The sequence below is a fragment of the Meriones unguiculatus genome, chromosome 3 (assembly GCF_030254825.1).
Source record: "Meriones unguiculatus strain TT.TT164.6M chromosome 3, Bangor_MerUng_6.1, whole genome shotgun sequence".
In the NCBI taxonomy this organism is placed as follows: Eukaryota; Metazoa; Chordata; class Mammalia; order Rodentia; family Muridae; genus Meriones; species Meriones unguiculatus.
Window position 1 is genome coordinate 7904870 of NC_083351.1, and position 64208 is coordinate 7969077.

The window sequence follows — 64208 nt, forward strand, 5'->3', positions numbered from 1 at the left end:
CAGTGAAGAAGTCACCCCGGCCAGTGGTGGGTAGAACGGGCCTTGTAAATGGGAATCCAGGATCCGGAATTTGAGTCTGTTCAGTTTGTAGTCTGGGATTTGATTGCATGCCTATCTCTGGGGACACTGTGTATTGCCACAGGAGGCTGGATGTCCCTGAAGCCACACATCCAAAAGGCTGGCATGGAAGCAGTATGGCTCTCAGGCCAGCCAGGTAGGAGACTGTAGAATGTTTAGGGGTGGCTGTTTCTAACTCGGAATCAGTGTTTCTGCTGGGCCTTGTGGTGCATACCTGTGATGCCAGCACTTTGAGGCTGAGATAGAAGGATCAGGAGTTCAAGGCCGCCACCAGCTACGTATCAAGTTCAAGGCCAGCCCAGTCTATATGAGACCCTAGCTCCAAAATAATAAGAACCAGGGAGGGAGAGAAATCTCAGACAGCGAAATGCCTACTTCAAAAGCCTGAGGACTTGGGTTTGAGCCCCCAGCACCTGCCTGAAAGCCAGATTCACTGAAAGACCTTGTCTCAAAAAATAAAGCGGAGGCCAGTGAGATGGCTCAATAGGTAAATGTGTTTGCCACGTAACCCTGGCGACATGAGTTTGATTCCTGGAAACAACATAAAAGAGGAAGGAGAGAACTGAATTCAAAAAGTTGTCCTCCGACCTCTACTCAAGCACTATGCATATGTGTGTGTGTGTGTGTGTGTGTGTGTGTGTGCTATAAATAAATAAAATAAATTTATATATATCACAAAAATTTATTTTATTCGGGGGTTTTTGTTTTGAGACAGAGTCTCACTATATAGCCCCGGTTAGCCTGAAACTCACTATTTAGACCAGGTTGGACTTGAACCTATAGAGATCTGCCTTCTTCTGTCTACCAGCCACTGGGATTAAAGGTGTGCACCACCACCACCAGTGGGGTATGGTGGCACACGCCTTTAATCCCAGCACTCAGGAGGCGAAGGCAGGTGGATTTCTGTGGGTTCAAGGTCAGACTGGTCTACAGAGTTCCAAGACAGCCAGAGGTACAAAGTGAGACACTGTCTTAAAAACACTGAGGGGGGGGCGTGCACCACCATGCCAAGATGCAACAATTATTAAAAATAAATAAGATGGACAGTAATCAAGTCAACCTCTGGCCTCCATGTACACATGCACACACAGGAAGGAAGGAAGGAGGGAAGGAAGGAAGGAAGGAAGGAAGGAAGGAAGGAAGGAAGGAAGGAAGGAAGACAGACAATAGTTTATTTCTTTGTTGGAATATTCAAGTAACTGGACATTGCAGCGGGGACAGGTTCCCAAGGCAGGAGTTGGCTAGGGTCAGCTTTGTAGTACTCTTCCATGAAGCAAGAATGAGGGGAAGGAAGCGAAGTGAGCCAGATCACATTGCTATGTAACAAGTCTTGCCTTAAGGAGCTGGGTGTGCTCTGCGTAGCTGGGTGTCCCTGGCTTGGCTACCTTGCAGTCTGCTGGGGGGAGGCCTCTTCTCAGGTCCTTGCTGTCCTCTGGCGGTAGCTACAGCAAGGCCTGAGTACCAGAGGGTAAAGGGTCCCGGGGAGGAGGACGGGGCCACCTCAGGGATAAAGAAGGGAGGGTAAGTGCAAAACCATGTGATCCAGCTGGCCACAGCCTTGAGAAACCTCCTTAGTGGCTGGGTAGACATGCTGCCATCTCCTGAGTCCACAGAGAGCTGCACCTTGGAGGAGTCCCCTGGGAGAGAATGGGAGGCCAGGGCTGCCTCAGTTTCCTCAGGCTGAGCCAGCGGAGCATCATAAAGCATGGGGCAGAAAACCACAGAAACCTATTGCCTCTGTTCCCGGGGGCCGGGGACCTGAGATGAAGCTGCTGTCTGGCCTTCGGCTCCTCGGGAACCTCCAAGAGAAACACTGTCCTTGGCTCCTGGCAGTACTGTGCCAGCTCCTGACACTGCCACCTTCCCTCCATGTCTTCTTCCTCTCACAAAGCCACCAGTCACACATGCCGCGTGTGTGGGTGCGTGTGAGTGTGTGTGTGTAAGAGGGGTAAGGTTTCATGTAGCCCAGGCTGGACTTTGCGCTCACAGTGTAGCTAAGGATAACCTTCACCTTAGCTACACTGCCTTTACTTTACTCCCCTGCCTCTACCGCCCTAGTAGTAAGTCCTAGGCTCTGGTCACTGTATTTGGTGCTGGGAATGGAACCCAAGGCTTCCTGCCTGGTAGGCGAGCAGTCTCCAGGCAGCTTTCCCAGCCAGAAACCAGTCGTAGCACACTGGGACCCCGCCCTGTGCCCCTACTTACACCTATAGTGAGCTCGTCGCCTAATATGGTCACATTCAGAGGCTCAGAGTATTTCATGAGCTTTCCATGTGTCTTGGGGGGGGGAGGCATAATTAACCCCTAATGGGCACCATATTAGCAGGGCCCTTTCCATCGTCTGACTCTTGCTGGAATAAACCTCATCTCGACCAATGGCAATGGACTCTCCCGTTTCCTGCTCCCTGTCATTCAGGTGGTGGCTGGGTCTGGACTCTTTGTGAGCTGGCTTGTCAACTTCTCCTCACCAGGCAGGGCCAACGGAGGGGCCTTTCTGGTGTGTAGGGTTGGGGGTGGATAGCAGCTTGAGCGCCACATCAGCCATGGCATTTGCTAGAAAGCCAGAGGTGTGGGCAGGCGAAGCAGGTGGGAGGCAGCTTCCAAACACCGCTGTGTCCTAGCACTGAGTACACAGTGGACACACACCGATTCTTCAGAAAATTCTTTCTGAATGACTGGCTCTATGTGTGCGTTTGCTGTCTTTAACTCCCCTACCCAGCCCCCACCCCACATATACCTAACTGCCTCCCTTAGGGGTGGAATCACTCTCTGCCTGAAGTGTGAAGGTTATGACCTTTCCCCTGATGCCCACAGAACCAGATGGGGAAGCCTAGGGAGGACAGGACTTGTAGGAAACTGGCTAAATGCTCCTACTGTCTAAACCGGGGCCAGAACCGCAAGGGCCTGGCAGGAGGAGGGAGAGAGCCAGTGGGTGTGGTTTGGGTGGTACAGCCAAGAAGGATTCTAAGGGCTGTCTCATGGAGGGTGTGGTCCTGGGCAAAGGCTTAATCACCAGGGAGTATCTCGCTCTAGGCTTTCCTAAGCAGGAAACGGACTCAAACACAAGGGGTTTATTTTGGATAGGAGCAACAGGAGAGGAGCACTGTGGAAGAGAGAAAGGGCAAAGACAGAGACAGCCGTGGACAGCAGCTGCTCTAGATGCTGGAAAAACCTTTGCCATCTGTGATGATGAGAGGTTACCTGGCCCTGGCACCCAGCAAACATCACCTCTCCGTGCCTCCTGCTGCTGCTGGGGGGGGGGGGGCCTTCATGCTCGGAACACCAAGGGAATCCTCCCTCAAAAAGTGCAAGGCTAGAGCTGTGATTGTGTTGGCGCAGTGTCCAATTTCTCAAGAGCAAAATCCTGCTTCAGTCTCAACTGCAGCATAAGCCAGGTTGGGGTGGGGATGGCACAGGCCTGTATATAGTCAAAATCATCCTCAGCTACATAGGGAGTTGGAGACCAGCCTGGGACACACACAAATGGGCTTGGGACTGTAGCTTGGCTGGTAGTGTTTGCAGCACAAGGATATGAATTTGATTAGAAGCACCCACATCAAAAAACAAGTGCCAGGTAAATTTTGGGTCAAAGTTTTTGTGGACAGGTTGGTTTTCCCATCCCTCCACTAGGAGTTCTGTCTGGTTAGGGGATGTCCTCTTCAGTCTCCATGTTCCTGCTACTAGGAGTCTTAGTTCGAGTACCCCATAGCCTCCCAGAAGCCTACCCTGCCTTAGCTCTCCAGCATGTCACAGAGATGCTCCCGCCTCCTGCCCTCTGCTCTCCCTCTATCCACCCTCATTTCTATCTGTGCTCTCTCTTCCACCTGGTTCCCTCTCTTCAACCACTTCCTGCTTACGAGATGTGCAGGGATAAAGACAGCAGAGATTGAGGGAGTGTCCAACCAATGCCTGGCCCAACCTGAAACCCACCCACGGGAGAGAGCCAACCCCTGACACTATTAACGATATTCTGCTATGCTCACAGACAGGAGCCTAGCATAGCTGTCCTTTCAGCAGATCGAAACAGATGTGGAGACTCACAGCCAAATTTGGGCAAAGCGTAGGGAGTCTTGGGAAAAGTGGGGAGAAGGAGAGAAGGACCTGGAGGGGACAGGAGCTCCACAAGACCAATGGAGCCAACTGACCAGGGCCTAGGGGCTTGTGGAGGCTGAAGCTACACGGAGAGACCCTGTCTCAAAACAAACAAACAAACAAACAAACAAAAAAACAAAAAACAAAAAACACCAAAATAAATAAATAGAATTGAGTGATAGAGGGAGATATCTGACATTGACCTCTGGCCTACATACACTCACACACACACATATATGTACAGACTTCCACACACAAATGCACGCACACACAGACACACACATACCATACACATTTACACACACACACATATGTACAGACTTATACACACATATGCACACACACACACACACGGGGACACACACACACACACACACACACACACACCATGCACAAGCTCAGAGCCAGCATCCAGCACACAGGAGTGTCAAGGGCAGGAGAGCAGGAGCCACTGTCCAGTGATACACACAGATCTGGATCTGATTTGAGGCGTTTTCTGACTTTCCTCTCTACAGGATGGGTTGGTCACTAGTGGGTGAGACTGACGGGCTGAGGGTAGGTCAGTGGGAGGAAAGACCTGGAGGACAGAGAGCGAGACCTCCACCATGAAGGCAGACCAGAGGCCACCCTGTTAGTTTGTCTCCTCAGAGGAAACTGCACAAGGGACACAAAGAGGGACGGTGTCCTCGAGAGTCACAAATGCAGGGCGGCTGGCATGACTGGAGCGTCGCCCTCAGGGCTGGGCAAAGCTGGCTTGCTCTCCACATCCTGTTTAAGAGGCCTTTAGCTCTGAAGCTGGGGACCGCGCCTCCCCTGGTCTGTTGAGCAGATTCTCTTCTAGAAGGACTGGGATGAGGAGCATTTGTGGAGACAGAGTGCATGGCGGGTTTGGGGGGGGACACACGGAACAAGCCAGGGAAACTGAGGGCTGGTGCAGCTCCAAGAAGCATTAGGGGTCTGGAGGTGTGAGTGTGTGTGGTGTGTGTGTGTGTGTGTGTGTGTGTGTGTGTGTGCGCGCGCGCACATGCACATGCATGTTTGTCCCTGACTAAGACACTTTTTATCTGCTCACTCTGTTTTTATTCATTTTTGAGAGGGCTCGCTACCTCAGGCGGGCCTTAAACTCACTGTCTTAGTTTGCTTTCTGTGGCTGTGCCAAAATGCCGTGACTGAACGCAACCTGGGGAGGGAAGAGCTTATGTGGCTGGCATATCCCAAAGCAGGAACGTGGAGGCAGGACGTGAAGTCCAGACAGCGGAGGCGTGCTGCTTACTGGCCTGCCCGCCACGGCTTCCTTAGCCAGGTTTCGTACACAACCCAGAACCTCCAGGGGCGGCACCACCCACCGTGGGCTAGGCCCTCCTCTTCAAGAAAATGCCCCCCTGTGCCTACAGGCCAACCTGACTGAGGCATTTTCTCAATTAACGTCTCCTCTTCCCAGTCAGTCCTGACCAACTCAAAGAAGCAAAAAATCAGCAACAGTGACCACAATTGACTCCTTGTCAACTTGACACACGAATATGTCATTACTAAATCATAACCTTTCTCTTCCTGTTTATCCCAAAGATTAAGTTAATACTACGGTATAAAACATGGTATAGCTTTAAAAGTCCCAACCTTTCAAACACTTTTAAAAGTTCAAGTTCTCTTCAGAAACCCATTATATCCTTAAAAGCCCCAAGTCTCTCCACTGTGGGCTCCTGTAAAATAAAAAATATGATACATACTTCTTATTCCAAGAGGGAAGAACCAGGGTATAGTTACAAGCAGATCAAAGCAAAACTAGAGAGTTCAACAGTGTAGATGCCTCTGATTCTGCTCTCTGGGACTCACTCATGATCTACACTCCAATGGAGGCTCGGGCACCTCCATTTCTCTGGCTGTGCCGTCCAAACACTTACAAAGGGTTCCATCCCAACACTGTAAATGCCATCACAGTCCTCCCCAAAACAGCATGGTCAAGTCTGTCACAGCTGTGCCCTATTGCTGGTACCAAACAAGCTTCTATCCTTGTTTGCTGGCTACTTCAGTGATAAACACCAGGACCAAAAGCAACATGGGAGGAAAGGGCTTATTTCATCTCTCGGGTCACACCCCGTCACTGAGGGAAGTCAGGGCAGGAACTGAAGCAGAGGCCATGCAGGATCATTGTACAATGGCTGGCTTCCCACGGTTTGTCCGCCTGCTTTCTTTATGGCGCCCGGAACCACCTGCCCAGGAGTGGCACCGCCCACAGTGGCCTAAGCCCTCCCACATCAACCAGTAATCAAAAAAAGAAAACAGTCCCCAGGCTTGCCTGCAGGTGGCTCTGAGGAGTCAATTTTCTCAGACGACCCTGCCCTACATCAAGCTGACAAAACAAACAAACAAACAAAACCTAACCAGCATGCTCACCATGTAGCTGAGGAAGGCCCAGAACTTCTGACCCTCTACTCCTGAGTTCCGGAATGACGGGCACATAACACACCAGGATTATGTGGCACCAGCCTCGGGGAGCTCACGGATTCTGCTGGGCTGGCTGGACAGACCTAAGCCTCCAGCTTCTGCCTCCTCAAAGCGGCTGTAAGCTGCTGTGTTCAGCTTTCGTGTGGATGCTGAGAATCCAAACCCAGGTCCCCACGTTAATACGACAGATACTTTTCCAGCAATCCACCTAGCTCCTCAGCCTTCCTACGGTGACTTCTTTTTTTTTTTTTTTTTCACTTTTTAAAATTTTTTTTTCATATTAATTACAGTTTATTCAGTGTATATCCCGGCTGTAGCCCCATCCCCCATCACCTCCCAATCCCTTCTTTTTAATATTTGTTTTGTTTTATTTTTTTAAGGCAGGGTGGCCCTAGCTGACCTGGAACTCACTCTGTAGACCAGGCTGGCCTGGTACACAGATATCTGCCAGCCTCTGACTCGCAAGTGCTGGCAGTAAGGCATGTGCCATTGTCACCCAGCTTGTTTGTTTGTTTTGTTTTGTTAAGACAGAGTTTCTCTATGTAGCGTTGGATGTCCCAAACTCATTTTGTAAACCAGGCTGGCCTCGAGCTTACAGAGATCCACCTGCTTCTGCTTCCTAAATGCAGGGATTACAGGTGTGTGCCACCACACCCAGCTCGTTTTTAATTTGTTTTTTAAAATGTATGTAGTGTTATTGGTGGGAGAGTGAAGAAGTGTTGGGTTTAAACCATTCAAGGCCAGTGCCCTGCACTGAGCCTCATGCCCAGCCAGGAGACTGCCTTTAAAGAATGTGTCTCACAGTGCTTCCTGCTAGCATCATCCTCCTGGAAGCTCAGAGAGGTGTTCCTTTGGGGTCCCCTTTCCAGGACCTTTGCTTAGAAAAAGAGCCAATCATAGGGTGTATCATGACCCAACCAACCCCTATTTATGGATGTGCCCTGTCTCTTGGAAAAACTCCTAAGTCCCAGTTATGTTTGGGAGCGAGTGTTCTAGAATGCATACTCCTCACCCGAGCAGAGGATCAGGCTGCTAGCAGGCAGTGACCCAAATGTGGGTCTATAGATGGCTTTCATGTGGGTTAGTGAACCTACTCCACCAGCAAGCCTAAGGCCCTGGCTTGGAAGGGAGGGCTCGGGCTATGGTTAGACCCCGGGTCAGAACATGGCTCTGCTGCTCACTGACTTCACGACCCTGAGCAAACCACAACCTCTCAGTGCCTCGGTTTCCCTGCCTGCCAAACAAGAGGGGCTCAGCTTCTTCTCAGAATCATGAGAACTGTCTCAAATGATGGCTCTGTGCCTTCCTTGTTAACAAGGCCTCTGTCCACACCAACTGTTCTAGCTACTCATTGTCTCTCTGCATCAAAAGCATTAGAAGGTGACACATGGATGCTTGGAAAGTAAGCTGCTCTCTAAGCCTTTAAAAATGTCCTCATTGCTCCCACGAGCCATCTACAACCTTGAGTGCACACAGGATCAAATGAGAAATCACGTGAGGAGCCACCTCCCGGCCCTCTCTCTCTCCACCAGACACTCTCCAAAGCCTGCTGTGGCAGCCACTCAGCTATTCCGTCCCAGGATGCCTGGGTTTTCTGAGTTTTAGTTTTTCTCACCCAGAACATGGGGGTGGTCATGATCATGACAATGGGGACCTTTGGCCCGGTGGTGTTCAAAAGGCAGGGTTCTCTGTAAGTTTGAGACCAGCCTGGCCTACGAAGTGAGTTCCAGGACAGCCAGGTCTATGTGGACAGACTCCAATCTCAAACCAAATTAAAAAAAAAAAAAAAAAACAAAGTAAAAAAGATGAGAGACCGATTGAAACTGGCAGACATGAATGCTCTTCTTTCTTCTTTTTTTTATTTTCTATTTTGACAAATGCTTTTCAAAAGCAAGAAGTATGCCGTGTTTATTACACTGTGGAAAGTTTGTGCTCAGAGATAAGAAACAGTCTTGTAGAAAACAACAAAATAAAAATAAATAAATAATTAAATAAATAAATAGGATCACTTTAAAGGGGGTCCCAGAGTTGGTGAAAGAGGCCCAGGTGGAGTCAGAAGCCGGTGGTCTGCAGCCTGGAGATCTTCCTAAAACCGCTTCAGCACTGTGGAAGGAGGAGAGGTGGGGTGATGTCATACTTTGTGTGGCACTGAGGCAGGAGCTGAGCCCCCCTCACCACACCACACCCCCACCTTCAGGCCCCAGAAGCTGCTGCTGCTTAAAGGCTCTGGGAAAAGCTATCTCAGTTCCTACTGTAAAGTGGGTTGATCATGCCCTTTGCCCTGCACCATCCAGTCTGGGGAACATGGAGGAGAAATGCTCGTGCCCTGTGAAAGGCACCCTGCCCCCTGAGGAGCATCTGACCACTCTGATGGAAGGTGGGGTAGCCTGTAAGGATGTCAGGGCCATGTGATATGTCCTGACAGGCTGCCTTGGTCTTGAAGCCTGTCAGCAAGGGGGAGGAGGGCTGTGCAGGCATTCCAGATGGCAAACCTGGGGGCCTCTCATGGTGGCATGCCTAGGGGTGGGATGGGTGTGAGGCCTGCAGGGAAGGGGCAAGGTAGGCACTCACCATTACAGCCCAGTCGACTGACAGAGCCGATCCGGTCTATCCTCTGTCCAAAGCAGCTTGAACTGTGCATCACCTTGGCGTTTCGAAGTCTCTGCAGGACCTGGAGAGCTCTGTCTTGAGACCCAAGGGCTCTTTTGGGGGATTCTTTTGTGGGGCCCTGGTTCTTTGGGAACTGCATCTGAGCCGTCTCCTCTGACTTTTCCCTCATCAGGTCCAGCAGCTTCTGCAATGAATTGGGGAGCCTGGAACTCAGAAACAAGCTCTGGCTCCTCCACCCCTCATGGTGCCCATTGATTAAGGGATCTGGTACCAAATCTTGCTGCCTTATGATTCTCACATGGCTGGTTCGAATGTGAGACCTTTTCATTGCTGCTACCCAGACCCTCAGGCAGACCCCCATCTGTCCATGCAGACCCTCAGGGCTCACCTGCATCTTGAATTGTTCCGGCGACTGGCTAGGACTGCCCAGAGGGTGGGCTCGACCTCCCAGCGGTGACAGAGAAAGGAAAAGCAGGAGCATGATCATCTGGGGCAGCACGTTCTGGAGATCCATGCCGGAGAAGTGTCGGGCCGGGCTGCTGCTCCTGTCCCACCTCCTCAAGCAGCGCGTCTTCTGCCTTCTTCAGCCACCGTGCCTCAGCCTTTTATCTGGGGCTGGGTGTCAGGCCAGCCCTTCTCATGGGCTAGGGGTGGGGCTATCTCTGATTTATCAGCCACATTCCTGCCTGCTGAGCTCAGGACCCGAGAATTCACCCCTCTGTTCCTGTGTGGAGTATTCGTTGTGGGTGGAGGCTGTGCAGAGCAGGCCTTGTATAGAAATGGGCTGGGCTAGGGTGGGAGTGTGCGGGGGACACTAATGCTTCCCTGTTTCCTGCTCCCCTCTTTGAAGCAAAAAATCCTGAGGCCCTTTAACATCCTTCCCCACCCCCACTGGAAATGGCAGGAAGAACCCCAGCTTTCCCATCCTGAGGCGAGTGTGGGGCTTATGGGGTGACTCATTGAAAACACTCCCAGACAACACCCACCATCACCAGCTTCCTGGGAAGGGTGTCCTCAGAACCTGTAATCCAGGCCCCGTCCAAGCACTTAGCTGGAAAGGCTGGACCGCTCGCCACCCAGCACTCTTGTAGCTGTCCGTGGTTCTGATCTCCACAAGTGACCTGCACACAAACTCTCGGGCTCCCTCCTCAACTGATTTCCAGGCAGAAAGATCTGTGTGGCTCACACACCACTCGGATACCCAGCCCCGCCCTCTCACCACCCACTCAAAGCCCCGTGAAGAAGATTTCAGCTCACAGAGGCTCACTCTCCAACACCAACCGATTAAAAGCTGGGAGATGACAAGGAACTTCTGGAATTTTGACCCTCCTCCCACCCTTCGTGCGGAGAGCTGATTAGGGTAGAATTTTGAGAGCCTGGACCAGAGATGAGGTCATGTAGGAAGGCCTTCTGGGGCATGTCCAGGTGCCAAAGTCTCCTCCCCAACTGTGAATGAAAGAGGAAGAGAGTCTAGACACTAGCGGTGTGGGAAGGGCCTCCACAGAGCTCTTATCTGATCACCCACAGGTGACTTCTCCCTAACACACCCAGCCTCCTATCCGGGGTGAGAAATGAGACACTGAGGAAACAAGGCCGTGGGATATGCACCAGGGGTGTGTCCCACATCACGCTTCCTTCTGCGGAATCTGTCTTAACAAGTGTCAGGATGACGACCAGGAGTGTCGGTGGGCTAAGGTCCAGATGGAGACACTCTGCTAAGCAGTTGTTTTAGTGGGGGATAGAAAACCCCTTCAGCTCCATTCTCAGCTCAGCCTTCTCCTTATACTTGAATGTGCATTTTTACAAGCTGGAGCCTTTAACCTCAAGGTGTTCTCACTATTGTCCTGGTGCAATCTTCCTCAATTTCCCTCTGAGAAACAAAGTAGTTTGCCACCCCCAAATCCAGCTTCATGAAGCTCTCAGGACACAGGCAGGATGAGGCCAGATTCTTGACCATACAAACAGCCCCCAGCCACGATCCAAGGTCCAGCCAAGATCCAAGAGCCCCCCCCCCCCCAAGATGGTCTTCCTCTGTCCACATTTCCATCGGCATTCTTGTCATCCAGCGTGCACACGGCAGGGAAGCTAAGGTGGCAGGGGTCACATGACATCCACAGCCAGGAAGCAGAGCACAGTGAATTCATGCTCTCTGTCTGTCTGTCTGTCTCCACTCACATGGACCAGGATCCGCTCATGGAATGGTGCTCCCCCACAGTGGGTCTTCTCACTTCAATTAGCACAATAAAAATCATCCCAGCACTGGAGAGGTGGCAGAGGTGGGTTAGAACACTGGCTTTTCTTTCAGAGGACCCAGGTTCGGTTTTCAGCACCCACATGGTGGCTCACAACTACTTGTAACTCTGGTTCTAGGGGATTTGACACCCTTTTTTTGCCCTCTGTTTATTTTGTTGTTGCTTGTTTGAGACAGTTTTCTTGTATAGTCCTTAGCTGACCTGAAACTCACTTTGGAGATCAGGCTGACCTTGAACCCACAGAGCTCTGCCTGCCTCTGCCTCCTAAAAGCTGTGTTTAACAGAGTATTTTGAGACAGGCTCTCACAGCCCAGGCTAGCACAAACCTTCCTGCCTCTGCTTCTCAAGCACCTGGATTACAGATGTGTGCCACCACGCTCATTTTATGTTGGCTGGAGATTTGAACCCAGGGCCTTGTGCATGCTGGGCAAGCCCTGTACCATGAACTCTGCCCATGAAGCACACTCCCATTCTTTCAATTGTTTGGATGATTGTCTTTTACAAATAAAAGGTCACCCAAAGCTTGGTGGCCTACACTGACCATCTTTCAAGTGCATTTTCCAGTTATGGGGTCTGGTACACCTCCGCTGTGTGGCTCCCACTTGGTGTCCACGGTATGTCCAGGTGCCAGCCACTGGAGTCTGGACAGGAGTGGCTGGAACAGACACAGGCTGTTTGAGCAGGTGTCGCTCTGTGTGCCCTCTTCTGGTGGCCAGCTGGGGCTTTCTAAAGTGGTGACAGGTGAGGCTCCAGGTTCAGTTTCTAACACCAACATGGCAGCTCACAACTGCTGCTCCCTGTCCTGTCTGGGCCTAGAGCCAATGTGGAGTTTGTGCTGTCCTTTTCCATTGTGTGAAACAGACCCATGTGATGCCAGAGAAACTGGAAGTAGATCCCACTTCTGGGGAGCAATGCTAGCTGATCAGAAAGGAACTCGGTTTCTTTGTCTGTTCATCAGACATTCAGACAAAGCGATTTATGGTTTACGGAAAGAGCCTCTGACCTCCTCACTTTTGCCTGAAGACCATTTGCCTTCAGCCCCGTGCTGCAGCTGGTGTCGTCAAATCCCAGACCTGTGTCAAAAGATCAAGTCTGAGGGACACACTAGCCAGGTCATCTTTTAAATCAACAAGCCTCTGATAACGTCAGACAGGTGTGTGTGTGTGTGGGGTCGTTTCATTCTTACTAGACTGAACATGGCATCTAGTCTTTAAGGTTTCTGAAGGATGGGCAGGTCCAAGGAAGCTGGCTTGGTTAACACGTGGCCTCTGCTTTGTAACAGAAGTAGGAGAAGACAGGACAGGGGGCACCCTCTAAAAAGGGGAGTGAATGGAGTGTGGTTAGTGGGTGACTGTGGTCAGGCTGCCATGGACCCTGGGCAGCAGGGGCTGATTGTGTTCCCAGCCTGCTCACAGCAGCCCCTGGAGAGTTGGGGGCTTTGTCTCTGTCCTCCCTATGAACTCTATTCCCTTTGTTTGTAAAGATGTATTTATGGTTATTTTTTGTGTGTATGGGTGGTTTTGCCTGCACACATCTGTATGTACTGCCTGTGTGCCAAATGGTGAAACTTCTTTCATTCTTTCTCTGCTGTTTTTGGAAACGGGATCTCATGGAGCCCAGGCTGGCCTTGAATTCACTGTGTAGCTGAGGATAACCTTTACCTCCTACCCTCCTGCTTCTATCTCCCAAGCGCTGACATTAAGGGTGTGCAACAACCAAACTCCGTTTAATGTGGAGCTGGGGGCCGGGCCCTAATGTTTACGTGCTAGGCGAGCAAGCAGAAAACTGAGCCTCAGCCTGTGTGGCAAGTGCAGGGACTCACACTGGCTGCCCAAGCACACGGTGAGCTGTCCTCTAGCCTTTCCACTGGGCTCTTGGTTTTGTTTGTTTGTTCATTTTGTTTCGTTTTTGAAATGTGTGTGAGTCTTCTGCCTACATGTATGTCTGTGCGCCACACGTATGCTCTGTGCCCTCAGAGGTCAGAGAGGACATCAGAATCCCTGGAACTGGAGTGACAGACAGTTGTGAGCTACTGTGACGTGGTGCTTGGAACTAACCCTGGGTCCCCAAGAAGAACAATCAGTGCTGAGCCATCTCTTCAGCCCTCCACTGAGTCTTAGCCCGCCCTCCCTGGCTGTCTCTACCCACAGACTTAACAGCGGCAGCACACAGTCTCCAGGCAATGCTGTTTGCTTGCCGTGTTCTCTGCCCCCTAGCATGGAATCCTGTTCTCTGCTGGTTGCTATAACAATGCCAGAGGCAGGATGCTTTTGTTTTGTTTTGAGACAGGGTTTTGCCTGACGGTCCTGAACGGGCTTTGTAGACCAGGCTGGCCTAAAACTCACAGAGATCTGCCTGCCTCTGCCTCCCTGAGCGCTGGGATCAAAGGCTTGCACCTCCACACCTGACCAGCAGGATACTTCTTACAAAAAAGAGGGACTTATTTAGCGTGCAGTTCTGGAGACTGGGAATCAAAGGCCATTGTGTTGGTGTGGGAGGAGGAGGGGCTTCTTGCTGTAGTGTGGTGTGCGGAGGGTAGAGGATGCCACTTTGCTCTTCCTTTCTTCCTTCCTTCCTTCCTTCCTTCCTTCCTTCCTTCCTTCCTTCCTTCCTTTTTTCCCCCTTTCTTTCTTTCTTTCTTTCTTTCTTTCTTTCATTTCTTTCTTTATTTTCCTTTTTTAAAATAATTTTTTATTTATTTTTATGTGCATTGGTGTTTTGCCTGCATGCATGTCAGTGAGATTCGCTGTAAGTGGAGTTACAGGCAGTTGTGAGCCACATGTGGGTGCTGGGAATTGAACCAGGGTCCTCTGGAAGAGCAGCCAGTGCTCTTAACTGCTGAGCCATCTCTCCAGCACCCACGCTCCTTTTTGTTGTTGTTCTCAAAACAGGGTTTCTTTGTTTTCCATGTAGCCACGCTGTCCTGGATCGAGCTCTGTAGACCAGGCTCTACCTTCCCAGTGCTGGGACTGCATTGACCCTTGGGCTAGGGCTCTAGTTCAGCTAATAGAGTATTTGCCTAGCCAGTAAGAAGTCTTGGTTTCCATCCCCAGGGCCTTCTGTGTGGTAAGCAAGCTCTCTGCCATCCGAGCCATCCTTGAGCCACCCTTACTGCCTTTGAACCTCCGTGTCCTTGTCATAGCTGCCATGCCTGCCCGAGACAATTCTCTCTGCCCCCAGGGCAGAGTAGCTGAGACGGCCCTCTACCGGGGGAAGGAGAGAGTGCTTCAGGGCACGGAAACGGGGCAAGAAGGAGCCAAGACAGTCACATGATTCCCCCCCTCCCAGGGATTTATCTTTGGTCTCCATTAGGCTTGTCATGCACCCTTGGCTATGATCTCTGTGCAGGGCTCTAGGACATACCAGCCAGGGGCGTGAGGGCTCTAGGACATACCAGCCAGGAGCGTGAGGGATGACTCGCATGTGACCGTCTTCGGTTCTTGCTCCTGGCCTGAAGAGTCTGGCTATGGCACTGGGTCAAGCTATAAGGAGCCCACAACCCCTTCCCAATGGAAAGGTCAGAGGGGACTTGGGGGCTGTACAAGGACCTGGGTCAGGAAATGTCTGGCTGGCCTCCAGGTCCCTTCAGTTCAAAACTCCAGCAGTTTGTCTCCCTACACGGTCGGGGAAGGCAGACATGGTCACTCAGCAATGAGCACCCCACAAGATGTCTCCGCAATAACTTTAATTGTGCTAGAAAGCATCTCATTTATTCATTCAACAAACATGTATCAAATCCTGCTCTGTTGTCCGGGCTGTGGAGACAGCATTGTACAAAAGAAAAGGGAATCCCTGGTTTTTATTCTAGGAGCGAGGGGACAGTGATTAGCCAAATACTGAAGTCGGTGTGTTGGGGGGTTGGGTGTGTCTGTGGAGATGAGAAATGGGAGATCAGGCAATAGCTGACTAGGGTGATGTCAAACCAACACTTGGAGGAAGTGAGGAGAAAGTGTGGCAGGCAGAGGGAAGGGCCAGCGCAAAGGATCTGGCTGTGACAAAGGCCAAAGTCAAGGCGTTGGCCAGCTGTCACCTCCGGCTCCGGAGGACACGTCCCTGCCTCTTCCAGGCTCTGGTGGCTCCTGGTGTCCTTGGTTTGTAGACACCTCACGCCCATCTCTGTCTTGATGTAGCATTTTTTTCTGTGTCTCAAAACCCTTCTGTTTCTTTCGTAAGCACACCCGTCAATGAGCTGGGCGTAGAGGCCCTTGCCTACAATCTCAGCACTCAAGAGGCTGAGCCAGGGGGATTGCTGCAAGTGTGGGCCAGTGTGGGCCACAAAGCAAGTTCAAAGTCAGCCTGGTCTATGACTGTCTCAACCCCTTCATCCCATGAGGGCTGGTGCTGTAGCTTAGTTGGCAGAGCAGTTAGGGAGTGCGCAGACCCTGGGTTTGGTCCCTAGCAAGTAAATCCCAGGAGTGGTGGTACACACCTGTATTCCCCGTGGGATATAGAGACAGGGCAATCAGGAGTTCAAGGTCATCTTTGGCTACCTAACAAGGCCAGAATATATAAATTTCTGTCTCTGGAAGAAAAGAAAAAAAAAAAAAAAAAAAAAAAAAGACAATCCTAATTGGATTTAGGCTCCACCTTCTATCCAGGGAGACCTTACCTCGTGAGGTATTATTTCATTGTATCTGCAAGGGCAGTTCTTTCAGATACTGGTCAAGTTCCACAGGTTAAGATGTCACTGTATCTCTTTGGAGGCTACCGCTAGTGCAAGTGTGAGCCCCAAGATGGCAAGCCAAACTCGGGTGTTGGGAGGGAAGGAAAGCGGAGAGGGGGTGCAGGAGAGAGGGAGAGTGCCGGCCACACCGGAAGGGCCATAGTCATGAACTGCTTAGAATAAGAGGCACATCTGAGGACAGAGATGGTGAGTGGCTTATACAGGAGGGATATTAATAGAGTCCTTCGGGGGAGGACACGCTGTGCTGGAAAGGGACCACATGAAAACAGGGCTGGGCGTACGGGAAGGAGCCTGTGACAGCCCCGTCACGGGAAGGGGAGGTGCTGGCGGGGCTCCAAAGGCCTTTTAGTTGCCTCTGCTCCCACAGCCCTACTCCCCTGTAAAGGCAGCACTGTGGCGGTTCAGACATGGAGTTCAAGTCTCTCTTACCACACTGGCTGCATCTTCCCAAGCAGCTGATACCTGGAAGTGGACCTGCCCGCTCCCCATTTAAAGGAACAGGAGGAACAGTGTGAGGGGCTGGGAAAGCAAGGTGTGGCCTCGATCAGAGAGGGGTGGGGTTGGCAGGATGGCCAAGGGGGTAAAGGAGCTTGCAACCAAGCCTAACAGCCAGAGTTTGATCTCCAGGACACACTCGGAGGGAAGGGAGAACTGACTGACACAAGTCCTCTGTGGAACACGCGAGTTCCACGTGTGCACACACACATACTGGAGATACATGAACGGATGTAATTAGAAGTAAAGAAGGGTTATACTGAGAAAAGTAATGACCCCCCCCCATTCATGCCCACCCAAAATCTCAGAATACAGCCTTGCCCAGAAATCAGATCTCTGCTGCTAGTTAGGGTGAAGTCCCTTTGAATGTGAGTGGCCCCCAGTCCTGTCAGATGACCACGAGTGGCCTCTGTCCAGTCGCTCTGCTATCCCTGTGAGAACACAGACTGGAAGAAGAAAGGTGGGCGGGGGATGGGACCTCACATACCTGACCAGGATCCTCCATGCCAGGGCTAATAGGCACTCAGAAGGGCGCAGCGTTGGCATGGTTGGCTTTCCCACAAAACAGCTTGTGAACCGAGCCGGCTTGTCCAAAACTCCTGGATTGTTTACCTTTGTACCAAGAAGGTCGGGAAGGCAAACCCGCACAAGGGCTGTGTGCAGGCAGGCTTCATGGGGTTTGTACCGGGACACCTAATGTCCTGATGAGATTATCTAAAACAAACAACAAACAAACAAAAAACACACCAGCAGCGCCTACAGGGACCCAAGGGTGCTAAGGGCATCGGTAATAGGATCCAGAATGGTCCTTATCAAGAAGGCATGAGCACAGAGTTAGAGAAAATACTATGAAGCAGTTTTTGTTTGCTTGTTTGTTTGTTTTGAGACAGGGTTTCTCTCTGTAGCCTTGGCTGTCCTGGACTCACTTTTTTAGACCAGGCTGGCCTCAAACTCACAGAGATCTGCCTGCCTCTGTCTAAGGTGTGTGTAACCAATGCCTGCTTATTAGGAAACTTTGTTTTGTTTTGTTTTGGGGTTTTTGTTTTTTTTGTTTTTTTTTTTGCCATGAAGTTGTTTGTTTTTTTTTTTAGTAAAAATCAAGGCTTACAGCAGCATCCCTTTGGTGTGGTCAATGCCAAAGCAGGTGTCTTGGTTAAATTTCCAATGCTGCGATGAAACACCATGACCAAAAGCAACTTGAAATGGAAAATGTTCATTTACTTACACTTCCACATCATCTGAGGAAGTCAGGACAGGAACTCAAAGCAAGAACCTGGAGGCAGGAAGTAAAGCAGAGGCCATTGAGGAGTGCTGCTTACTGGCTTGCTCCCCATGGCTTGCTCAGCCTTCTTTCTTACAGCTCCTAGGACCACCAGCCCTGGGGTGGCACCGTTCACAGCAGGCTGGGCTCTCCCTTATCCACCACTAATTAACAAAATGCCCTAAAGGCTTGCCTACAGCCTGATCTTCTGGAGCCGGTTTCCCGGGTGGGCTCCCTCCTCTGGGATGCCTCTAGTTTGTGTCAAACTGTCATAAAAACTAGTGCACACGGGGGTCTGTTCCTTTCTGAGTCTCCCTGAAGAGACGTCCACTCTTTTAAAGCAGGTTGTAAAAAGCATTCAGTGAAAGCTTAAACCATCATTGTTGTAGTGTGAAGACATTAAGTGCTGGAGAGATGGCTCAGTGACTAAGAGCATACAGTGCTCTCCCAGAGGACCCAAGTTCAGTTCCCAGCACCTACATCAAGCCGCTCACAACCAGCTCCAAGGAATTAGATGTTCTCTCAGAGTCTCCTTGGATGTCTGTGTGGCGGTGCACACACACCTAAACTGTAAAACTTTAAACCACTTTCATTAGTTCTTTGAGAATTTTGTGCAATGTGTTTTGAACATAGTCACCCCTCCCCACTCCCTTCAAATCCACATCTCTTTGTTACCCACCTAACTTTGTGATGTTCTCTCTCCCTCCCTCCCTTTCTTTCTTCCCTTCCTTTTGTTTTTTTATGCTCATGAAGTCCAGTATATGTGCTGCCCAAGTATTCTTGGGTATACAGTTTTCCAATAAGGTATGAGCAGCTTAGGCAAACAGACTGACTCTCGCTTTCCCAGCAGCTGTCGGCAGCCCCCGGGCTGGGCTGGGACTCCGTGCCTGCCTTCCTTCAGCAGCCTTGGGGGTCTTTTGGCTTGAGCTTGTACAGGCCTTTTGAATGCAGTCCTAACCATGGTGAGTCCTGCTGTGTCTGGAAAACACTTTCCTTGCAGTGATTTTTATCTTCAACCCCCGTGGCTCTGACACTCTTCCCAGTCTCCTCTTCTGCAATCCCCTGAGCCTAGGGAGGAGGCGGCTATGGGTCTCTGTAGTAATCTTCATCTGCTGTAAATGGGAGCTTCTCTGGTGAGGATTGAAAGACATATTAATCTATGGTTGTAAAGGTAAATCATCAGGGGTCAGTTTAATACTGTGCCCCTTTAATGGCTTAACAGCAGTAGGTTTTCCCTAGGGCCTATGACCTGTCTAGCCATAGGTTCTTGGCCCAACAGTGGTACCAGATACGGGTTTCATCATGCAGAATATGACTTAAATCCAGCGAGGAGGTGGTTGGTTTCTCCCATGATGCTTGCGCTGCTGTTGCATCAGTAGGGATGTCATGCCAGGCCAGTCATTACTTTTCGCTGTTTGGATGTCATTTTGACAGTACACTGCTTAGTGACAAAAAATGTCTTTCATGTTTCTTGTTTTCATTATTGTAACCGTGTTGCCTCTCAATACAGGCACAAACTTTCCATGCTTGAACACAGCAGTAACTTCTTCTTACCTTCAGTAAACAAATTTTTTCTATTAAAAACAATATGGCCACTATGCACTCAGAGAGGCAGAGGCAGGCAGATCTCTGTGAGTTTGGGCCCAGCTTGGTCTACAAAGCAAGTCCAGGACAGCTAAGGCTACACAGAAAAACCCTGTCTCAAAAAAAAAACAAAAACAAAATATGAAAGCAAAGGTGCTGTAAAACCTCTGGGTTTCAGAAGTTTCCAGAAGGTAGAAGAGATGAAAAAAGACTCTCCCTGGAGCTGCAGACACTGCCCCACCCTCCCATGATGCCTGATTTCTGGATCTGTTTTTGTTTTTTCTTTCTCTCTTTCTCTCGTTCTCTTTCTTTCTTTCTTTCTTTCTTTCTTTCTTGCTTTCTTTCTCTTTTGGTTTTTTGAGACATGGCTTCTTTGTGTCACAGAATCTCTGATTGTCCTGGAACTTGCTCTGTAAACCAGGCTGGCCTTGAACTCACAGAGATCCACCTGCCTCTGCCTCTTGAGCACTGGGATTACAGGTGTGTGCCACCACTGCCCAGCACGGTTTCTGGAACTGGACAAAAAAAAAAAAAAAAATCCTTATTGTTTTCAGTTCCCCACTTTGGCAAGTCCCAGGGCATCCAATGAGCCTCTTCTGACCTCAGCTAGCACCAGGCACACATGTGGTGCACATATAAACGCAGGCAAAACACTCATACACGTATGGCAGCACACAACTTTGATTCCAACATTGAGGAGGCAGAGGAAGGGAAGACTAGCCTGGTCTACATAGCCAGTTTTAGGCCAGTCTGGGCTACACAGTGAGACCGTATCTTAGAACAAAGCAAAGCAAAGCAAAATGAAACAAAAGAGCAGGCTGGTGAGATAGCTCGGTGGTTGCTGTTCTTCCAGAGGACCTGAATTCAGTTCCCAGAGCTTACACTGGGTGGCTCACAGCCACCTGTAACTCTGGCTCCAGGGAGTCTGACACGTCCAGCCTTCGAAGGTATCACATCATATCCACATGCACATACATAATTTAAAATAATAAAAAGAAAATGTTTAAAAAAAAAAAACAGGCATGGTGGCTCATGCCTACAACCTCAGAATTCGAGAAGCTGAAGTAGAAGGATAATTGCATGTTCAAGGCCAGCCTGGGCTTCATATAGAGTACCAGGATAGCCTGGGCTACAGTAAGACCCTATTGCAAAAAATAAATATTTTTTTTCTAAAAAGAAAATTTTTTTATTTTAATTAACTCACAAACAAAAACATCACTCAACCTGGCACTGTAGCACATGCTTTAACCCCAGCACTTAGAGGTAGGCAGATCTCTGGAAGTTCGAGGCCATCCTGGTCTACAGAGAAAGTTCTAGTATACTCAAAGCTACACAGAGAAACCCTGTCTCAAAAAAAAAAAAAAAAAAATCACACAGATTAAGGAAGCCACTCAAACACTTATGCAATTATGAACTGAATGTATTCCGGTGAACTTTACCTAGGGTTTTACACTTATACTCTCAATTACCTGTCCATCATACTCACAAAAAAAGAAAAGAATGACAGGAGTTGAAACTAGAGAAACAATTAGCTTCATGTCTTTTTTCATGACTCGTGTTCTTTTGCCCATACTCCACCCTTCCTTATCACCTACTGTACCCACTCTAAGCCTGTTTAAATACATTCAATTAAAATAATTTTATGTGTATGGGTGTTTTGTCTGTGTGTGTATATGATGTATGTGGACCATGTGAGTGCCCGCTGGACAGCACACTGGATCCCCGGAACTGGAGTAACACAGTTGTGAGCTGCCATTGGGGGCATTGCTGGAACTCCAGCTCGGGTTGTCTGGAAGAGCAGCCAGTGCTCTGAACTGCTGAGCCATTTCTCTACTCCCCTATTGTCTTAGTTAGGGTTTTATTGTTGTGAAGAGGCACCATGAGTAAGGCAAGTCTTAAAAGGCATTTAACTGGGGCTGGCTTACAGTTTCAGAGGTTAGGCCATTGTCATCATGGCAGGAAGCATGGCAGCATCCAGGCAGACATGGTGCTGGAGAGAGAGCTGATCTGCAGGCAGCAGAAGACTGTGTGCCACGCCAGGCATAGCCTGAGCGCATATGGCCTCAAGGCCCACCCCCACAGTGAATACTTCCTTTATCAAGGCTACACCTTTTAATAATGCTACTCCTACAGCCACGCCTTCAAGTACATGAGTCCATGGGAGACATATCTATTCAACCCCACACAGTTGTTTACACTTTTGGATTTTGCTTTTCAAATCAGGATCTCTCTGTGTAATAACCCTGGATGTCCTGGACTCACTTTGTAGAGCAGGCTGGCCTTGAACTTACAGAGATCTGCCTGCCTCTGTCTCCCAAGTGTGGGGATTAAAGACGTGTGTCACTACGCTCAGCTTGCACATTTTTTTAATAAGAGAAAAAAAAATAGAATACAAAAGCAAACAAACAAAAAAGTGAAGGGGATTTCAAAACTCATCCAGAAGAAGAGCACTTTGAAGCCCTGGGAGGCAAACATTGTGTGGCCTGGTTGCCTCTCTTCCTCCTCATCCTTCCCTGGTGCAGAGCTGCACCAAGATCCTTTAGGAAAGCTCCAAAAACAAGCTAATACACCTGATAGCTGTGGGCACTCACTTCCTGTGAGGATCAAAGGACCAGCACCCAGCAATCATTCTTAATTTTTATTATATTGGGACAGAGTAAAGCAGTTCCTTCCCCCAGCAGCTCTAACAGGAGCCTTGGCACTCTGGCCGACATCTATCTCAGAGGTGCTGGGACATGTCAGGCGGATGGCCCTGATCTGGTGGGCTCTGCTGCAGGGTCTTTGGTAATGTCTCCTATCTAGGCATTCAGTGAAGCCTGGACAGATGGTTTGAATGAGAATTGCTTCTATAGGCTCTTACATTTGAATGCTTGGTCCAAAGTTGGTGGGATTATTTGGGAAGGATTAGAAACGTTGGAAGAGGCTCTGGGCTGGTGACCGAGTGCCTGCCAGGACCCAGGAACTCTTCCGGGTTTTAGCTGGGTGACTTGAACCCAAATGATTCCCATACTGTGGGGTTTCCTCTCACCTGGGAAACACAATCGCTGGTGTTTTAGGGCCCAGAGTTTGGTCTGTTGGTTGCTGTCCAGTCACTACTGTCCTGCTCCTCAGACACAGTATCCTCCTGGCACTGCCACCTTAAAAATGGAGCACAGAGCTAAACAGAGAAGTCTCAACAGAGGAATATCGAATGGCAGAGAAATACTTAAAGAAATGTTCAACATCCTTAATCATCAGGGAAATGTTAATCAAAACAACCCTGAGATTTCACCTTACACCCATCAGAATGGCTAAGATAAAAAACTCAAATGACAACACATGCTGGAGAGGATGTGGGGAGAGAGGAACCCTACTCCATTGCTGGTAGGAATGTAAACTTGTATAATCAATCAATCTGAAAATCAATCTGGCGCTTTCTCAGACAATTAGGAATAGTGCTACCTCAAGATCTAGCTATACCACTCCTAGGCATATATCCAAAAGATGCTCAAGTATACAACAAGGATATTTGCTCAAACATGTTTGTAGCAGCTTTATTTGCAATATCCAGAAGCTGGAAACAACCCAGAAGTCTCTCAGTTGAAGAATGGATACAGAAATTGTGGTACATTTATACAATGGAATACTACTCAACAATTAAAAACAAAGAAATCATGAAATTTGCAGGCAAATGGTGGGATCTGAAAAGATCATCCTGAGTGAGGTATCCCAGAAGCAGAAAGACACACATGGTATATACTCACTTATAAGTAGATATTAGACATACAATATAGGATAATCATACTAAAATCTGTATACCTAAAAAAGCTAATCAAGAAGGAGGACCCTGGGTTAGATGCTCAATCTTCATTCATAAAGTCAAATGAGATAGACATTGGAAGAGGGAGAAAACAGGGAACAGGACCTGGAGGGGACAGAAGCTCCACAAGGAGAGCAACAGAACAAAAAATTTGGGACATAGGGGTCTTTTGTGAGACTGATACTCCAAACAAGTACCTTGCATGGAGATAACCTAGAACCCCTGCACAGATGTAGCCCATGGCAGCTCAGTGTCCAAGAGGGTACCCTAGTAATGAGAACAGGACTGTCTCTGACATGAACTCAGGTGCTGGCTCTTTAATCACCTCCACCTGAGGGGGAGCAGCCTTACCAGTCAACAGAGGAAGACAATGAAGCCAGTCCTGATGAGACCTGATAGGCTAGGGTCAGATGGAAGGGGAAGAAGACCTCCCTTATCCTTGGACTGGGAGAGGGGCATAGGATAATAAGAGGGAGGGAAGGTGGGATTGGGAAGGGATGAGAGAGGGGCCTACAGCTGGGATGTAAAGTGAATAAATTGTAATTACTAAAAATTAAATTAAATTTTAAAAAAACAAAACAAAACAAAAAACAAAAAACAAAAAACAAAAAACAAATGAGCAATCAGGAAGCCCAAAGTTAGGAAGAATTAACAAAGCTGAGAGAGGTTTGTTGGTAGAGCTTCTATTAGTGAGCAATGCCAATTGTCTGCTTGAGCTCTCTGTTAATAGTCACCAAATATTAGTTTGCAGGCCTTTATTGAATTTAACAGAGTTACAGCTGTATTTGTCAAAAAAAAAAAAAAAAAAAGAAATGTTGTAAGAGGTATATCACTTTGAGGTTTCAAAAGTCCATACTATTCCTAATTATCTCTTTTTTTTTGCCTCACAATTGTTCCCGCAACATGGAAGCTCTCAGCTATTGCTCTAGCACCAGGCCTGCCTGAGGCCACGCTCCCCACCCTGGTGGCCATAGACTAACTCTCTGAAACTGCAAGCAATCCCTCAATAAACACCTTCTTTTATAAGTTGCCTTGGTCATAATGTCTCTTCACAGAAATAGAAAAGTAACTACAAAGTTAGTACCAGGAGTGGGGCATTGCGGTGACAGGTCTGATTATGTTATTTTTGTTTGTTTGTTTTGAAGAAATGTGGAAGACTCCGGACTATGGTCTAGAAAAGAGGCTGAACACTGTAAACAGGGATTAATGAGCCATCTTAGTAGGAGCTTGAAAGACAGCTGTTCTGAGAGCAATTGGACTATGGAGGCCCAGCTCAGGATGTTTCAGAGGGAAACGACATTAGCAACTGGGTTAGAGGCCATTCTTGTGACATTTTGGAGAAGAACATGCCTGGTTTTTTCCTTGTCATTAGAATCTGTCTGGAGCTAAACTGAAGAGGTTTAGACAAATTTTGTTGGAAGAGAAGATTTCAGAAACAATCCAGTGTTGACTCTGTCTTGTGGTTATTAGTCATCTCTCTTATGCTGGTCTATGATGAAAATGAACAAGTAGAGCAAAAAGAAATTCAAAATTTACAGTTGGAGGGAAAATAAGCACCAGGAAATTTAACGTTGGAGCCAAGTCTTCTGTTCAAAGAGATGAGAGAGAGAGGCCTGAAATGTAAATGAAATAAGGGAGAATACTGCATTGGTGCCCTCAGCAAAAGACCCCAAGCTTCCAGCTTGTTAAGAAAACGCTTAAGGAATCTTCTTCTCCTAAAGCAAAAAAACAAAAACAAACAAACAAAAAAACTTATTCAACAACAAAAACAGAGTGTCAAGAAATCAAGGCTTATGCAAATATAAGTCAAGGAGAGAGCCAGGCTCCATCCCAACAGGCAGAGAGCTTGGCAGCGGCATCTACGTGGTCTGAATTCACAGTCACGAAAGGTAGAAAAGGAAAAAGGTCACAGTTAAAGAAAGAAGCTGAGGCTGAGGGTGTGTGGCAGCAGAGTCCTTGCATCAAGGCCCCCAAAAGGCTGCTGCAGGAAGCTAGAGGTGCAGCCTGGATTGTATCGGCTACCCCAGAATGTTGGAGGTGCTGGAGCCGCAGGGCTACCTGCCACAAACAGAGAGTGGAGCCAGCCCAGGAGAGGGTGTGTGGCAGTCGGCAAAGCTGGAAGGGGACAGCCATCTAAGACTTGGGACGTCAGACGCAGAGCTACAGGATTTCCACAGAGTTTCCCCGTGCATTTCTGTCTTGCTTTCGGTTCAGTGTTTCCTCGCTATGCCCCTTCTCCTCCCTTTCGGAACGGTGATGTATATTTTGTGCCACTGTATGTTAGAAGTATGCAACTTGCTTTTTTTATTTTACAAGGGGGTCACAATGAGAGATTAAATTGTCTTGAGCCAGGCGTGGTGACTCACACCTTTAATTGCAGCACTCAGGAGGCAGAGGCAGGTGAATCTCTGTAAGTTCAAGGCCAGCCTGGTCTACATAGTTTCAGGGAGGCCAGGGCTATTAGAGACCCTGTCCAAAAAAAAAAAAAATAGAGCAAGAAATTACTTTGAGTCTCAGAAGACTTTTAAGCAGTCTTAAAACACCATGGAAGACTTTGAAGTTGGACCAAATTCATTTTGCATTATGGTATAGCCACAAGCCATTGGGGTATCAGGAAATGGAACATGGTGCTTTGAATGAGAAGGGCCCCCATAGGCTCCTGAGTTTAAATGTTTGCTTCAAAGTTGGTGAAACTGTTTGGGAAGGATTAGGAGGTGTGGACCTGTTGAAGTGGACTTTGAGGTTTCAAAAGTCCAAACTATTCTAGTCAAACTGTTCTAGTCTCTCTCTCTGCCTCATGGTTGTTGTTTAAAATGTAAACTCTCAGCTACTGCTCTAGCACCATGCCTGCCACCTGCCATGCTTACCATGAAGGTCAAGAGGAAACCCTCTGAAGCTGTATGCAAGTCCCCGATTAACTCTTTCCTTCCTTTTTTTCCATTTTGAGACAGTGTCTCTCTGTGTACCCCTGGTTGTCCTGGAACTTGCTCTGCAGACTATGTAGTCCTCGAACTCATAGATATCCACCTGCCTCTGCCTACCACATGCTGGGATTAAAGGCGTGTGCCGCCACTACCAGGCCACCTCGTTCTTTTATAAGCTGCCCTGTGTCATCATGTCTCTTCACAGCAGTAGAAAAGTAACTAAGACACATGTGTCCCTGATTAACTTCTCACCTTTCTTTCCAGACACCAGGCTCTGACTTCAGTGGAGAAAAGGCCAGATCCCTCTCCCGAGACAGGCATACACATTGGCCTCTGAGCATACAAACAGCGTGTCATTGGTGTCTTGAAAGCTGGAGGCCATCTGTCCAGCTGTGGAAATTAAAGGCAGAAAAGGACTCTGAGCATGTTGTCCCATTTCAAGGAAATCCTGCATCCCCTCAAACCTGGCAGGGCACAGAAGCATCTTACCCACCTTCCCAAGCACTGTTAAGTAGATGCCAGGGGCACCAAAACGAATCAGCATCACATAAGAAAAGAAACCGCGGGCTTTCTCTTGAGGCGTTTGGCCAAGAGAGAGGCCACATCTGCATTCTGCACTCCTCTCCCTGTGTCTATTTGTTTAGCTCGCGTAGGTTCTGACTCATTGTAGTCTGTCTGTTGTAAGGGTCCGAATCTGTGCTCGCTGGAATGCCATCCGTCTCATCTGAAAGCCGTCTGTCCCGAACAAAGGGCTTTGCTCTCTGTTTTTACTGAACAGCACAGTCAGCATCACGTGGGGCAGGAACAGGGCTGCTTTATAGAGATCTTTAACAGTATTAGGAGAGATGGAGCTACTGACTCCAAGTGACCCGGAAGACAAACTCCATGCTGCTTTCAGCATTCATGGTGGATATTCATTGTTGCTTTCCACTTGCTTGATGTTTTCAGGAAATTATTGGCATAATACACACACACATACACACATGCATTGCCTGGGTCAGGGTAGGAAAGAGCGTATAATTTAAGATTAAAGCCATGAGTTACCTCAGATTGATTGCGTGGGGAAACAAGGCAAGTTGCAAGTTGGTCATTACATTGTTTTAGAAGCAGGTTAAACAGGCTGAGTACACAATAAGGTATCAGTCTTGAGTCTTAGGGGGCCTCTGGGTATTGTTTTTATCTTGGCTGTGAGGTCCCTCTCCCAGAAAGTCAAAGGTATTTTCATAACAACGGGCAGTCATGTTGAGAGAGGATGCATAGAAGGAAGATGAAAGAGGCATGAAAAGGAAAAGAAGCCCTTCTTTCTAAGAGCAAAAGCTATATTCCTAAGATCCTAGCACTCAGGATGCTGGGACAAGAAGATGGCTGCAAGTTCAAGGCCTGGATTATGGAAAAGGTTCAAGGCCAACCAGGATGGATAGTGAGACACCGGCTCTAAATAAATAGATAAGCACTTAGGTAAATGTCTGTGATGTTTCAAGCCACCGCATTCTGGGCAATTAGTCCTAGCAGCTACAAGACACTAACCCAGAGAATGGAGGAGACAGTGATGGAGACAGACAAGGAGAAGGCAGTGAGGAGCGTGTGTGTGTGTGTGTGTGTGTGTGTGTGTGTGTGTGTGTGAGAGAGAGAGAGAGAGAGAGAGAGAGAGAGAGAGAAAGAGAGAGAGCCTCTTTTCTGCTCCCCAGCTCAGCTGCTGGCAAATATTCCTCACCTCTTTGTGGTTGGTTTGTTTGTTTGCTTGTGAGAAAGGGTCTCAGGATGTAGCCCAGGATAACCTGGTTCCACCTCCTGAGTGCAGGGCTCAGTGGAGGACACTACCATGTCTGGATTTAAATTCTGCATCTTTGTAAGACTCTGAAGGTATTATAAAATCTTTGAAAGAAGAAAGAGAGAAAACCCAGCCTCTCGCTCATGATCACAGCCCCTGCCACCCACCCCCACTTTGTGAGCACTCACTCTTCCTCCCCAGTGTCCCTGGGGAATGCACCTCCCTCTTAGGTCTGGCTCTCCTTGCCTCCCTGGTGGCCGGGAGGTGGTGAGGAGAAATTGCCTTCCCGGAGCTCCTGGCTGTCAGCACCTGTGGAAGCCACAGCACTGCTGCAAACTCTGTCACTCTAGCAGCTGATAAAGCCCCGCAGCCCAAGGCTCTGGAGCCTGGGCCTCCCGCCCTGATAAGTCTGCAAGCTGTCAGCAAGTGTCGGCAAATGTCCATGGGCTGTGTTCTCGCAGCCTCCCCTGCTACCCCTTCAGGGCTCCAAGCTGCCTGTTTATGGCCACTGCTGGCATGTTGGGGGTGACCCTAGGGAGCCAGCAACAAGAGCAGAAAGGAGGAGGTAGAGAGAGGGTGGAGACCCCAGCATCAAGAGCCCCCCCATCCTTCCCCCACCCATTTTCTCTGTTCAGCAGGCATGTCCGTTGACTGTTGGGGGAGGCTCAGCCAACTCAGGGCAGCATGCCCAGGAGAAGAAGGGTGCCACCTACACCTAGTAGGTAGAAGCCAAGGAGATTATTAAACAAGTTCCAAGCTCCAGGACCACAGGACATGACTTCACTGGAAACAGGGTCTTCAGAGAATCATCAAGGCAAAGGGAAGTCACTAGAGGTGACCCTAATCCCATGTGACTGGCATCCTGTAAGAGGGGCATTTGGGCTCTGGGTGTGGTGACACACAGCTGTAATCAAATGCCATCCCTCAGCCTTCCAGGGATCAGAAAAGGCTGCCCAGTCACTGTGGGGCTTCATGTAGCAAGAACTGTGCCAAGCAATTTGCAGTTTTCGCCTCATTTTAACTTTCATTTAGAAAACCCCATGACTTCAGGGCTAGGGAAACGGCTTAGTAGGCGAGGCCCTTCCTGTCGAGGGACCTGAGTTTGGATCTCAGAATGAGTATAAAGAGTCAGGCATGGCAGTGTGTGTCCCAGTGTGCAGGAACCTGGGACAGGTGGACCCCCAAGGTGGTTGGCTGACAATCTAGCCAAGCTATGAACTGTTTCAGTGAAAAATCCTGAAGGTGGAGAATGGTAGAGAAAGACACCCTGTGTCGACTTACAGCCTCCACGTGCACACACACGGGCTCAGGAAGGCAGGCAGGCACACAGGCGCGTGAGCACGTATGTGCACACACAATAACTTGCCATACTTAACAGCGTTGTCTACCTGGCAGCTCAACACTGCCAGGTAGAAGTGGGAGGGTTAGAGTTCAAGGTCAGCCTCGGCTAACAGAAGGCAGTTTGAGGCCGGCTTAGACTACTTCAGACACTGACAAACAAGGGGCTGGAGAGACAGCTCACTGGTTAAGAGCACTGGCTGCTCTTCCAGAGGACCCAGGTTCAATTCCCAGCACTCACATGGTAGCTCACAACTGTCTGTAACTCCAGTCCTAGGGGATCTGGTGCCCTCTTCTGGACTCCCAGGTACCTGCATTCATATATGAGCATAACTACCCCCATACACATCTAATAAAAAATTAAAATACATATTTAAACAAGAGTATAAAAGCTAAAAATATTTATTTATTTGTTTGTTTGTTTATTTATTGGTTTTCAGGCACAGAATTTCTCTGTGTGAAGCCTTGGCTATCCTGGACTCACTTTGTGGACCAGGCTGGCTTTGAACACACAGCGATCCGCCTGCTTCTGCCTCCTTGAGTGCTGGGGTACAGGAGTATGCCACTGCACCTGGCTTAAAAATAAAATAATTTAAAGGGAACATTTGGGCATAAAGAAAGGCAAGTAAGCAGGGGACAAGCCAGTGACCGTGACAGCAGATGTCAGGTTGAGGTATCAGAGACATTGAAACAGTAAGTACTTCCTGATGTCGGTGGGGCAGGCAGACTTCAGCCGGGCCCCGGGACTTCATCACAACACTCCCCCCAACAACACAGCCGGACAGCTACCAGGGTGGCCCAGGGCACAACCAGATCTGCCTGTCCAGGCGCTCAGGCCCCCCAGGTCTCTCATTCTTTCTGAACAGAGGCCCCTAAATTTGACAGGTCCCTTCAGGAAAGACTGTGGCTTCCTGCTAAGGTTGCTGTGCACTGGTGGGACCTCCCTCTGCACGCTCACAGATCTGCTCAAATGCGAGCCAGGCCAGCAAAGCGAGCACCTGCCAAGGCCAGGGGAAGGGGCAACCTGTGTGGCCCTGCAGCCAGTAGAGGCTGACAGATACATGATTAAGGACAGGACTCTAAGTAAGCCTGGGTTCAAATCCTTCCTCCGCCACTCAGCTGTGTGCGGTTAGGCGGATACGTCAGGGGCTTCCTGTTTCAAGCATCCCAGTTGGTAAGAAGGAGCCAAAGCTACAGATGTTGGGTCTTCTGTTTTGAGACGAGATTTCATGTAGTCCAGGTTGTCCTCCCAACTCATGTAGCAGAGGATGACCTTGATCTTCTGATCCTGCTGCCTCTCCCTTCCCAGCGTTGGTGTTGCAGGCATGGACCATCACATCCAGCTTCATGGTGAGGTGCTGAGGATGACACACAGAGCCTTGCGCATAGTAGGCAAGCACTCCGCACACTGACTTGCACCCCCAGCTCCAAGTCATGGTTAAATGGCATGAAACATGTGAACTTCTCAGAACATACAGAAGTCCCACAATGCATCCTGATGCTGACGCCTTCCCTGGTCACCGGAACACTGAGGGGCTCGGGTACTGATAGCTTGCTGGTTCTCATCTGTGCCGCACCCCCCCCCCCGCCCCCGTGCTGCTTCTCAGGACCATCGCTACGGCCCAGGACCCCCCACAATGCTCCTCTTCACATCGTTCTGGAGGAAGTCACATGGACAGGTGACAGGCAGAGGGTGAAGTGTTGTCAGCAGCTGTGACACGTTCCTGGAATTCTTCAGCCCACCACGCATGTGGGACCCAGAGGAGCCTGCGCGAGGACTTGGACAGACGCCAGAGAGTTGCAGCCACAGTCAGGCGGGAAGGAAAGAACTGGCCAAGCGCCCAGTGCAGGTGACAGGTACGTGCACACACAGGCACCACCACTCTCGTGAAGCCTGGCGTACGCCTCCACCCACATGCCTCAGTGCAGGGTGAAGCCAGTGTGTTTGCCAGCCGTGGTAGGGAAATAGTGCTGCTGAGGAAGAAGGTCCTGGGAGATGCTAGGGAAGGGCCTGTCCCCGCTCTGAGAGCTGAGCAAAGCAAAGACCTACAGACACCCACCATTCTTTACCGGACTACAAGAAGGGGACCCAAAAGGTCCAAGAGCTTTTAAGTCAGGAAAGACCATCAGGCACAGCCGCCCAAGCCTGTGATCCCTGCACTCAGGAGTGGAAAGAGGACTGGTTGGCCAGCTCAGGCTACAGAGTCGGAGCATGGATCACAGACCCTGTCTCAACCCCCGCCCCAACCCTCACGTACACACAGAAAAGACTGATGATATTTGTTGGCGGTGTTTTATTACTCTGCTAGTGAAGGCTGGCTCTCAGTTACCCACCCAAACCCAGAAACCAGTGATAGGAAACGAAACGAAACAAAACAAAACATTAAGGTAAAAATCCCCAAGGCACGTAACAAAGAAAACAGGAGGTTATGTCTAAAAGAGGGAGGCCATTAGCCAGCTACAGAGAACTGGCTTCATCTATGGTAAAGCACAAAGAACTTGAACTTTAAAAATGCAGATTTGTTTTTATTTTGTGTGTATTTGTATTTTATTTAGTTTTGCCTGCATATATGTAAGTATGCCACATGCATTCAGGGGCCATAAAGGCCAGCAGAGTATCTGAGGACCCTACAACTGCTAGAGTTACAGACAGTTATGAGCTGCCACGTGGGTCCTGGGAATGGAACCCGCGTCCTTTGCAAGAGCAGCCAGCGCTTTACACTGAACGACCACTCTTGGCCCCCAAAAGGTGTAATTTAGTTGAGTTCGGCAGTGTAAGAGAGGAGAGGGAGAGCTACAGGCACATTCTGGTCAAAGGTGGGCGGGTAATCAGACTTGCTGCGGTCCTGGGCCCCAGGACGCTGAAAAGAGCTGTTTCAGGCATCGCACCTGACAGTGATGGTGTCTCACCCCGAAGGTGGTTTCATAAGGACTTCTCCATCATTCTATGCATGCGCCTCCGATCTCTGTTGTGATGGAGAAGAAATGAACAAAGGACCCTTGTATGACAGAGGTGAAGGCATAGGCAGCCAGGCTAGGGATTCCAGGCCCCTCCTGGTTCATCCCTCAGGCCAAAACACCAGATTCCAAGATGGCTGCCTCTTCCAAGCATCGGCCCCTCCTTCTTTCATACACAGATGGGAACAGAAACCACAAAGGACGGACAAAAAAGGAGAAGCACAGCCCAGAAGGTCAATCCTGCACCGCCCGCCCGTAGCTCTGGCCCGAGCCTTTCCTGACTTGGTGCCCCAGGGAAGCTGTTGGGAACAGCCTCAGGCCTGGCCAGGGAAGAGGGCCCCGTGACCACCATGTGACCACAGGGAGGCGGATGCTCCCGTTGGTCTCTCGGGCTGACCTCATTGCCCAGGATCGCCAGAGAGCTTCCTGGGGTCACATTCCGCGCTGAAGAGCCCCTCTCTCAGACCTTGGTTGGCGCCAATGTCTTTTTAGGAACCTAGGCTCTAATTTTAGTGTTCCGGCCTTTGACACCTTCTCGAAATAGCTCCCTGGTTTCACTCCCATCCCTGCCTCTTCCTTGGTGGAGGTGAACCCCCAGCGTCCCCGTGATCCGAGTTGGTGCGCGGTCCCCAAGCCTTGTATGGGTTTTGGAGGAGCGGGTTCTATCCCCGCTGTGTTTATGTAGCTGGATGAACAAGACCTGGCTTTGGCCAAGGGCAACAACCGGCACCATTCATCGGAAGACCTGCTTCAGCCATCTTGGCCTGGCCTCAGGGAGGGCTCCCTCCCTTTTGCTCCCCGCCCATCTTCCATACTAAGACAAGACAGAGATTCAGGTCCCCAGACTCTAGACGCCAGGGCTGCGTAACCAAACCCGCATCTGCCTATAGGAGTTGGGGTGAGTGGAGCACTTGATCTTGAGAATAGGCACCTCCTCCTTTTTCCTGTGCTTTTTTTCTATCACCCACACAGTGGCTCACCGGCCCCAAACACTTGCTTGGGTTTCAGTTCTCTCAACCACCTAACATTGTCCCCAAGGTCACGCAGCAGCCAAAGGACGAAGCAGGAATCTGAATTCAGGAAATATGGCCCCCAGCCATTTGTGGGCCACATGGCACTGATTTTGTCTCTTTAAATCCTGGCAATCTCCTTCCGACGGTCTTTGTCCCAGTCCCTCCACGCGGCACTATATGGCACAAAGCAGCACAGAGTGGTGGCCTGAGATCGTGGCCCAAATGCTCAGCTGCACAGTTCTAATCTGGGTGGCATTCCCAGAAGAAGGCGTGGCTTACCCAGGAAGTGGTGGCTCTGAGACATAGTCAAACACGAGGCCAGGCACATCCAGGCAAAGGAGGTGTTTCCAGGAAACAGCTGGTGGGGGCCTTCCCAGCCAGCAGCCCTGCTCCCCAGGTAATCAACATCAGGAAACCCCCCCCCCCCCCGCACACACTTTTGCAGTCCTGGGAATAGAAATAGACACCTTGCGCAGGCTAGGAAAATGCTCCACTTGGGCCTTATATGTAGCCCAGGAAAAGCTCCCTAAAGGGTGTCTATCAAATGGAGTGACTGGAGCCTAGAAAACATGATCCAGAGGCTCCCAGGAGCACAGCCCATTAGGACTCGAGTCCTTCTGGACGATGGCTACATCACAAAGAATAAAAGCTAGAGTGGGTCCTGCAGGTTCATCTTCTGCAATCAGAGCCCAAACCTCACTTCTAAGGGCTCCCCAGAAGACAGTGGGCAGTGGAGCCCCCTTCTGGGGCCCTCCAGTAGGCCATCCAGGAGACTGACAGGGTCATGGTGAGCAGGGTACGGAAAGACAGAGGGGAAGCAGGTATGAGGAGAGGGCTGGGAAAGGTCATTCCTGTCCCTGCTAGCCAGAGAAGAGCATGACTCAGGGCTTTGGAAGCTTCTTCAAAGGACCGGCTTTTACATCCCAGGAGAGACCATGCAGTTTATTATCGGAGAGGATAGTGAAGGGGATAAATAAAGAGCTGTTGCTTCTCTGCAAGAAGTCAGGGCCAAGCAGCTCCACAGTGTTTCCCGGTCTCCTGAGCCTGCTCTCAGCACCAGGAGGAGGGACGAGAGCGCAGAGGGACCAGAGGAAGGCCTGGAAGCAAAATCCTAGCTCTGTGGAACTGCAGCTTACACATGCCTGCAGCAACCCTGCAGAGGAAAGCCAGCCAGGGACAAATAGCACCTGACAGCTGGGGGTACTGCAGGTGCAGCAGGACTCTGGGGCCCAGGAGTGTGAGTGGCTCAGAGTCCTGGAGGAGTGTCTCTTGGGGGGAATGGGCCCATTTTGCCAGACACAGAAGCAGAACAAAGATATGGAACACTTGAAAGAGTCTTATGGGAAAATCTGATGTTGAAATATTACTAAAAAGGTTGAAGTTCTGGGTGTGGCTCCACGGGAGAGCACTTAGCCTAGCATACTCAAGGCCCTAGGTTCCATCTCTATCGCTGGAAAGATGAAAACAATGACAAAAATGTGAATGTGATGTTTTCCAAACAAAGCATGTCTTCAGCTCTACTCATCTGTGGCGAGAGATGGGAGGCAGCCTAAAGGAAAGTTATGCTTTTCTTGTTTCAAAACTACGTTGTCTTGGGCTTGGACTGTGGCACAGTTGGTAGAGTGCTTGTCTAGCATGCCTGAAGCCCCGAGTTCAGTCCCCAGCACTGTATAAACAGGCACGGTGATGCAGACCTGTAACACAGGACTTGGGAGGTACAAACAGGAGGATCAGAAGTTCGAGGTTATGCTCTGCTACACAGTAAATTTGAGACCAGCCTGGTGTAGAGAAGACCTCCCTTTCCCCCCCCCCCCAAAGAAAGCATGTTGTCTTATCTGTCACCCTTACTTTGTGAACCCGGCGGGTTAAGACATCTTCACCCATCCTACAGTCCAGGAAAACTGAGGCCCGGCCAGGTGAAGTACTTTTAAGGCGTCATAAGGTATCAGTGGAGTTGAGATATAAGATGGTGTGAAAGTATCTTTTATTTGCCTGATTCAGTTGCCGTCTCCAGGCTTACTGCCTCCATCTGCTAACCTAGGCCTAGTCCTGGAAGCTTCTAGCCTCCATACAATCTAATCTAGGCCTGGAGTTTTCAGCCTCAGACCTACTCCTGAATAAGGTAAGCCTTTCTAGCTTTCTGAGCTCTGTCTGGCTGGTTCAACTCAGCTGTTCTGGCTCAAACTCCTCTCCAAGCTGACTGATTCAACTGACTTCTCTCAGTTTCCCACTGAATTGCTCTCCTTGGCCTCAAACTGACTCTAGCAATCTGTTCTAACCTTCTGGCTCCTCATTCTCTGGCTCATTCTGTCTTCATGTGTGTCTAGCTTATTCTATCTTCAGTCTGTCTCTGTAAAACTCTCCTGGTAAAACTGCCTTTTCTCTTTCTCTCACTCTCTTTCTTTCTCTTTTCTCTCTTCCTTCTCTCTTTCTGCACTTCTCCCTTTTAAGTCTCCTTCTTCTCTGTTCTCAGTCAGGCATATCCTATTCTGACAAATCTTTCTTGATTTGTCACTTTGTCTGCCTCTCAGTTAGATATCACTTTCAAACATCGCTGCTTCCTACCAACAAACCTTACTTTCATTGTTTGGGGTTAAAGGCGTATAGTGAGGGTGCGTCTGTATTCCAGCCAGAGGGATTAAAGGTGTCTGTATTCCAGCTGGGTGACATAGACCTAGGTCTTCCGCTGTGATCTCTCACCACAGCAGCCATGTTCTAAATTAAAATTTGTCTGCAACCTAGGATGTCTTTCATTCCGGAGTGGATGCTCTCCCCAGTCTACTATGGCAAAGCCATGGGGTGAGGAGAGGAGTGGGTCAGCCTACATCACCAAGACCTGCTCTTCCCAGGAGTGCTGACCCGTCCCCACCATCCTCGCTCCCTGCCTCAGCATCCCACAGAAGCTCAGAGTGGAGATAAAGTTACGGAGGTGCTGATGGGGCACATGACTGAAGGCTCTGTAGCTCTGCAGATGGCCCCTTTCCTGCAGGGCTGCTGTGGAATGCTGAAAGGAATGGTGTCAGTGATGGAGACATTCCAGTGTCCAGGCTGAGACTACCCGCCTCTGAGGTCACACTCCATTCACAAGCTTCCTGTGGCCCCTAACCCCATCCACGAACTTCCTAACCCTCCAAACCATAATCTCACCACTGCCCTTGGGGTCCTGATGCATGGGACCTCCCACAGAGGAAGAGGCCTCCAATGGATCTCTCCCTTCCTGGACAGTAAGCTGGCTTACTGCAAGAGCCTGTCTGTGAGCCAAATGGACCCCTAAATGTAGGCCCCCCAAAAAAGCTCAGTGGCACCAAAGACAGCCTTTGCCCACCTAGCCATGAGATAGGGCAAGATCTCGCTTCTGCATACCCCAAAAGCTGTGGGACATCTGTTCAATGTCATCCGGAAAGAACCGGGCATGTCAACCAGGTAAAGAAAAGGCCTTCAGCGCCACCTGCTGGAGATACAACAGCAGCGCGCTACAGGGAACATCTAAGGACGTCTTGTGAAAGAGTGTGGAGGGGACCAGAGGCCTCTCTGGCATCTGCCCAGTGCCTGTGCAGATCAGAGAGGATGTAGGGTCCCCTAGAATGGGAGTCATAGGCAGTTGTGAGCCTATGGCAGCTGACAGCACTGGCTATTCTTCCAGAGGACCCACACACAATTCTCAGCACCCACACTGTGGCTCATCGCTATTATAACTCCAGTCCCAAGAGATCTGACACTCTCTTCTGGCCTCTGAGGATACCAGGTGCGAAGGTGTACCTGAAAGCAAAAACACTTATACATATAAAATAAATTAATACAAAAATGTCACTCTTTGGTTGGAAGCCCATACAAACTTAGGTCATGTGACTTGCCTTGACTACGCTGGAAAATTGACTGGACTTTGACTGTACGGGGGGTCACGCCAACTGAATGTCTGCACCAGAAGAATTTTGTACTACAAAAAAAAAAAAAATTAGAGACTGAGGATACAACGCAGTTAGTAAAGTGATCATCCAGCATGGGGTAGACCCTGTGTCCTTGTTTTATTTCTGTTTCTGTGAAAAAAAAGTGCTCTGAAAAAAAAAAGCAGTTTGGGGGAGAAAGGGCTTAATGTGGCTGGTGCTTTCGGCTTGCAGCCTGTTGTTCCAGGAAAGACAAGAAAGGTAAACCAGCTAAGTGCCATCACACCCCTGACAGTCATGAGCAGGGAGAGACAGGGCGTGACACTCAGCAACCTTCCTCTACATTGACGCACACACAACTCATATTTATAACAAAAAAATAAATCATTAAAGAAGAAAACTGTATGTCACTTTTCCTACAAGGAGCCAACCCCTCTACCCCAGCACCTGCTCTGTGGTTTAAGTGTGTGACACCATCCACACCACAGCAATAGATGCTTTCTGACTTATTCTGGGATGTATGGGATCACAGGCTCTCTGGGAGCCGTTCTTTCTTGTTGTAGAGGAACCTGTGAAACAGAAGTGCATCCCCGAGATGGAGCAAAATGGACTCCCCATCCAGCCAATGCCTGGAGGTGCATGGCAATTTTCAGGAGCAGGGGCTAAAATCTTTTCTGCTTAAGCCAAGATGAACTGGGGTCCTCTGACTGGAACTATGGTGCCTACGAATGGCACCACCCCTTCCTGTCCACAGCCGGGGGGGAGGGGGAGTGTGCCTTACACCAATGTGGGCATGCTTGCTTCTCTTCCTTAAAGTCAAAGGCAGCTCCTGCACCTCTCCACCTTTTGTCCATTCCATGGTGGCTGCTCCGAGCCCTCCCTCCTGGGCTTCTCTGGTCACCTAGCCTGACTTACTGACCAAACACTGGGTGCCATGGAAGGGATAGAGTCTGGGCATGGACTGGCCACCGGCAGCACACCAGGGTGTCCTTTGGAGACTGGAGTGCCTACTCTCAAGGACCCAGAATGTTCTCCTAGCCCCATCACCACTGGATAAAAGTAAGCCCGTGCTACTCATTCCTGAGACTGGAGATATCGGAGGTGCTTCAGGTGTCAGAATGGAGTCAACATTAGGAATGTATTTTTGGAATCAATGAATGAACCTTATAAGGCACTCAGTGATCCCCATCTTACATAGAAACAGAAGTCAGGATGACCCAGGGTCACAGAGAACTGGAGCTTTCGAGATGTTTCTCTCTGGGAGCTGCATCTCTGTGTGTGCAGCCAGTGACCCCATCTTAACACCTCCCCATTTTGGCTTATGAGCCTGACACAGTATATATACACATATATGTGCGTGTGTGTGTGTGTGTGTGCATGTATGCATGCTGAGGCCAAGGATGAGGCTCACTGATAGAACATGCCCAGCAGCCCCTGACCCAAACACCCTGGAGGATGCCCTGAATGGGAACTAGCCCTGTCCGTGGTGCTGGAAATGGTTCCTAAAGATGTCAGCTCCCAGGTCTGGGAGAACTATGCCCTTGGCGGGATAAGTTTCAGTGGCTCAGTCATCACAGCATCTCTGCTCTCAGCCTCTCTTGCATGTTAAGATATTGCCTTCTGCCCCATAAAATTGTCTCCAGTGAATTCCTCCGACCTGGCTGGAGAAAATTCTTTATTCTCATTTAAAAGATCCTCTAATTTCTGTTCTGGTAACTTGCTAAATCCCATCTCTCAGTCCTCTCCTTATCTAAGTCTGCTTCCTGTGAATTTGAGAGATAAGGACAAGGAGATTATTTCAGGACTTTCAGACCTACCAGCTGTACAAATGACACGGAGGCTTTTTAATATTTTAGAGCTTAGGCCTTTTAACTAGGGCAGTCTCCTCACCAACTATCTAACATGACCCAACTAATTCTGGAAATACGTCCTGCCACAGGGCTAGCTCTACCCCTCTGCTCCTGTTCACTTCCCTGTCTACCTTTGCTTTCCTTTCCCAGCATCCCTCTCTCAGAAGTGCTGCCTTCCACCTCCTGCCTATCTACTGGCCATCAGATCTTTATTACAAACAATAGGAAAGTGAGGAAGGACAAATACTTACAAAATATAAGAGCAGTGGTGGGCCATAGGAAGGATACCAACATCTGGCTAGCAACAGCTGGCTAGCAACAGCTGAGTACCCAGAGACACACCTTCACACACGTACCCACAGCTTCTCTCCTTTCCTCTTCCTTCTGATCTTTCTGGCACAGGAAACTGTGATCATTACTGAGCATATTGTAACTAGCTCCATGATGATGACTAAAATGAACCTCTACAGGGTTTAGGTGCCCTCTGCTCTAGAGTTTTCCATTTTTTTAACATGAAAAATATTTTCTTTTTTAAATCTTGCTTAGCCTGACCCTTCTTTCAGACTTCACTTTAGTATATTAATATTTCTTCTTTCTATGACTCAGTTTCTTTCCTTTCTTAAGTATCTATATATGTTCACAAGTATTTCTATTTATTTCTCTTTTACTGCCTTCAAACTTAGTTATCTATTTCTGCATTTAAGCATCCCTAAACTGTCCTCTGAGGACTGCTGGATCTGAGCATACATTACTGACTCTTAGGTCTAGGATTTCAGCTTGTCCTTCTTCAGCCAATGTCTCCACTCTGTACTCCCATATCCGGATTCTCATGCCTGGAACTCATGTCTGGGTGCTCTCTTAGCTGGGGTGACATCTGTCCTTTGACTGTATCTCATACCTTACCCTGGATCTTGTACCCTATGTTGGTATACCAGGTATTGCCGGAGCTTTCGGGATTCTTGCTTGGGGTTTATTAATAAAGACACAGTGACGTCTGTAGAGCACAAGGCTGTTAGCCTGTTCGCTGGGGCCTCTCAGACTGCAAACAGGAAGCTAAGAGTGAATGGGGCTCTCAAGGACCACCTCCAGCGACACACTTCCTCCTAAACACACCCAAACAATGCCACCAACCAGACAGCATCCTGCGGACATTCTCATTCAAACCACCACAGAAGGGGAAAAAGAAAACAAGAAGAAAAAATGACTCCCATTTAGGGCTGGAGATGTAGCTCAAATGGCAGAGACCCCACATGCAAAAAAACCCTTTGGACTTCTTGGGCTCCTTTGGACTGTGGCCTGGGTTGGCTGTCAGGGGGGCTCAATGCCCTCTTCAGGACTCTGAAGGCGCCTGCATATAATGAGCTCCACACACATACACATAAAACAAAAATCCTGAGATATTTGTCTACTTCAAGATCACCTTTTGCTATAGAGCACATTTGAAGACAACCTAGTATACATGGGACCCTGTCTCAAAAATAAAGGTAATAATAAAATAAATAGGAGATGTTAAATTTCAGCTTGAAGTTAATCGATACAAGAGATGGTTTTCAGAGCCAAGTTCACAGTTCTGTCCTTGGCCCTCGAGTAAGGAAGTGCTGACCTGTCTCCACAGTGTGTAATAAGGATCACAGCACACTCTTTCCCCCACAGTCGTTTAATTAGCAGCACGGCCCTCCTAAGTGGGGAGATGCTATTAGGTCCATTTTACAGGTAGAGACGTACAGCGTGAAAGCTTAACTCACCTGTGTGAGGTCACATGTGTGAGGTCACCTAATGACAGAGCTGGAAAGGGGATCCATGCCCAACTCCACCAGCCTACTGCTCTCCACCACACAGCTCCCTGGGAATGCAGCCCAGAGCTCTCAGTTTTCTTTCTGAGAAGCCACAGCCTCCTCTCCCACGGGCCTGCCAATCCTGTTTGCCAACCCCTTACCCAGTGGTCAAGCTGACTTTCGTGGCTCCTGGGACATCCAGGAGTCAGGGTTTTTAGTGTTTCTTGGGAAGGGCAAGTTGAGAAGTTAACATGAGCCAAGTGTCACCCCCTCAGGCCGATGGTGGCGTAAGTGAACCCCAGCTTCTATCACATCAACGCCAGAGTGGCAGGTCAGTTTCTTTCCCCTGTGCACCTGAGCCATCCCTGTACCTGCTGGCGTACTCACACCCTGTCTAACCTGGAAGGGCACCTTTAGGTGCCAGCTCGAGGTCTTATCCTCTTCTGGTGAGCCACCCTGGCCCTCCTAGGTTACAGACCTACATAGTGTGTGTGTGTGTGGGGGGGGGGAGACTGATTCCTGCCAAATGTCCTCAACTTTGCCACTTCTGCTGTGGGACACATCACACACACACACACACACACACACACACGAAATGTATAAAAGGATAAAGTTTTGTTTTTTTGTTTTTAAGAGAGGGAGGAAGGGAGGGAAGTAAAGAGAGAGACAGAGGCAGAGAAACAGAGACTGTGCACCCCAGGAAATGAAGAGGACATTTGGCACTTGTCCATCATAACATGAGTAGTGTTACCCTCACAGGGCTTCAAGGCTTCAGCTGCATCTAAAAGAACAGTTCCCAAAACAGGTGCTGTGGGGTTGCTTACACCTGTGCCACAGTAATGACAGGGCTCAAAGGTGGTCTGCAGGGTGGGGGATGGGGTACAAGAAGCCATGCGATGAGTGAAACATTTCCCAGCTGGCTTGTCAATTTTCCAGCTGTTGGGAAGAAATGGGTTGTGTGCGAGGCTGCAGCAGAGACAGAAGTCAGAGGTCATGCCATGGGGATGGCAGAGGTCACGCCTGCTTTAGACACCTACCTGGATAATGACTGTGATTTTATAACTCACGCTGAGGAAGACTCTAGGCATGGTGGCTCATGTCCATAATCTCAGCACTTGGGAGGCTGAGGCAGGAGGACTGGCAAGATTGGGAGACTACGACAGAGTCTGAGTTATGATAGAAAGACCATCTCAAACAAAACAACCAAACAAAAATAAAAGAAAACAGAAACCCACGGGCTGAGGAGATGACTCAGCAGTTGAAAGCACATGCTGCTTCTGCAGAGGACCCAGGTTTGATTCTTAGCAGCTACATGAGCTGAGTTACAATTGCAGTAACTCCAGCTCCAGGGACTCAGATGCCTCCGGTCTCTGTGGCACATATCCACACACAGGTACGTACATACATACATATATGCATAATTAAACGTAACTTTAAAAAGATCTAAAGTCACAAGTCAAGCTGGGCATAGTGGTAATAGGCATAGGTAATGCCTATTACCTCAGCACCTGGGTGTAGGGATCAGGAACCAAGGGGAAGGGGGAATGAGGGGCAATGGAGCCCACGCAGAATCCCAGCAATCAGACTCTGGAGACCAGACTCAAAGGTGAAGATCTAACTTTAGATCATTTAAAGGTATAACAGCCTTTAAATGACTGAAAGACTATCAGACCATCCCACGCCAGCCTCAAGCACCAGCAACAATCAATCATGTTGGTGTGACTATAAAGAAATCGTCCTGGCCTCAGATCCATTTTGAGACTTCATAGTGTGCTAGAAGTCCCTAGTAGGTCAACACTGTGTGCAGTGGATCAGGGCCTTGCAAGGAGATGGAGTCGCTGACGCTTCACTCCCATTTTCTATGGGCCTCCAAAAGGCTTCCCTCAACATTCCCCACACTTGGGAGGTAAAACGAGCATTATAAATCCAAATTCAAGGCTAGGATGAGCTAAATGAAACCTGCCTCAAACAAAACAAACCAAAACAACAACAACAAAAAACCCAAGGAGATGGTTTAGTGGAGCAGGCACTTGCCATGCAGGCATGAGAACTTGAGTTCAGATCCCCAGGATCCCTATAAAGGGCATGCAGCCTTTGACAAAAAGGGAGGCAAATGGGCTGGAGAGAGCTCAGTAGTGAAGTGCTTGCTTTGCAGATGTGAGGACCAGTGTCCTAGGAAGCCTTGGGAATCCCAGCTCTGAGGGTGGTGGAGATGGCCTTGCTGGCTTCTAGCCTCCCTGTGATGCAAGCCCAAGATTTGTTCCTTCAAGGAACAGGCAGAGTGATGAAGAGGACGGCCAATGCCATCTGGCCTCTCTGGCCTCTGCATGCACCCACCTATAAGGACACCACACACACACACACACACACAGATCCTTCAGAGGGGTGGCTCCCTTGGTGGCACTTTGGGTGTATGCTGCAGACACCATGCCAGCCATCCCACTAAGCTGCTAAGGGTGCCATGGAGAGGAAGGATAGAGAGCCTCAGCCAGCTTGCTTTCAGCCTGACACTAGAAACTGCAAGGACTTAGCATTTTTACTGAGGCCTAATTCCTTGACAATTGAGGGACTTTTGTTACCCCACCCCGAACCCTGTTCCCCAAGACAGGCTTTCTGTGTAGCCCCGACTGTCTTGGAACTCAGTCTGTAGACCAAACTGGGCTGGAACGTAGAGATCTGCCTACCTCTGCCTCCTGAGTGCTGGGATTAAAGGCGTATACCACCATCGCCCTGCTTGTGCTTGTTGTTTGAAACAGGGTCTATGTAGTCTTCCTGGCTGTCCTGGAACTCGGTATGTAGGCCAGGCTGCAGTTGAGTCTGAAGACCATCTTGTACACAGCCTATGTTCTTGTATTGTCCACATTCCCATCTCAGTTGCTGAGCACCAGGATTACAGGAGTGCACTACCATACATACCTGGTCTGCATTTGAGATCTTAACCCAGCAACCTCTTCTCACATGACGCCACACTGATGTAAAAGACCTCGCTCAGGTAGTGAAGGGCTTTGGGTGTGGGGACACTGAGACAGTGTCCTGCTCTGTAGCCCTGGTACCTCCTACGAAGCAGAGGCTGGCTTCAGACTTGCTTCGATCCTCGTGTGTCTGCATGCCCAGAGCACTGCAGTTACAGGCATACGCCACCACTCCTGGCATCCAAGTTTATAAATGAGAGCTGTAATTTACAGGTACTAGTTTAACTTGAAGTCAATTCAAAATTTGTCTTGTGTGTTACATGTGTGTAATGGTTTGAATGGGCCACAGTATATCTGTGGGGGTCAAAGGATAACTTTTGGGAGTTGGTTCTCTCCTGCCACTGCGGGACTGAACTCAGGTTGAGGTTTGCAGGCCTCAAACTCACTATATAGTCAGGAATAACCTTTAGCTCCTAGGTTTCCTGCCACTACTTCTCAAAGGCTGGGAGTCCAGGCCTGCACACTGCATCTAACTACTAGCAGCTTCCAGTTCAACAGAACTTCAAGGTTTGTCACGCTATAAATGACACCCTACTCTCTGGAAGAGGTAAGCTGGTCTATCTCTGCACCCTGCAGTGCTGTGCAATAAAAACAGGGCTACCCACAACACAGTCCTGTCCCCTCAGTTTACTCTTGAGCAGCTGTCATGGTAGACACACAAATCCTTGGTAAAAAGGCCAGGCTTCCTGGTGAGTCACAGAGTCAGGAAACCCAGGGAAACCACCAATCCCTGAGGATGATGGCCCCAGCAGTCATCCTCTGGTTCAGTCCCGTTCTGATCCCTGGAGTACAGTTCCCTCTCCTCCCATGAGCAGAATGCCCATCACCGCCCCTTGCCCCTTCCCTTCAGCTAGAAGAACAGCGCTGTAGGGCCCAGACCCTCAGGACAGCTAAGGGAGGAGGGGCCAGCACTGAGGCAGGGAAGATGCTCAGGGTCCCACAGCAGCACAGCCAACAGCCACACGAGAAAGCAGCTTACTGAGGTGGAGTGTACCACTGGAGACCACCCCAAAAAGCTAGTGACGCAGAGGGTGTGATCAATGTGTCCAAGGGTTTATCCACACACAAACCAGTCATGGAAATTTGAAAGATATTTATTTAAAAAAGAACAAAAAAGCTTTGGTATTTCAAAACCCAACAACCATCATCACTAGAAAGTTAAACACCTCCCAGGGACCCGAAGTACAAAAGCACAGACCCCGCTGGCTCAAAGTAGGAAAGAGGCAATGTGCAAACCAGCGGAGGGAGGGCGGGGAACCACACCTTCCCCAGGCAGGGTGGTCAGCTGGAGTCAGGCCCAGCCTCCAGACTGTGTGGGGCCTCTGGTGCCAATGAGGTGGCAGGGATTGATTGTTGTCACCAACAGTCCTGATCTACGGTGGACGAAAAGCCATCCAGCAAATCTTCAACAAAAATAAATTAGAAATCCATTCAAGAAAGAACACATTAAATTAGGAAAAGAACACAATCTTTCCTAAACAAGTCTTTAAAGAAGCTCTATTTCCTGGATAGAAGAAATGGGGGAAGTGGAAGGAGTGCGCTCAACTTCAAGTATTCTCCCTACGGGTTTGTTTTATTGACGGGAAAACTTACACAAGTCCTCGGCCCTCCTTCCCCTCCAGTGCAAACTCTTGTACCCACAAGCGCTTCTGAGTCACTGTCCCCCACAAGGCACAAAGGGTTGGTGCTTCCAAAGGCTCCCTGTTCACACGGCAGCGGGATGCTCAATGCTGAGTGTCTTGTGCAAACGGTGGCAGAGAGTGGGAGTCGAGGTTCACTCAAACACTGGGATCTTCCTGCTCAACGAAACAAGAGGTCACCATTCACCACCAACCCTCAGCCCAGCTAGAAAAACATTCACACAACAGCCAGGCATGTTGGTTGGGACTGTTTCTCCAGCATGGCAATGAGGGGCATGGGCAGCTCCTCAGGGAGGCAGTTTGAGCTGTCTTCCCAATTGAATGTTGAACATATAAGAACATACATGCCAAGCAAGAGCAAGAGCAAGAGGCCAATGGCCAATAGGGGAAAGAGCCTGCAGGACCCACCTTTTCTATCATAGCTGGCCAAAGGCTGGCTACCGGGAAGGTCTTCTCCACATTGCTTTCCGACCCAAGTCTCCACTGGTTCCCCCATCGTGAGGGACTCAGACCTGCCTCCGTTTGATGCCTGCTCCTGAGGGCCAAGCACTGCTTTCCCTGAAAGCCTGGCCTTAAACCAGAAACCACAGAGCTTCTTGGTAGAGGGGGTAGTCCCATCTCCTGTGTGGGATCAGGGCTTCCTAAATGCTGGGGCGCAGATCTACCTGGTCTACCCCTCTACAGCACTGCAGCGTGGGAAAGGAGAGGGACAGGGATGGCCTGGTTCTCCTGCTGTTGTTGGCTGACAAGATGCATCACCCAAACCCACACTGAGGGCCTGACCTCTGAGAGCAATGGGTTTTGTTTGTTTTGTTTATTTAAGTATGTTTTGCTATGTAGCTCAGGTTGGTCTCAAACTTGTAACCTTCCTGCTTCAGCATCTTCAATGCTGGGAGAGCAGGAGCTCACTACCAGAACCAGCCTGCTGTCAAATGGACTCCTCCCTCTGCTACTGAGAGCCGTGGGCACTGGCTTGGAAAGAAATCTCATTACTACTTAGGCTGTCTCCTGGCCAGGCTACCCCTTTTGGACATGACAATGGCAGAGGCTCGGGGCTTTAGGAGTTGAGGTAGCCTACCTTGCTCCTGAAGAGGGGCTTGGCTCCAGGCCCACAGTACTCATTATAGATGAGTTTAAAGAGGAAGAGGTGGAAGAGGGTGATGAGGGAGGCCACACTGAACCAGAAGAGGAAGGGCAAGCCGGGATCCTGCTGGGCCATGTGCTCATCGTGGGCCAGGATGGCCTTAAGGTGCAGTGTGTGCCGCAGGTCCTGCAGGTGTGTGAGGTCGGTGGAGATGTACAGCAGAGGTGTAATGGGCTGTGTCACCATGACAGAGAAGGTGTGGCCCTCAGGCTCCGAGGTCAGCTCCACCGGGTCATGGAGGCAGCCTGCCTCACAGGCGTAGATCTTGACAGGCTGGCCTCGGGACTCCACAGACACATGCAGGTAGGGCTTGCCCTCGGCATCCACCAGCACCGCCAGGTTGATGTTGTCGTTCTTGTAGCGGATGCCATGCAGCGCATAGCTGTTGTGGAGTACCTCAGGGTCGGCCTGGAACTGCAGATGGTTTTCTGTGAACTGTAGCCCACCGAAGCTGAGCACCATGCCTTGCAGGATGCCCGGCGCGCCGACCTTCACCAGCCCCTTGCAGCCGCGCTTTTGAAGGGTCAGCTTCCACAGGTCAGCCAGCTGCAGGATCTGCTGCACTGAGGAGAGCTGGCCAGGCCACAGGTTCTCAGCATGCATGGTGGCATGGCCGCTGAAGCAGTGGTCTTCATAGTTGAGTGTTGCCTCCATCTGGTCTCGTTCCCTGTGGCTCAGGGAAGGGCTAAGCAGAGGGGCTGGTGAGCAGGACAGCATGTAGTACAGTGTCAGGTTGACGGTCAGGCCAGATGGCGTGTGGGCGTCTGTGATCTTCTTCATCTCCACACCTGTAACACCACAAAGGCTACACATTAGGGAGGAAGGCCTGGCTGGAGCAGAGGAGAGGGAACAAAGGTCAGGTTTACAGAAGCTGTGGTTCCAGTAATAAAAGAAAGCGGTTTGGTGCCGTGGGTATGGTAGAGCCATCCTGACTTCCTGAGATGGCAAGTCTTCATTCAACTTAGAGGGACTTATGATCACCACAGAAGCACACCATGCCTGGGTACATCTATGGACGATTTTCTACATTCAATTGGGGTGGAAAGAGGCACCTTAAATGTTGGTGGTCCTACACCATGGACTGCATACAAGGAAACAGGGTGCTGAATACCAGTATCTATCTCTCACCACTTCCTGAATTGCAGATGCTGTGACCACCCATTTCCTACTCCTGCTACTATGCCTTTCCCACCATGATGGCTTTGAACTACCAGCCAAAATAAACTTTCTTCAGCTCAGCTGCTTTTGCAGCAGCAATGAAAAGAGTGAACTAATAGGACATATAACATGACCTGTAAATAGGGTCTATGGGACCTCCTGCCAGAGTTAAGAGCAACATACACTGGGCTAGGACTTGGCATGAATCCTATGGTCTAGAACCCCCAGTTAGAGGTCATTTTTGTCCTAGCCAATACTGGTTGGTTCTTTTATCACTCTCTCCAATAACTATAGCTTTAAAAATTTGTTTTGAGCTGGAGAGATAGCTCAGAGGTTAAGAGCACTGGCTGCTCTTCCAGAGGTCCTGAGTTCAATTCCCAGCCACCACACGGTGGCTCACAACCATCTATAATGAGTCTAGTGCTCTGTTCTGGTGTGCAGGTGTAAATGCAGACAGAACATTGTATATATAATAAATCTTAAAAAAAAAATAGAAGCAGAAAGTGAAAAGTGACTTAAATGAAATTGGTTCAATACCTATTATGATTATTATCATTTTGCTATTTCATATTTTATCCTTAAAAACCACAGTAGCTTTCTATACCCTCTCAAAGAAAAAAAAGCTTTAGAGACATGAAAAAAATATGAAAAGTGGACTGATAACATACAAGCCTTAGGAAAAAAAGCAGAGACTTATAAATAGATAAAAATGAGAAAAACAGGGGACTGGAGAGATGGCTCAGAGGTTAAGAACACTGGCTGCTCTTCAGAGGTCCTGAGTTCAATTCCCAGCAACCACATGGGGCTCACTCATAACCTGATTTCAATTCCCAGCAACCATATGGTAGCTCGCAACCATCTATAGTGAGATCTGGTGCCCTCTGCTGGTATGCAGGCAGAATACTATATATGTAATAAATAAATAAATCTTAAAAAAAAATGAGAAAAACATTCAGACACAGGAAGAAATTTAGACCGTAACCTACCATGCCACCACATGATGAAACTGAAGAGGGGCGGCCTAAGGTTGTTATAAAACCAACCTTAGTTTATCCAGTTACTATCTATGAGCTATACTAGGCAGCCCCAAGATTATGAAGAAGTGAAATGGAATCCTATAGACATATTAGATTTGAGAAGATTTAAGGAAGCAGATATTAAATTCATGGGCAAGGGGCTAGAGAGATGGCTCAGAAGTTAAGAGCACTGGCTGCTCTTCCAAAGGTCCTCAGTTCAATTTCCAGCAACCACATGGTGGCTCACAATCACCTATGATGAGATCTGGCACCCTCTTCTGGCAAGCAGGTGTCCATGCAGGCAAACCATTGCATACATAATAAATCTTTAAAAAGAAAAAAAAATTCACGGGCAACTAAGAACAGAATTATCCCCCAAGACTGGAAAGATTTGACAACAGCAATATTGGAAGCTGGTCCACAGTTACAATGACACAGTGGAAAGAAGAAGGTAGACCATAGAACAATGACATAAGTCTAGGGGTATAAATATTTCCCAGGATCAGTTGCTAGGTGAAGGTCAATATACTGAGTTACAAAGGCAGCTTGAATTTGATCATCACACTTTGTGGTGCTATGTCATTTAGCAGCTTTATATGCCTGGGATAATGTTGAAGAATCAGGAAAGAGGTCTCAGTAATTTACTAAAATTATACAAGACCCTTAGAAGCCTTCACTGATATTTTGCAAAGACTGGCTTCATCTATAAATAGAATAATATCAGATTCAGAAGTCAGACAAACATTAATGGAATTGTTGGCTTTTAAAAATGCTAATTCACACCAGGCAGTGGTAGCAAATGCCTTTAATCCCAGCGTTTGGGAGGCAGGGGCAGGCACATCTTTATGAGCACGAGGCCAGCCTGGTCTACAGAGTGAGTTCTTGGGACAGCCAGAGCAACCTGTCTTAAAAAAAAAAAAAAAAAAGATTTCAGAATGCAAAAGGGTCATTAGGCCTTTAAACTCAAGATCAGCACCAATAGATGAATGGAATAGAAATACGGCTGATACTGGATCTCATATTTATGATGCTATGCTGATAGGAGAGGTAATTTAAGTAATTTCTAAAAGTTTTAAGACAAATCAAAATGTCAGATGTTTTAATTATGGTAAACCAGGTTATTTGAAAAGGGATTATAGGCAAAAAAATCCTAGAAAAAAGTTTTTTCTCTAGATAATCCAAAAAGAAGGCCCCAGCCTTCTGGAGTTTGCAGAAGGTGCAGCAAAGGCTGACACTGGACGAACGAGTGCAGAGCAAGAAGGGGCAGGCAAAGGTAACCTTTTGCCATCAGAAAACATCCTAGTGGGCCACCCAAGAGCCCCAGTATCAAATCCAATTCAATCATTCCCTGTCAGTGTCAGAGAAACTCACCCACAGAGCAATTAAAAGATTCAATGCCTGTTGTCAAAAGCAACCTTGCTCTGGATGTAATCAAGGACAGCTTTGTAGATGAAACAAAAAGTTCCAGAGAGCCCAGAAAACAAGTATTTTAGCAAATTGCTATAAATGATCAGTGAACAAATTTAAAAATATAAATAAATGACATTGAAATTGAAGGTTTAGTAGACACAGGAGCAGAAATAACAATAATTTCACCAAAATCTTGGGATTCCAGGAGGTAAATATTCAGCTTCTAGGGATTGGAACTTTATCTCAGATAGAACAAAGTGCAAGATGCATTGAGTATATAATCCCAGAAGGACAAATAGGAAAACTAAAGCCACATGTGGCTAATACAGCCATGAATTTATCGGGACATGATTTGTTGCAGCAATGGAAAACACAGATTGACATTCCTCCAAACTCAGAAACAAACCATAAAATAAAGAATGCCTCTGAGAAAAATATTAAAAGGTATTATCAAGAACAGTCACAGACTGTTCAGCAGATTAAACATTTAAAAAAGCTGCTGAATTAAATCAACCTGTATATTTTAAAGATGTATTGACCTCAGATTGGAAACCAGGATACGTAAAGAAAGGTGGTGGATATCATCAAATTTGATAAAGATTAGATTTGAACAGGAGAGACCTCCTGAATAAGGAAAAGCAACAGCTTGGTCATTCAGTCCAAACTAACATATGAAGACTAACAAATACATTTCATTTGATCAGGCATGACAAAATGAGAATATAAATTCTAATATTTTCAGACAATAATTTACCAAAGGCACACTTGCCTTACTGAAAAGAAAAATGTGTTTATCGTCCTGAGTGAGATAACCCAGACCCAGAAAGACACACATGGTGTGTACTCACTTGTAAGTGGGTATTAGTCATAAAATACAAGATAGCCACCCTACAATTCACAGACCCAAAGGAGCGAAGTAAGGAGGGCCCACATCTCATTCTGAAGGGAAAATAAAATACACAATTGAAGTAGATAGAGGACGGGAACTGGATGAAAGAGGGGGAGAGAGGAGAAGAGGGGTAGGGATCAGGTGTGGAGAAAGGGAGGGAGGCTGGAAGTAAGAACTGAAATTTGGGGGGAAGGGCAGCTGTGGGATGGGGGAGGCTCCAGGGAGTCTATGGTGGTGACCCTAGCTGAGACTCCTAGCAGTGGGGGAAATGGAACCTCAAGTGGCCACCACCTGTAGACAGGGGGGACTTTCAGAAGCAGGAGAGGAACACTAACCCACACACAAAACCTTCTCCCCAGTTAATCAATGTCTGGCAAACTTGAGTCATGTACCACAGACACTACCCACAATTTCTGCTATTCTTGCAGACAGGAGGCTAGCATAACAGTTATCCGAGTGCCTCCACCCAGCAGCTGATGAAAACAGATGCAGAAATACACAGCCAAACATTAGGTGGAGCTCAGGAAATCTTATGGAAGAGGATTCAAAGAGCCAGAGAGGTCAAGGACACCACAAGAAAACCTAGAAAATTAACTAACCTAGACCAATAAGGGTCCACAGAGACTAAACCACCAACCACAGAACACTCATGGGATGGTTCTAGGGGCCCCATACATATGTAATATACAGCTTGGTCTTTATGCAGGACCTGTAACAGCAGGAGCAGGTGCTGCCTCTGACTCTGTTGCCTGCCTTTGGATCTCTTTCCCGTAACTGAATAGCCTTGCCTAACCTCAATAGAAGATGGACCCAGTGCTACTTGATATGCCAAGGCAGTCTGACACCTAAGGGAACTCTCCCCTTCTTTGAGAAGATAGAGGGAGAGACACAGGGGGAAAGGATGGGAGGAGAGAGGAAGGGACCGGAAGGAGAGGAGGGAGGAGAACTTCCTACCGGGATGTAAAGTAAATAATTAAAGAAAATAAATAAATAAATAAATAAAGTCTTAATTCATGTTAGAATGTGAAGACTGTAGATTGCCACATGGCCCATGCCATCTTCAACATCAGCTTTTTGAGTTTTCTTCTTAAATAAAAAGGATATTTTTGTTGTTTGGTATTATACACAGATAAGAAATTTAAAATGTTTTAAGTAAATTCAAAGGGTTACTACAGTTCAAACTTGTTTTCTAAATCTCTGCAAGTTGGAGTGATTTGGAGTTAAGATAAAATATTGAGCAGGGTGGTAGTGACTTTAATCCTAGCAAAGACAAGCAGATCTCTTTAAAAGTTAGCTCTTTTCTCAGTTCTAGAATTAATGAACAACGTGGTAGTGGCACACACTTTTGATCCCACTGTTCAGGGGCAAAACTCAGATACAGTTCCTAACTGGTAGGTTTGCACAATAGCGAAATCACACACCATATTTAGATTACTATAAAAGTCCTCTACAGGGTTACTAAAAAGGCAGCTAATTTCCAATGAAGACAGGAACAAAGAGCAGCTTTTGCTGCTGCCAGTAAATTCATCTTTGTGCATGCAAACCTGACCAATACTGAGCCAGATGATACCCTAATTATGGATATAAAATTTATTGGTGAATTGCCAACTAGGGACGCTTCATAAAGTCAAAAGGAGCCCATCAGCATTTGACTGTTGACTTTTTTGTTTCGTTTTGTGACAGGGTTTCTCTGTGTAGCCTTGGCTGAACTTGCTGTGTAGATCAGGCTGGCACTGAACTCAAAGTGATCCACCTGCCTCTGCCTCCCTGGGTGCTGGGATTACAGGTATGCGCCACTGTGCCTGGTTGCCCGTTGACTTTTATTGCAAATGCTTTCCATATACGAAGAATAAATATCTTTCTTTGACAACAACTCTGGACATTTTATGAGGCATTGAGAACCTTATATTCTGTCATTGTCAACCACCCTAGGGTCATAAGGGTGCCCAATACAATGCTGGATTGGACCTGTTCAAAAGCAGAGCCCTTCACAGGCTTAGCCATGGAAGGAAAGGTACCTATCTGAATTCCTTCTTAACCAGGATGCGGTAGCAAAAAGGTCTGTGCCGTCCCTCACTGAGGAAAATAGCTCAGTTGCTTATAATCCCCATCCCTAAACTGTTCTTCCCCAAAGAGAGCCACCTACTGAATTGTGGGGACCAAAAAAAATTGTTAGCCAACCAACATCTGGCTAACATATGGTTTACTGATTGATTCAACAACCACTGATGGAACCAAAACAATGAAAAGCAGCAGCCTATAGACCAGGGATGGAATGGCCAATACTGAGGAAGGAACCACAAACTCAGCACAGCACTACTGGCCATGAGACAAACAACTTGGAATGCAAAAGGAAAGTATCTACCTTCTTCAATTTATGGTGCGTATGCTACTATATGGTCATCAAAATGGATAGGGATAGTGGCAGATCAATAGCAAAGATGTATGGTCATGGGAGGCATGAACAGAAATGGCAACACCTAGCAGAGCTTAGCAAAGACATCAAATTTCATGTAGCTTATACAGCAAGACACACAAAACATCTGAAAATAATAGAGTGAACAATTTAGCATCATGTTTAAGACTAGACTATGAAAATTGTCTATCAGGGAACAAATTCAGAATAATTTTCAGCAAGAATGATAGATTATACATTCAAAAAACTCAAACATTTACCCCTAACACTAAAAAATAAGAGGACATGGAGGACCAAATTAAACCAGGACAACCATATGAAAGTAATGACTATAAGAAATCCACAGCCAAGCAGTGGTTCACCCCTTTAATCCCAGCACTTGGGATGCAGATGGCTTTAACTCCAACACCTGGGAGCCAGCAACAGACACATAACAATCACTGTGATCTAAATTTAAAAGCCACTTGCTAAAGGCAGGCTGATATTCAAAGTGTCCTTTTGTGATCTAAAAATCAATACACTTAAACTTTGAATATAATAAAGAGAAAGGGGAATATAAGTATATTTATCCACATATACCAAGATATATTTAGTTTCAATTTTTCAAAAGAATTATTATTTTTTATTTCAATTGAAAGATAATACTTTTTCTGTTTCCAAAAAACATTTTGCCCTAGGAAACATATAACCTGCCAAAAAAAAAAACAAACCCAGAGTTAGGGTTGGGGCAGGGTTTTGCTTTTATCTTTCCAGGAAAATAAAAGAACTCAACTAAGGAATCTGGAGACCACTGGTCAAATAAAAAATCTAAAGAAAAAAAACGGATCATCAAGAGAAAAACGCCCCCCCCCCCAAAATAATTGGCCACATGGCATTGCCCACCTCCAGCTTATGCTGCCCTCTACAGACATACATGGCAAATGGTCTTATGTGTTCCCAATTCAATTAAAAATTAAAGCTGGCTTTGGGGTTGGAGAGTAGATTTCTTCTTCTCTAAACCCATGCATGCTTGTTAAAGAAAAATCCAAAACTTCTGTCTTATATCAGAAAATTCAGCTGGTATGAAACAGAGAAAAACAAAAAATAAGGGACTATTCTATTACCACTAAAAGTAGGTTGCAGAGATAGCTCAAGAACACTGTCTGCTCTTCCAGAGGTCCTGAGTTCAATTCCCAGCAACCACATGGTGGCTCACAACCAAATATACCGGTGTCTGATGCCCACTTCTGGCATGCAGGTGTACATGCAGGCAGAGCACATATACATAAAATAAATAAATCTATTGCCACTAATCTCATAATCTTTTGCTTTTCATTTGACTCTTTAAAACTTTTAAGATATAAAGATTATCACCTAAGATGATTATGTATATTTAAACTTTCTTTCACAATACTAGTAGTCATACAGAGTATTAACTAGTTCTAGAAATAATCTTCATATATCTTTCAGGTCTGAGTCTGAAGCAGGTAACTAGGAACAAAGTTTGTATACCTTGGATGTACTCAATAGACTGTGGTCCTCAAACCTTTCTGAGATCTGCTGAATATGATATTTAATTAGCTGGGCGTGGTGGTGCATTCCTATAATCCCAGCACTCGGAGAGGCAGAGGCAGGCAATCTCTGTGAGTTCAAGGTCAGCCTGCTCTACAAAGTGAGTCCACAGAGAAACCCTGCCTCGAAAATAAATAAATAAATACATTTTCTACTCTTTTTTTAAAGATTTATTTATTATGTATACAATGTGCTGTCTGCATATACACCTATATGTCAGAAGAGGGCATGAGCCACCATATGGTTGCGTGGGAATTGAACTCAGGACCTCTAGAAGAGCAGCCAGCGCTCTTAACCTCTGAGCCATCTCTCCAGTCTGCTTTCTACGATTCTTAGTAGCAACTTTTGAGGTCTCTAGGAAAATGATGGGGACCTCTAACGATGAATCCACCTAGACCGTGGTAATGGTAACCACAGGACAAACCTGCTCCATGTCCTTCTGCTGCCAGGTCCTGCACAAGTAGTGGACACCTGGGTTGACTGTGCTCTGCCTAGCCAGGACTGCCGCTAAGCTGGCAAACACTAAACTTCAGACTAAAAACTGCTCAGGACATTAAAACTGAGTTCATATGAGACTGACACGAACATCGTATACAACTTTGAACTCAAAAATACATAATCCTAAGATTGCCAAATACAAACAAGCTGGACATTGTGGAAAGCTTAGCAGAAATAGCTTCATTATTATAAATAGTTTTACTGTGTTAGAGTTAAAATCTTTCCTTTTTATTCAGACACAAAGGGGGAAATGTTGCAGGATACTGGATCACATTATGAACCCTGAGATTGTGTTGTTTACTGAAAAAACCTCTTTCTAGTTGTGTGGGCCTAACACACACCTTTAATCCAAGACATGATTAAATAAAGTCAACCATAGGTCAAGAGGCAGAGCAAGCAACCAGTTGACAGGGAGTAAACATAGGAAAACAATAACAACAACAGAAAAACAGAGTAAGAGGAAGTCAGGAGGATGGATAGAGAGACAGGAGAAGTAGAAGGGAGGGACATTTAGTTTGAGAAGTTTTTTGAAACAGTGTGGGGAAAGCTCTGGTTTTTTGGGACATCAGTTGAGGAAGAAGGTCAGCTGGGTGCTTTCTCTGACTCTCTTGAGCTAGCAGGTTTCCAACCTAGCATCTGGCTCCCAAGTCTTCACTGGTAAAATCAAATGATTGAGATTTTGCTAAAATCAAGCACCCCTGTACAGAGAATATCTTGTGTATTGTACAGATGCATCACCTGTAAATTAAAACGGCCTATAGGAAAGGATAGAATAGAGGGTAGGACATCCAGTAGGCAGAAAGGATTCTGGGATAGAGCCAAGCATGTGGGGGATTCACCCAGGAAGACATGAGGACAGATCCGTGGTACCTGAGCAAGGTAACCAGCCACATGGCAGAATTTAAGATTAAAATAAATAGGTTATTAAGTTATGCACTAATCAGGGACTAAGAGCCTAGCTCTATGGCCTAGGTATCTATAATTATATTTTGAATCTGAGTTGTTATTCCAGCACCTTCGGGCTTCGAGAAAAAAAACAGGCAACACATCTCCACCTGAATATGTCTGACAGGTACAACTGACCTAGTATGAACTCTTTGCCCCTAATCAAGGCTTCCCCTAGTTATCTCCAAGCAACTGTTCACAATCCCAAATCAGGGTGTTGTCTTCCAGATCTCACTTCCCACAGCTAAACCATGACCCAACAGTCCTCCTTCCCAAATATCAAGACCAAATATGTCGATGTCATGACACAGATGTCTCCCTTTTCTCTTGCACCCCCCAGGAACCTCATAATCTGTCCATGCAGCTATTTTGCCCCCTCAGTCTACACTCTGATTCCCCTCTTCCCAGCTCAGAAAAGTCCTCATCCTTCCTCAAGGCTTTAAGTTCACACCACTCGGTTCCTACTCATCACCATGTTTACATCCAGGTGGAATGCCCTCTTCCCTGTCACATAAGTGGCTGCTTCTTGCCACTCAGGCCTAAGTAAGTGGCTATGTACCCAGGAGCTGAGCGGCAGCCCTCCTACCTGCACTCTCACCAGTACTACTCACTCTTCTGCACAGCAGTCTCCAGAGTTGTCTCACTTAAATGTCTTCCTCACAAGCAGACAAAAGGTAAATACTGCCTGAACTAGAAAACTCATATGGGCTGGAGAGATGGCTCAGCGGTTAAGAGCACTCACTATCTGTTCTTTCAAAGGTCCTCAGTTCAATTCCAAGCAACCAGATGGTGGCTTACAACCACCTGGTGCCTTCTTCTGGCCTGCAGGCAGAACAGTGTATACATAATAAATAAATCTTTAAGAAAAGAAAAGAAAATTCCCTTGCTCACTTGCCCAACAGGCTCCAGCTTTTAAGCATGTGATGAGTAGAAAGATACTTCAAATGAACTAAACTCACTCTGCAGAACCATACATGAGAACCAGAACCACATGTAGCCCTGGAAACCAGAAACTCAGTGCTGTGGATTGCATTTTCTTTTCTTCAATCGCTGACAGAAACGGTTTTCATTTGGCATGCACATTCCAACCACTGGAAGAAGCCTCCAGCATTCCGGTGTAATAGTTGCAGCCACAATGGTGAGATGAATCTCAGTCTCAAACATTACAAGCTGAGGCCAGGCCCAAGCCCCTGATGCTTTACTCTACAAATTGACTCCCTTCCCCCACAAAACAAAACCTCCACCTGTTCAGGTCAGGCCTCAAGGCCAAGAACAGACCATAAAACTGAACCTTGACACTCAATATCTTCATTAAAACCCATAAAACTTACCTTGAAGGGCTCAGACAGAGAAAACCACAGTCAAGGTCGCACAGCTTCAAAGTAGCTAAAAGAGTAAACATCAAGGCCAAGGCCCAAACCTCTGTGTGACCACTGCAGAGCACGGGGGACATCCCTAATATGGACCGTTTAAACACTGGTGCCCAGTGAAGACTGTGCACTCAGCCCCGACCAAGGCCTTACCCGGGCTGAACAGCTGGGCCCAGAGGCGCTGGTGATCCTGAAGCAGCTCCGAGGCGGGCATTTCCAACAACTCCAGCATTTCCTTCCGTGCCATGTCCTGCAGCGCCTTGAGCTCCTTGGTTCCTTTGCTTTTGAGCACCTGAGGGTGCATGGGACCAGAGACATGCACCACCCACAGCACCATCTCGTCCAGCTGCGTCTTGGGAGCCACCTGGAGTCTGTTCACTAACTTCTTAGAGGCCACCACTACCAGATGCACCAGCCCTGACGGAAGGGGTGTGGACCGGCCCGAATAGAGAAGGAACTGATGGTCTCCGACCTTCTCCAGGGTGCTGGTGAAGGACTTGGGGACGGGGGCCGCGGTGGGTCCCACAGTCTGCAACGCGGCCACGCGCTCCGTGGGATTGTTGAGCTGGATGCGCTGCAGATAGACGTGGGGTCGGCCTCGGTGCGCCAGGAAGTCCTCTTGAAGTAGCACGCAGTCACGGCCCGACCCCGCGGAGAGCCCGGAGGCCGAGGCGGGCCCAGGGACACCAGCGACGGGGCCCGAGCCCGGGGTCCCCAGCTGCAGGCAGCGCACTCGGCGCAGCAGGCCCTCCCGCAGCAGCAGCACCGCCTCACCAGCCTCAGCCAGCACATTCAGCGGGCGTAGCTGCACGAAGGGCACGAAGTCCGGCGTCACGGCAGGCTCCCGCTCTCCGGGCGTCACCCACAGCCTGTTGTGGGCGGCGTCCAGAGCCAGAAAGCCGTTGGCTACTAGGGCTGGCACCCCGGGGCCCAGCGGCACTGCCTCGCCGCGATCACGCAGGCTGCGCCACGCGCGGGTGGCCGCCTCTAGGCAGGCGGACGGCTCGGCGGCGCCCGGTTCGCTGCGGGCCCAGGACGGCAGGTGCAGGCCGCCCGCCGCCCGCCGCGCCCCGGAGCTCGCGAACCACAGGAGGAGGAGCAGGAGGCCGAGGAGGCAGAGGAGGCGGCGGGCCCAGCTGCTCGACAGCAGCCCCGGTAGCCCCTTCAGGCGCTGCTGCAGCCACATCGGGCCCGCCGCCCAGCCTGCCCGCCCGGCCGCCGCCGCTCACTCCCCGGCCCGCGTCGCCGTGCCCACCTCGACGCCCGCCGCAGCCTCCCGGGCAGCCACCGCCGCAGCCACTGCCACCGCTTCCTTCTTCTTCTCGTCGCTTCCTAGCCGTCAAACGCCGCCGGCCCGTAAAGTGTCGCTGAGTCTTTTGCGACATGTGGAAAAGAGGCCAGGGGCGGGAACCGGCGGAGAGGCGGAGTCTCTCTGGGGGTGTGGTCGTGACGCTCGGGGCGGGGCGAGGGAGAGGGACAGGGAAAGGCGGCCGGGAAAGTAGAGGGTTAGGCCAGGGTCCAAATCGCTGGTTAAAAAAAAAAAAAGTGGGGGAGAGAGGACGAGAGGGGAGGAGAGCTGGGGAGAGGCGGAGAGAGAGGGGGAGGAAGGGGAGAAAGAGAGAGAGAGAGAGGAAAATGACAGGGCAAGCCAAACCCAACATGTGTTGCGCCTCATTTGCTGCTGATGGTTTCAGCAGCCCTGAAGTTAAAAAATAAAAACGTACTGTTTCTGTGAAACTATTCCTAACCGACTAAAGAAAAGACGTACGGGTAAATGGAAGGAGACAGGGCGTGATAAAGGAAATGGAGGGAGGGGGGAAGGAAGAAGAGCAGCCACAGAAAAATGATTTCCTGGGAAATAATTTTGTTGACAACGTTTTCAAACCTGCCTGGCTTCGAGTGCACCAAAGTGGGACATAAGCCTGTTTCTTCAGTACACCGAGTCGTTTCCTTGATGTCGATCTTGAGTTTTAGCTCGTCAAATAACACGATTAAAATCTCTTACTTTGACAAGGCCTGCTGCATCCACCTGGGGGGAAAAATCGTCTGGAGCCCCAGAGCAGACAATGGGCGATTGTTTCCATTTTGGAATCTGGGAAATCCAGAACCAGACAGGCAGTTGCAAATTCACAGTTGGCAATTAAAAGGTCACTCGAGGTAGGCTAAGCAGACAGAAAACTGTTTGCTGGGATTGTGAGCCAGTGTACCATTGGAAGAATGCTCATCCTGTTTTGATTTTATTTGGTTTTTGTTTTATTTATCTTTGAGACAGGATTTCTCTTGTGTTGTCCAGACTGGACTTCAAACAACTCCTGGGCCCAAGAGACCCTCCTTTCTCAGCATCCCCGTTTCTAGGATTAAAAGCATGCATGCAGCTTTTACCCATTTTTACTTTCACACAAAAATCAATGCTAACAAACAGTTAGTGGTGGCACATGCCTTTAATCCCAGCACTCGGGAGGCAGGTGCAGGTGGATCTCTGAGTTTGAGGCTAGACTGGTCTACAGAGTGAGTTCCAGGACAGCCAGGGCTACACACAGAAGTCCTGTCTTGAAAAACTAAACAAACAAACAAACAATCAAAAGACAAAACAACCTCAAAGCTCTACAGCACAGTTTTAGCCAGGTATTGTACACATGCCTTTAATGCTACTCTTTTAGAGGCAGACACAGGAGGATCTCAGTGTGTTCAACACCAGCTAGCTCCACAGTGAGACCTTATTTCAAAGAATAAATAAATAAAACCACACTTTTTTTTCTGGCAGAGTTTTATCTCAGTGCAGAATACTTTCCTAGTATGAGTGATTCCCCCAGAACCTCAAAACTAAAATAATCCAAAAATTGAGCTGGCAAGATGGCTCAGCAGGTAAAAACACTTGGCAGGAAGCACGATGACCTGAGTTCAGTTCCCAGCACCTACATGGGGGAAGGCGAGAACTGACACCTTCATAGGTACAGTGTTGTAGAAAGTCAGAAGATGGTGTGGGATCCCTGGAGCTGGAGTCCCTGGCACTTGTGAACTGCCGTATGTGGGGTGCAACTGCCAAACCCTCTCTCCAAACCCACTTTTTAATTAAAAAAAAAAAAGTTATTGTGTATGCATGTGAGCATGGTGTGTGTGTGTGTGTGCGCGCGCGTGCGCGCGCATAGTACACAAGGTCAGAGGACAATTCAGGAAGTTGGCTCTTCCTTGTCCTTTACATGAGTTCCAGGACTCACTCAGATTGGCAGGCCTTTGAAGCAAGCAAGCTTTACCTGCTGAGCCATTTCCTTGCCCTCCATTCTATTCCTTGAGACAGAATCACTGAACCTAGAGCTAAAGGATTCTGCTAGACTGATTGGCCAGTGAGCCCCAGAGACCCTCCTGTCCCTACCTCCCCAGTGCTGGAATTGTAGTGCACACCACTGCGTCTAGCTTTTGTTTTTGTTTTTTGAGACAGGGTTTTTCTATGTAGTGTTGGCTCCCCTGGACTTGCTTTCTAAACCTGGCTGGCCTGGAACTCACAGTGATTAGCCTGCCTCTGCCTCCCTGAGTGCTGGGATTACAGACATGGGGGCCCAGCTTGGGTCTAGCTTTTGAATGAGTACTGGAGACCAAACTCAGGTCCTCCACTGAGCCCTCATCTTAGTCCCCATGAGCATCTTTGCTACAAATACTGGTGTAGTTGACGTATGTCTTGTCCTACTTCTGTGCAGCATTTCTTGGGAAGCAGTTCATTGAGACATTTTCCTAGGTTAAAGGCTTATTTATTAGAGATGCTCCTAACTCCTAGTCATCCTCAAATACCCCAAGGCATGGGCCTGGGAGTGAGGCCCTGGGGACATAATGAGTTCTACTCTTGGCCTGACCCTTGCTAGCAAGTCAACTGACTTCTAAGGGCCTCGGTTTCTCTACCCATAAAACAGGTGTCTATCATAAGATAAAGTAGGTTTGCTCTGAGACTTAAACTGGAGAAGTGCTTGAAGCTTCAACACACTGCCTGGCTTACAGCTCAGCGCCAAGGAGTCATCTTTCCTCCTGAGGACCCAGCACTGGTGCAAGCAATGTACTTGTTTCTAGGGTATTTATTCTTCCAGTCTATTTGCTTACAATAAATACATGCATTTTTTTTCTCTTACCTAGAAATTGTGACATGTGCTGTTAACTTTCCTGTTACTTGTTTTACTTAAAGAAAAAAAAACTGAGAAAAATCTACTATTCTATTGGGGCTAAATGCCAGCGTGAAGTGACTGTCCCACTGAGGCTGTGGCTCTTCCCAGGTCAACAAAGGAAAATGGGGAAGGGGGTATAGCGGCGAGACAACAGGAAGAAAACTCACACACACACCACACACCTTCCCTATCTGCAGTTACCCAGCACTTTCCTAATAGAGTACTGTGCCTTTAACAGTCCACAGCACGTGTAGCACGTAGGAGAAATACTAGAAGCAACATCTGGGCAGCAGCCACCACTTCTGCTTAAAGAGACAGGCCATCCTAATGAAGCTTGGACCGGGTTCAAGTTCTAGCAATTCGGTGAAACAAACAGGAAACAGATACTAGAGGAACAAGGTCAGGCGTTGCAAGAGTGAGCTCTTCCTCCGGAAGAAGCACGCAGTCTCTAAAAGTGATCCCTCTTTTAATTTAGACCCTGGAAACTGCCCAGGAATGTTTTCTATCTGGGGAATATCACTCATGAGAGTTCCTTGGACTCTGGCAGATATGCAGTTCTAGCTGGGCTCTGTCTGGTGCATACTATGGTGCCACATGAGGTGTGTGGTGCCAAGCCGATGATGCTTCTCTGGGCCTCTATTTCTCCTTTTGCAAATGAAAACAAACTGCCTGGCTAGACAGGCAGGTAAGAGCTTACAGTGAAGAGCTTTGAAAACTGAGCCAGGCAGCAGAGCGGGGTGGCACAAGCCTTTAATCCCAGCACTCAGGGAGGCAGAGGCAGGCAAATGTCTGTGAGTTCAAGGCCAGCCTGGACAGGAGGACAGCCAAGGCTACACAGGAAAACCCTGTCTTGCGAAACCAGAAAGAAGAAAAGAAAAGAAAACCAGGCAACATAGGTTAGATGGTTCTTCCTCCTTTCAAGCTTGTATTCTCTCCTCCAAAGGTTTGGGATCTTAGTCCTCAGCCTTCTGAGTCCAAAACACCCAGTGGATGCTTGGTGCCAGGGCCTGTCCTCAGCTGCAGCAGCTTCCAGCCCCAGGTCCCAGCTGCAAATGTTCTACGTTCTGCAGCGGTCTTGTCCTCTGGTGACCTTGAGCTTGCTGGCTAGTCTTGGGCCTCACTTCTATAACCTGCGAGAGTGAGCAAACCTCTGCACAAGGAGATGAACTCCAGCTTTCCAGCCTGTTCTCATTTTCCAAAAAGAATACGTGGTCCTTCGATATCCTATATATGTCTCAAGAAAAAAAAAAAAAAAAGCTGGGTGCAGTGGCACAAGCCTGTAATCCCAGCAACTCAAGGAGGCAGAGGCAGGTGAATCTCTGTGAGTTCGAGGCCAGCCTGGTCTACAAAGGGAGTCCAGAACAGCCAAGGCTGTACAGAGAAACCCTGTTTTGAAAGAAAGAAAGAGAGAAAGAAAGAAAGAAAAGAAGGAAGGAAAAAAAAAGAAAGGAAGGAAGGAAGGAAGGAAGGAAGGAAGACACCACTGCCACCACCACCAACAAAAAAAAGAAAAGAAGAACTATCCAGAAATAATGTCATACAAATGTTGTGTAAATTTTGTGCATTTTTAAAATATCACATCCTGAAAACAGTCACTGGAAACATTTGTCTGAAATTTTCTTTTTTTTTTTTTTCATGGTGAGGGATGCTGTTAGGGTCCCACGAAGTTATGCTGGCCTCAAACTAGCTGTATGCCTAAGCATGTCTTGAACTCCTGATCTTGCTTCTACCTCCTTGGCTGTGACACCTGGCCTTTTTTCCTGACAGAGTATGACTGGGAAGCTCAGCTGGCTTTGGACAATGGACCTCCTAGTTCCATACCTCACCCTACCCCACCCAGCATTGTTTTTCCTTGTCTTCAAGGCTGAGAATCTGTCTTTAACAAGTGAGTCTTACTGAAGAGACAGCCTTCCCCACTCAGCTTAGGTATGTGTTTCCTTCCTGACACAGCAGCACCTGTGAAAGACAGCTTCTCCCCAACTCCCTGACTCCTTCAAGCTCCTTCCCCCAACCCTGCCCTAGAGTCTAATCTGTGGGAAAGAGGCTCCAGGATTCAGGTCTGAGCTCTCTTCCATGGCTTGACAGGCTTTTGTCCAGTTGTGGATGTGCTTGACTGACATCTGGACCAGGAGCCCTTGCTCCAGAAACCTTTGATCAGTTTTTACTTTGGGTGTCTGTGAAAAGGACTAAAAATTTTTCACTCCATCCATTCATCCATCACCCCATTCCCATCTA

The 64208-nt window shown here is 48.3% G+C and overlaps 2 protein-coding genes across 5 annotated transcripts; both read right to left on the reverse strand.

The window, feature by feature from the left end:
- Positions 1–8452: 8452 nt before the first annotated feature.
- Nppb (natriuretic peptide B) lies at positions 8453–9973 on the reverse strand. Its single transcript, XM_021649169.2, has 3 exons — positions 9614–9973; positions 9187–9409; positions 8453–8718 (listed from the first exon to the last, which is right to left on the reverse strand). The coding sequence occupies exons 1-3, from the start codon at positions 9737–9739 to the stop codon at positions 8702–8704; spliced, it is 366 nt and encodes a 121-aa protein (XP_021504844.1). The 5' UTR covers positions 9740–9973; the 3' UTR covers positions 8453–8701.
- Positions 9974–44863: 34890 nt separating this feature from the next.
- On the reverse strand, positions 44864–59173 carry Kiaa2013 (KIAA2013 ortholog). Of its 4 annotated transcripts, none has more exons than XM_060379103.1 (4): positions 57976–59172; positions 46504–47357; positions 45834–45996; positions 44864–45581 (listed from the first exon to the last, which is right to left on the reverse strand). In XM_060379103.1, the coding sequence occupies exons 1-4, from the start codon at positions 59006–59008 to the stop codon at positions 45346–45348; spliced, it is 2286 nt and encodes a 761-aa protein (XP_060235086.1). In that variant the 5' UTR covers positions 59009–59172; the 3' UTR covers positions 44864–45345. The 4 variants fall into 4 exon arrangements, with proteins under 4 accessions (XP_060235086.1, XP_021504841.2, XP_021504839.2 ...); XM_021649164.2 differs by having other exon boundaries at positions 45414–45581; positions 45834–46046; positions 57976–59173; XM_021649166.2 differs by lacking the exon at positions 45834–45996 and having other exon boundaries at positions 57976–59170.
- Between the last annotated feature and the right edge of the window lie 5035 nt (positions 59174–64208).

Excerpts from the sequence above, each read along its gene's own strand:
- Nppb (XM_021649169.2), bottom strand. The coding sequence starts at position 9,739 with ATGGATCTCCAGAACGTGCTGCCCCAGATGATCATGCTCCTGCTTTTC. Across the intron at positions 9,410-9,613 it reads CGGAACAATTCAAGATGCAG|AAGCTGCTGGACCTGATGAG; the intron begins GTGAGCCCTGAG and ends AATTCATTGCAG.
- Kiaa2013 (XM_060379103.1), bottom strand. The coding sequence starts at position 59,008 with ATGTGGCTGCAGCAGCGCCTGAAGGGGCTACCGGGGCTGCTGTCGAGC. Across the intron at positions 45,997-46,503 it reads AGCCCCTCTTCAGGAGCAAG|GCCAGGCTTTCAGGGAAAGC; the intron begins GTAGGCTACCTC and ends TTCTGGTTTAAG. Across the intron at positions 45,582-45,833 it reads GGCCAGCTATGATAGAAAAG|GAAGATCCCAGTGTTTGAGT; the intron begins GTGGGTCCTGCA and ends TTCGTTGAGCAG.